This window comes from Acinonyx jubatus, chromosome A1 (genome assembly GCF_027475565.1).
Source record: "Acinonyx jubatus isolate Ajub_Pintada_27869175 chromosome A1, VMU_Ajub_asm_v1.0, whole genome shotgun sequence".
NCBI lineage: Eukaryota > Metazoa > Chordata > Mammalia > Carnivora > Felidae > Acinonyx > Acinonyx jubatus.
Window position 1 is genome coordinate 86,518,713 of NC_069380.1, and position 60,948 is coordinate 86,579,660.

General features: G+C 45.5%; 2 protein-coding genes across 2 annotated transcripts; both read left to right on the forward strand.

Annotated features, from left to right (window-relative positions):
• The first annotated feature begins 19,411 nt into the window (after positions 1 to 19,411).
• On the forward strand, positions 19,412 to 26,678 carry LOC113596634 (putative butyrophilin-like protein 10). The gene is given in 10 exon segments (XM_053218634.1): positions 19,412 to 21,355; positions 21,641 to 21,994; positions 22,501 to 22,782; positions 23,852 to 23,943; positions 23,946 to 24,054; positions 24,769 to 24,792; positions 25,608 to 25,656; positions 25,658 to 25,689; positions 25,692 to 26,158; positions 26,160 to 26,678. Coding segments are annotated over 10 exon segments (1,593 nt in total). The 5' UTR covers positions 19,412 to 21,261; the 3' UTR covers positions 26,250 to 26,678.
• A 23,446-nt stretch (positions 26,679 to 50,124) lies between these two features.
• Positions 50,125 to 59,953, forward strand: LOC106985211 (putative butyrophilin-like protein 10). The gene is given in 7 exon segments (XM_053219702.1): positions 50,125 to 51,157; positions 51,455 to 51,808; positions 52,403 to 52,684; positions 53,764 to 53,955; positions 54,670 to 54,693; positions 59,294 to 59,862; positions 59,864 to 59,953. Coding segments are annotated over 7 exon segments (1,605 nt in total). The 5' UTR covers positions 50,125 to 51,063.
• The last annotated feature ends 995 nt before the right edge of the window (positions 59,954 to 60,948 follow it).

The following is a 60,948-nucleotide window of genomic DNA, read 5'->3' on the forward strand; positions in this document are numbered from 1 at the left end:
GGGAATTACTTCAGGAGAGGATAGTTTAGGGAAAGAGAAATCTTTCCAAAAGAGAGGTCTTACAGCCAAGTGAATCTCTTCCAAATGGAATGTCGGAGGTTGGGGATTTCTGGCATGGGGTTTTGGGGAGAAGATCAGTGGAAGCATCAGTGTTTCAGATCCTGATGGAACAGGGCCTCCCAGGTCCCCACTCCCCCTTCAGGAAGGATCCAGAAAGATCCCAAATTTGGCCTTATAGACACTAGATGCTGGACAGATGGTCCCACATCTCTGGGTCAAGTGACTGTGAGTTGGGGGCTGCTGAGGAGCAGTGGTTCCTCAGTGCTGCTGAGAGCACTGGTTCCTGGGGACCAGTGGCTCTTCTGACATAAAGGAAGGGTGAGGTGGCGGGGTACAAGGAATGGATGTGCTGTGGGCATGGCTGGAAACACTTCCCACTGGTGATATTTTAGTTCTTGGAGATGTAAGTGCCCCCCTCATTCAGGGCTGGGGAGGTGGTCTCAGAACCAATACTAGGAAACCCAAAATTTCTGTGTTCTCTGGGCTTTCATTGGCTATTTTTTGAAAATGCTTATTTAATTATTTTATTTGAGAGATTGAGAGAAAGCTCGAGCAGGGGAGGGGCCGAGAGAGGGAGACAGAGAATCCCACGCAGGCTCTGCACCATCAGCATGAAGCCCGATGCAGGCTTCAACCCACCAACTGTGAGATCATGACCTGAACCAAAACCAAGAGTTGGATGCTTAACCGACTGAGCCACCCAGGCGCCCCGCCTTGGCTCTTTTTGTGTGTGTTTCATTTACAATAATGGTGATGTTTGCCATCTTCAAAATACCTGTAAAGAATAAGAGTACTTATTCACGCTCTGTTGGCCAGAGCATACAGTAGGAAACATGCTTGGTATTGTGACTTTTCATTAATACATCTAACTTCATGAAACCAGGGTCACCAGGATTAGATGAGATGCATTTAGTCTATTCTTATTTTTTAATCTATTCTATTTGTGTAAAATGCTGCTTTTCATTTCCCAAGTATATTTCACTTCTCACTCATTGCTGTCATTACCCTAATAGGAGACGACATTGAAATTCATGTTCTAAGTCTTTACTGGGGTAGGCTTTCTGTCAGAACAGTGAGGGACAAAGGCAAAGATCTTGGCTCTCCTATTCATGAGAAAGATGCAAACTTACATGTTTCACTGATGGCCAGTTTGCGTTTAGTGACCACTGTGCCCTAATTCAACCCCAGTGCTTTGGAGGTCGGAGGTGACACTGTAAGTCACAGTTTCCTGAAATCTCAGCACCACATGACAGGGTTGGGTGTTAAAATTTTCATGCACATTCTGTTCTGATTTATGATAAGTTAAATGAAAAAGTCACCTTCTTTCTTCAACTTACTGTTCCTTTCTGTTTCTCCACTTACTTATGTCTTCTTCTTATTATTAACCCAGGGATTCTAAATTATATGAAAAGTGGATATTGATCATCATCTGAGAACACCATTTTTATTATTCTTAAAAAGGTCTTATCTAAGTTTTTTTCTTGAAGGGCCCTAACTCCTGATGTTGCTCTTTTCCCCCCTCCTTCAGTTCTTTCCTATAATGCCATGTCCAATGGAGCTAAAACCTGATTAGAAGCTGAATGCTCTCTGAGTGCCGAAAACGGTTTTCATCTGGGATTTTCATCAGTTTCCCTTAACATTGAACACACATTTCTTCTTCTCATGTTTATTTTTACACTCATTGGGTTGGGGATATCTGGCCACTAATTTGACACTTTTCCTACCAAACAGTGCATGGCCCTTCATCCATCATCAAATATGTTCACTTCTTGATCCTCTAGGGGGTTCACTTTGGACTCTCTAGGTAAATATTAGACTTAAAATATTATTTCATGCAAAGTATGTGCTGGTTGGAGAACCCTAGAGTTTCAACCATTAAAAATTACCTGAATCTTACATGGTGTTCAAAAGTCTTTGTGTTTGAGGTCCAGTCCAAGATGGCAATGTAAGAAGACTTTGAATTCACGTCCTGCATGGAGACACCAAATCTCCACCTACTTATAGAGCAATTCCTCCTGAAGAAGACCTGAGGGCTAACTGAACAGCTTCGTCACAACAAAACATACAGAGATCACACAGAGTATGAGAGAGAGACATGGTAATGAAGAGAACCCCCACCCCTGACACTGTGTACTGCAGTGAGGAGTGATAGCACATGAGCAGACTTGTTTGTCTTGGGGCACAGAAAAGAAATCCATGGTTTAAGGAGCCCTTAGAATGTAGAAGGGCAAGCCTTTGAGTCCTGCCAAACAGCAGGGACCTACTGGAACTCTCTCTGTGTGGAGCGGCTGGTGAGCACCATGGTTTACATTCTCCCTCCACCTTCATGGCATGGATGGAAGCAGGATCCAGGGGCTGTCAGTGGCCTGAGCCTCTAGCCCACACCAGTCCCAGCCATCCCACCAAGGTGGTGCCCGCACGGCACCAATGGAGACAATCCTGATCGGTGCTCAGTACATCTCCAACTGTCATGCCAAGGTGACACGTGCACAAAGCACCCAGAACACTCCAAGCCCACACCACTTAGGCTGCAGAAGGCTTGCTACAACATGCCAGGGGGAAGAGTGATCCAGATCCACTTGGGTCATGTCTGTGTCAGCTCCAGCCGCCCTGTCAGGGGACTGACTGAATGAAGCACCTCAGCAACCTCCAGCCCACACCCTGCTTCAGCTCCAACCACCATACCAGGAGCACCCTAGGACATTCTGGCCCATGCTGGCCTCGGCTCCAGTTGTCTCCAGCATTGAACACCTCAGGACAACCAGTCATGCCCAGTTCAGCTGCTGCTGCCCTTCTAGGGTCCCCTCTGCAAGGAGCAATACAGGAAGCCTGCATCTGCCCCACCTCATCTCCGGCCAATCCTCAGAATGCCCCCTGTGCAGAGCACCTGGGACCACCCCGCCACCGCCCTGCATCTGGTGCAGACACCCCACTGTAACCACACCCTGATGAAAAAGTTCTCAATACTGAGTAGATGTGCAAGGCTGCCCCTGCCAAGCAAACAGCAGCAGAGGCAAATGGCACATAGCCTTTATTTCATGTTCTCCAGGAATAAACATCAAAGCATGTCAAAGCATGGGAGGAAAACACAAAGAGCTTCCAGACATAGACCACACATACATCTGTTGTATATGTGAAACAGGTGGATGTGCAGTTTCAAGGTCTGCCAGGTGATTATAGTGGGTCTGTTCCCTCACTGGCTCCTGGAAGATCATGGGTCTCTCTTATACTATCACCTTCAACAGCCTTGAGACCAGAACATTGCTGACCTTTCAGCAATTACCCCATTCACTTTCCCAGGGCTTACAATACACTCAGTAAAAATAACTCCAAATCTCACCCCTTTTGTTTTTCATTAGCAGGACCAGAAGTTGTCATGGAAGTGGTGAGCATCTGGGTATTGGTAAGAACACCTTGGGTGACTTGTTAGAGGAGCAAATAGACATCATCATTTTGAACAACTGCAACAAAAAAACACAGGATTATTAGCAGTATTATAATAGTGTTAAACCAGGAGTATAGTTTGAACCTGGAGAACCAGTTTTTTTAGTTTTCCAGTTAGAAATGTCATTGAGAATGTTAATGAGGCCTGTTGGCCTTCTTGCTGAGGCTCTCGTAATTGCTTTTGCAATCTATTTTTAATTGTCAATGGGGGCATTCAGGGGGGAGTCAAATGTCCAATTAGGATGTCTATACATTTGATTCCAGGATTCATTGTGTAAAGTGGAAGTGATGCAGTAAGTTGTGAAACCTGAGTCACATATAAGTTGTGATAAGGTCCATAAGGCCTGTTGATGTTCTCCTAGCCTGGCAAACAATGACCTCTAATGCCTGAAGTCAGGAAAGAATTTGTTGATCAATTCTTGTTTTTTCTAAATCTAATGTTGGTTTTTGCATATATTGATTTGTTTGGTGTGCAGTCTGTAAGGAGATAGCTAAGGAGGAAACTGCTGTAGCTGCTGCTGCTGCAAGTGCTGTAGTGGTTAAAATAGCCATCAACAAATGCCTAGAAACCTTTTGGTTTCTCATAATGCTATTGCATTCAGCAGCCTTGAGACCAGAACATTGTTGACAATGTACTGATTATAAAGATGCTCAGTGAACTGAATAGAACAGTGGGAGAACTCACGGAGAGCTTCATACAAGATATAAAAGATTAAAAAAAAACAACCAAACAGAGTTGAAGAATACAATAACTGGAATAAAAAATACACTCCAGGGAATCAACAATAGATTAGTAGATGCAAAAAATGGGTCAACAATGTGGAAGAAACAGTAATGGAAAGTACACAAGATGAATAACAAAAATGAAAAAGAATTTTTAAAAAATGAGGATAGGCTAAGGGAACTCTTGGACAACATTAAGTGAACAAACATTTGTATTGTGCATCAGCTGGAGAAGAGAGACAGAGAAATAAAGGGACAGAAAAATTATTTAAAGATATAATAGCTGTAAAATTCCCTAATCTATGTAAGGAAACATTCAGGTTCAGGAATCACAAAGAGTTCCAAACAAGATGAACTCAATGAGTTTCACACCAAAATATAATAACAATGTCTACAGTTAAGGAAAAAGAGATTATTAAAAGTAGCAGGAGAGAGGTAGCAGATTACGTACAAGGGAAACCTCATAAGGCCATGAGCTGATTTTTACTAGGAACGTTGCAGACAAGAGAGAAATGGCATAATATATTCAGAGTTGAAAGGGAAAAAACATATAATGAGGAATATTTTACTTGGAAAGGTTATCATTTAGAATTGAAGGAGAGAGGGACAGTTGGGTGGCTCAGTCAGTTAAGCATCTGACTTTGGCTCAGGTCATGATCTCAACAGTTCGTGAGTTGAGCCCGGCATTGAGCTCTGTGCTGACAGCTTAGATTCTGGAGCCTGCTTCACTTTCTGTGTCTCCCTCTCTCTCTGCCCCCACCAAAACTAAATAAACATTAAAAGAATTAGAGGGGCGCCTGGGTGGCTCAGTTGGCTGGGCGTCTAACTTCAGCCCAGGTCATGATCTCGTGGTTATGAGTTTGAGCCCCACGTCAGGCTCTGTGCTGACAGCTCAGAGCCTGGAGCCTACTTCAGATTCTGTGTCTCCCTCTCTCTGCCCCTCCCTAGCTCATGCTCACACTCTCTGTCAAAAATAAATAAACTTACAAAAACATTTTTTTAAAAGTTAGAATTGAAGGAGAGAGAAAAATTTTCCCAGACAAACAAAAATAAAGGATTTCATCACCACTAAGCCAGTCTTCCAAGAAAAGTTAGACTTCCTTTTTTTAAAAAAAGATTTTATGTTAATTCCAATTATTTAACATAGAGCGTAATATTAGATTTGGGTGTACAATATATTGATTCAACACTTTCATACAATACCCTCATCACAAGTGCCCTCCTTAATCCCCATCACCTGTTTAACCCAACCCCACACCCACCTTTGGGAATCATCAGTTTGTTCTCTATAGTTAAGAGTCTGTTTCCTGGTTTACCTCTCTCTTTTTCTCCCTTTGCTTGTTTTTTTTTTCCTTAAATTACACATGGGAGTGAAAGCATATGGTATTTGTCTTTCTCTGACTTATTTCACTTAGCATACTACTCTCTAGCTTCATCCATGTCATTGCAAATGGCAAGATACCATTCTTTTTAATGGTTGAGTAATATTCCTCTGTGTGTGTGTGTGTGTGTGTGTGTGTGTGTGTATCACATGTTTATCCATTCATCAGTCAACGGACATTTGGGCTGTTTCCGTAATTTGGTTATGGTAGATAATGCTGCTATTAACATCAGGATGCATGTATCCCTTGAATTAGTATTTTTATATTATATGGGTAAATAACTAGTAGTGCAATTTCTAGATTATACTTCCATTTTTATTTTTTTAAGTTTTTATTCAAATTATAGTTAGTTAACATACAGTATAATGTTAGTTTCAGGTGTAGAATTTAGTGATTCAAAATGTACATACAACATCCAGTGCTCATCACAAGTGCCCTCCTTAACCCCCATCACCTATTTAACCCATTCCCCCACCCACCAGGGTAGTTCTATTGTTTCCACAGTGTTTCCTTCGTATTGTTTCCACAGTATAAAGGGACTACTTTAAGTGGAAAATTAAACATCATAATTAGAAGAAAATGATGAATAAAAAGGTATAAAATGTGATAACATACACAAAATCTGGAGGGAGGTGTAAGAAAAAGTTCTTTTACAAAATGTTTGACTTAAGTGACCATCAACTTAATATAGACTGCTATATAGTGAAGATGCCCTATATGAACCTCGTGGTAACCCCAAACCCCAAACCTATAATAGAGACATAACAAAAAATAAAGAGAAAGAAAGTCAAACATAACACCACAGAAAGTCATCAATCACAAGGAAAAAAAGGAAAAGAAGAAAATAACAAAGAAGAACCTCAAAAAAAATCCATAAAACAATTAACAAAATGGCAATAAGCACCTAATTATCAGTAATTACAAATGGAAATAGTCTGAATGCTCCAATCAAAATACAGAGGGTAGTATAATGGATAAAAAAAAATGAGAACCATCTATATGCTGTTTTCAAGAGACTCACTACATACCACAGATACATACTGTATGGAAGGATGAAATAAAAATATTGTCTGCAAGAGAGGGGAGTTAAGATGGTGGAATATTAGAGGGGCCCTATGCTTCTCTTGTCCCTTGAAAACAGAAAATTATCAAATACTTCTGAACACCCAAGACATCCATCTGAGGACTGAGAGAACAAGCTGCACAACTGGAGGGACAAAAGAGGCCACATCATGGAAAGTAGGAGCTGCACAGAGGTTAATTGGGGGAGGAAAGAATTGCAGGTGCTGCGGAGGGGAAGGAGCACTGATCAGAACCAGACAGAGAAAGAGAGAACACAGTGTGCAGGTTGATTGCATAAGAAAAACTCTCTCCCAAAATCATCAACTGGGGAAATGAGAAGGACTGATTATCACAAGTTTTTACAAGTAGCAGAGCTCAAAGTCTTAAGTTTTAGAAGTCTACAACATCAACTGAAGTTGACTCTGCCAGGTGTAGCAGTGCTCCTGCAGAGAAGGAAAGCAGGCACATTTTCACTCTTCACAGATGACATGATATTTCACATTCAAAACCTGAAAGTCTTCACCAAGAAACTGCTAGAGCTGATACATGAATTCAGCAAAGTCAAAGGATATAAGTTCAATGTACAGAAATCGGTTGCATTTCAATACACCAATAATGACACAGAAAGAGAGATATCAAGGAATCAATCCCACTTACAGTTTCACAAAAACCATCAGATACCTAGGAATAAATTTAACCAAAGAGGTAAAATATCTTAAAATTTCCTAAATATCCTAAAGTCCTAAAATATCTGAAACAATCCTAAAATTTTTATGGGACCAGAAAAGACCCTGCATAGCAAAGTAATGTTGAAAAAGAAAACCAAAGCTGCAAGTATCACAATTTCAGACTTTAAGCTGCATTACAAAGTTGTAATCATCAAGACAGTATGGTTACTGGCACAACAACAGACACATAGATCAATGGAATAGAAAAGAGAATTCAGAAATGGACCCACAAATATATAGCCAATTAATCTTTGACAAAGCAGGAAACAGTATCCAATGGAAAAAAGACAGGTTTTTTTTCAGCAAATTGTGCTGACAGAACTGTACAGCAACACGCAGAAGAATGTACACTTATGCCATACACAAAAATAAATTCAAAATGGATGAAAGTCCTAAATGTGAGACAGAAAATAATCAAAATCCTGGAGGATAAACAGGTATCAACGTCTTTGACCTAGGCTTCAGCAACCTCTTACTTGGCATGTCTCTAGAGGCAAGGGAAACAAAAGCAAAAATAAACGATTGGAACCTCATCAAGATAAAAACTTCTTCACAGTGAAGGAAACAATTCAGCAAAACTATTAGGCAACCAATGAAATGGGAGAAGATATTTACAAATCACATACCAGCTAAAGGGTTAATACCCAAAATCTATAAAGAACTTAACAAACTCAACACCCAAAAAAATAATCAAGTGACGATATGGGCAAAGGACATGAATAGACACTTTTCCAAAGACATCCAGATGGCTAACATTACTCATCATCAGGGAGATACAAATCAAAACCACAATGAGATACCACCTCATACTAGTCAGAATGGTTAAAATGAACAACTCAGGAAACAACAGCTATTGGTGAGGATGTGGAGAAAGGGAACCCTCTTGTACAGTTGATGGGAATGCAAACTGGTGCAGCCACTCTGGAAAACAATATGGAGGTTCATGAAAAAATTAAAAATAGAACGACCCTATGACCCAGCAAATGGCTCTACTAGAAACTTGTCCAAAAGACACAAAAATTCTGATTCAAAGGGGCACATGCCCCCAATGTTTATAACAGCGCTATCAACAACAGCCAAACTGTAGAAAGAGCCCATATGCCCATCGACTGAATAGTGGATAAAGAGATGTGAGATACACACACACACACACACACACACACACACACACAGAAATACTACTTCGCAATGAAAAAAATGAAATCTTGCCTTTTTTTATCGTTTAATAGGTAGAATTTTTCTTTTTTCTTTTTCTTTTTTTTAATGAAATTTATTGTCAAATTGATTTCCATACAACACCCAGTGCTCATCCCAACAGGTGCCCTCCTCAATGCTCATCACCCACCCACCCCTCCCTCCTACCCCCCACAAACCCTCAGTTTGTTCTCAGTTTCTAGGAGTCTCTTATGTTTTGGCTCCCTCTCTCTCTAACCATTTTTTCTTTCCTTCACCTCCCCCATGGTCTTCTGTTAAATTTCTCAGGATGCACATAGGAGTGAAAACATATGGAATCTGTCCTTCTCTGTATGACTTATTTAACTCAACATAACACTCCCCAGTTCCATCCACGTTGCTACAAAAGACCATATTTCATTCTTTCTCATTGCCACGTAGTATTCCATTGTGTATATAAGCCACAATTTCTTTATCCATTCATCAGTTGATGGACACTGAGGCTCTTTCCATAATTTAGGTATTGTTGACAGTGCTGCTATAAACATTGGGGTACAAGTGCCTTATGCATCAGCACTCCTTAATCCCTTGGGTAAATTCCTAGCAGTGCGACTGCTGAGTCATAGGGTAGATCCATTTTTAATTTTTGGATGAACATCCACACTGTTTTCCAGAGCAGATGCACCAGTTTGCATTCCCACCAAAAATGCAGGAGGGTTCCCATTTCTCCACAACTTTGTCAGGATGTATAGTCTCCTGATTTTGTTCATTTTAGCCACTCTGACTGGCATGAGGTGATACCTCGGTGTGGTTTTGATTTGTATTTCCCTGATGAGGAGAAACGTTGAGCATCTTTTCATGAGCCTGTTGGCCATCTGAATGTCGTCTTTAGAGAAGTGTCTATTCGTGTGTTTTACCCATTTCTTCACTGGATTATTTGTTTTTCGGGTGTGGAGTTTGGTGAGTTCTTTATAGATTTTGGATGCTAGCTCTTTGTCTGATATGCAAATATCTTTACAAATATCTTTTGCCATTCCGTTGGTTGCCTTTTAGTTTTGTCGATTGCTTCTTTTGCTGCGCAGAAGCTTTTAATCTTCATGAGGTCCCAATCATTCATTTTTGCTTTTAATTTCCTCGCCTTTGGGGATGTGTCAATAAGAAAGTGCTGCGGCTGAGGTCAGAGAGGTTTTTTCCTGCTTTCTCCTCTAGGGTTTTGATGGTTTCCTGTCTCACATTCAGATTCTTCACCCATTTTGAGTTTATTTTTGTGAATGGTGTAAGAAAGTGGTCTAGTTTCATTCTTCTGCATGTTGCTGTCCACTTCCTCCAGCACCATTTGTTAAAGAGATTGTCTTTTTTCCATTGGATCTTCTTTCCTGCTTTGTCAAAGATTAGTTGGCCATACTTTTGTGGGTCTAGTTCTGGGGTCTCTATTCTATCCCATTGGTCTATGTGTCTGTTTTTGTGCCAAAACCATGCTGTCTTGATGATTACAGCTTTGTAGTCAAGGCTCAAGTCTGGCATTGTGATGCCTCCTGCTTTGGTCTTCTTCAAAATTGCTTTGGCTATTCGGGCTTTTTGTGGTTCCATACAAATTTTAGGATTACTTGTTCCAGCTCAGAGAAGAATGCTGGTGCAATTTTGATTGGGATTGCATTGAATGTGTAGCTAGCTTTGGGTAGTATTGACATTTTAACAATATTTATTCTTCCAATCTGTGAGCATGGGATGTTTTTCCATTTCTTTATATCTTCTTCAATTTCCTTCATAAGCTTTCTATAGTTTTCAGCATACAGATCTTTTACATCTTTGGTTAGGTTTATTCCTAGGTATTTTATGCTTCCTGGTGCAATTGTGAATGGGATCAGTTTCTTGATTTGTCTTTCTCTTGCTTCATTATTAGTGTATAAGAATGAAACTGATTTCTGTACATTGATTTTGTATCCTGCGACTTTGCTGAATTCACATATCAGTCCTAGCAGACTTTTGGTGGAGTCTTTCAGGTTTTCCGTGTATAATATCATGTCATCTGCAAAAAGTGAAACCTTGACTTCATCGTTGCCAATTTTCATGCATTTGATTTCCTTTTGTTGTCTGATTGTTGATGCTACAACTTCCAACACTATGGTAAACAACAGCAGTGAGAGTGAACATCCCTGTCGTGTTCCTGATCTCAGGGAAAAAGCTCTCAGTTTTTCCCCATTGAGGATGATGTTAGCTGTGGGCTTTTCATAAATGACTTTTATGATGTTTAAGTATGTTCCTTCTATCCCTAATTTCTTGAGGGTTATTATTAAGAAGTGATGCTGAATTTTGTCAAATGCTTTTTCTGCATTGATTGACAGGATCATATGGTTCTCATCTTTTCTTTTATTAATGTGATGTATCACATTGATTGATTTGCAAATGTTGAACCAGCCCTGCAGCCCAGGAATGAATCCCACTTGATCATGGTGAATAATTCTTTTTATATGCTGTTGAATTCGATTTGCTAGTATCTTATGGAGAATTTTTGCATCCATATTCATCTCAAAGAAATGCATGCATACCTCTCAAAGAAATTGAATCAGTAATAAAAAATCTCCCAAGACACAAAAATCCAGGGCCAAATGACTTCCTAGTGGAATTACACCAGACATTTAGAGAAGAGTTAATACTATTTGCAAACAGTTTGAAACAAGTAGAAATGGAAGGAAAAGTTCCAAATTCATTCTATGAGGCCAGGATTACCTTGATTCCAAAACCAAAGACCCCACTAAAATCCCTGATGAACCTGGATGCAAACCATCTCAACAAGATACTAGCAGATAGAATCCAACAGTACATTAAAAGAAGTATTCATCACTATAGAGTGGGATTTATTCCTGGGCTGCAAAGGTGATTCAATATTTGGAAGTCATTCCATGTGAAACATGACATTAATAAAAGAAAGAGTAAAAGCCATACAGTCCTCTCAGTAGGTCCAGAAAAAGCATTTGACAAAATACAGCATCTATTCTTGATAAAAACAGTCAACAAAGTAGGGCTAGAGGGAACATACTTCAACATAATATGGCCATATATGAAAGACCCACGGCTAATATCATCCTCAATTGAGAAAAACAAAGCTAACAAATTGATCAAAACCTATTTCAGCAATATAACTGAATAAGAATTTACAGTAATAGTCATAAAATTAATGTTGGGCTTGAAAAAAGCATAGAGGACAACAAAGGATCTATTGCTACAGAGATCAAGGGACCAAGAAATAGTCATGAGGAGCTAAAAAATGCTATTAATGAGCTGCAAAATAAAATGGGGGAGACCACAGTATGGATTGAAGAGGCAGAGGAGAGAATAGGTGAATTAGTGGATAAAATTATGGGAAAAAAAGGAAACTGAGAAAAAGAAATTAAAAAATTCAGGAGTATTAGGGGAGAATTAGAGAACTAAGTGATGCAATTAAATGGAACAATAACCATATCATAGAAATTCCAGGGGAGGAAGAGAGAGAGAAAGGGGATGAAGGTGTACTTGAACAAATCATACCTGAGAACTTTCCTGATCTGGGGAAGGAAAAGGCATTGAAATCCAAGGGGCACAGAAACTCCCTTCAGACGTAACTTGAATCGATCTTCTGCATGACATATCATATTGAAACTAGCAAAATACAAGGATAAAGAGAGAATTTTGAAAGCAGCCAGGGATAAACAGGCTCGAACTTACAAAGGAAGACCCATAAGACTAGTGGCAGACATATCCACTGAAACTTGGCAGGCCAGAAAGGAATGGCAGAAAACCTTCAATGTGATGAACAGAAAAAAATATGCAGCTGAGAATCTTTTATCCAGCAAGTCTGTCATTCAGAATAGAAGGAGAGATAAAGGTTTTCCCAAACAAACAAAAACTAAAGGAATTCATCAGCACTAAACCAGCCCTGCAAGAGATCCTAAGAGGGATTCTGTGAGTGAAATGTGGCAAGGACTACAAACTACCAGACACCACTACAAGCATGAAACCTACAGACATCACAATGACTTTAAACCCATATCTTTCAATAATAACACTGAATGTAAATGGACTAAGTGCTCCAACCAAAAGACATAGGGTATCACAATGGATTAAAAAAAAAAAACAAGACCCATCTATTTGCTGTCCTCAAGAGACTCTTTTACACCTGAGGACACCTTCAGATTGAAAGTGAGGGGATGGAGAACTATCTATCATGCTACTAGAAGCCAAAAGAAATCTGGAGTACCATACTTATATTAGACAAACTGCACTTTAAATTAAAGGCTATAACAAGAGATGAAGAAGGGCATTATATAATACTTACATGATCTATCCATCAGGAAGAGCCAACAATTATAAATGTCTATGTGCCAAATACGGGAGCCCCCAAATATATAAAACAATTAATCACAAACATAAGCAACCTTATTGATAAGAATGTGATAATTGCAGGGGACTCTAATACCCCACTTACAGTAATGGATAGATCATCTAGACACAGGATCAATAAAGAAACAAGGGCCCTGAATGATACATTGGATCAGATGGCCTTGACAGATATATTTAGAATTCTGCATCCCAAAGCAACAGAATATACTTTCTTCTCAAGTACACATGGAACATTCCTCAAGAGAGATCACATACTGGGTCACAAAACAGCCCTTCATAAGTATACAAGATTTGAGATCATACCATGCACCCATGCACACTTTCAGACAACAATGCTATGAAGCTCGATATCAACCACAAGAAAAAGTCTGGAAAACCTTCAAAACCATGGAGGTTAAAGAATACCCTACTAAAGAATGAATGGGTCAACCAGGAAATTAGAGAAGAAATTTAAAAAATATATGGAAACAAATGAAAATGGAAACACAACAATCCAAATGCTTTGGGATGCAGCGAAGGCAGTCCTGAGAGGAAAATACATTACAATCCAGGCCTATCTCAAGAAACAAGAAAAATCCCAAATACAAAATCTAACAGCACACCTAAAGGAAATAGAAGCAGAACAACAAAAACACGCCAAGCCCAGCAGAAGAAGAGAAATAATAAAGATCAGAGCAGGAATAAACAATATAGAATCTAAAAAAAAACTGTAGAGCATATCAATGAAACAAAGAGTTGGTTTTTTGAAAAAATAAACAAAATTGATAAACCTCTAGCCAGGCTTCTCAAAAAGAAGAGGGAGAGGACCCAAACAGATAAAATCATTGAATGAAAATGGAATTATCACAACCAATCCTCAGAAATACAAGCAATTATCAGGGAATATTATGAAAAATTATATGCCAACAAACTGGACAACCTGGAAGAAATGGACAAATTCCTAAACACCCACACACTTCCAAAACTGAAACAGGAAGAGATAGAAAGCTTGGACAGACCCATAAACAATGAAGAAATTGAATCAGTTATCAAAAATCTCCCAACAGAGAAGAGTCCAGGACCAGATGGCTTCTCAGAGGATATCTACCAGACATTTAAAGCAGAGATAATACCTACCCTTCTCAAGCTATTCCAAAAAATAGAAAGGGAGGGAAAACATCCAGACTCATTCTATAAAGCCAGCATTACTTTGATTCCTAAACCAGACAGAGACCCAGCAAAAAAGAGAACTACAGGCCAATATCCCTGATGAATATGGATGCAAAAATTCTCCATAAGATACTAGCAAATCGAATTCAACAGCATATAAAAAGAATTATTCACCATGATCAAGTGGGATTCATTCCTGGGCTGCAGGGCTGGTTCAACATTTGCAAATCAATCAATGTGATACATCACATTAATAAAAGAAAAGATGAGAACCATATGATCCTGTCAATCAATGCAGAAAAAGCATTTGACAAAATTCAGCATCACTTCTTAATAATAACCCTCAAGAAAGTAGGGATAGAAGGAACATACTTAAACATCATAAAAGTCATTTATGAAAAGCCCACAGCTAACATCATCCTCAATGGGGAAAAACTGAGAGCTTTTTCCCTGAGATCAGGAACACGACAGGGATGTTCACTCTCACTGCTGTTGTTTACCATAGTGTTGGAAGTTGTAGCATCAACAATCAGACAACAAAAGGAAATCAAATGCATGAAAATTGGCAACGATGAAGTCAAGGTTTCACTTTTTGCAGATGACATGATATTATACACGGAAAACCTGAAAGACTCCACCAAAAGTCTGCTAGGACTGATATGTGAATTCAGCAAAGTCGCAGGATACAAAATCAATGTACAGAAATCAGTTTCATTCTTATACACTAATAATGAAGCAAGAGAAAGACAAATCAAGAAACTGATCCCATTCACAATTGCACCAGGAAGCATAAAATACCTAGGAATAAACCTAACCAAAGATGTAAAAGATCTGTATGCTGAAAACTATAGAAAGCTTATGAAGGAAATTGAAGAAGATATAAAGAAATGGAAAAACATCCCATGCTCACAGATTGGAAGAATAAATATTGTTAAAATGTCAATACTACCCAAAGCTAGCTACACATTCAATGCAATCCCAATCAAAATTGCACCAGCATTCTTCTCTGAGCTGGAACAAGTAATCCTAAAATTTGTATGGAACCACAAAAAGCCCGAATAGCCAAAGCAATTTTGAAGAAGACCAAAGCAGGAGGCATCACAATGCCAGACTTGAGCCTTGACTACAAAGCTGTAATCATCAAGACAGCATGGTTTTGGCACAAAAACAGACACATAGACCAATGGGATAGAATAGAGACCCCAGAACTAGACCCACAAAAGTATGGCCAACTAATCTTTGACAAAGCAGGAAAGAAGATCCAATGGAAAAAAGACAATCTCTTTAACAAATGGTGCTGGAGGAAGTGGACAGCAACATGCAGAAGAATGAAACTAGACCACTTTCTTACACCATTCACAAAAATAAACTCAAAATGGGTGAAGAATCTGAATGTGAGACAGGAAACCATCAAAACCCTAGAGGAGAAAGCAGGAAAAAACCTCTCTGACCTCAGCCGCAGCACTTTCTTATTGACACATCCCCAAAGGCGAGGAAATTAAAAGCAAAAATGAATGATTGGGACCTCATGAAGATTAAAAGCTTCTGCGCAGCAAAAGAAGCAATCGACAAAACTAAAAGGCAACCAACGGAATGGCAAAAGATATTTGCAAAAGATATTTGCATATCAGACAAAGGGCTAGCATCCAAAATCTATAAAGAACTCACCAAACTCCACACCCGAAAAACAAATAATCCAGTGAAGAAATGGGTAAAACACACGAATAGACACTTCTCTAAAGACGACATTCAGATGGCCAACAGGCTCATGAAAAGATGCTCAACGTTTCTCCTCATCAGGGAAATACAAATCAAAACCACACCGAGGTATCACCTCATGCCAGTCAGAGTGGCTAAAATGAACAAAATCAGGAGACTATACATCCTGACAAAGTTGTGGAGAAATGGGAACCCTCCTGCATTTTTGGTGGGAATGCAAACTGGTGCATCTGCTCTGGAAAACAGTGTGGATGTTCGTCCAAAAATTAAAAACAGATCTACCCTATGACCCAGCAGTAGCACTGCTAGGAATTCACCCAAGGGATACAGGAGTGCTGATACATAGGGGCACTTGTACCCCAATGTTTATAGCAGCATCTTCAACAATAGCCAAATTATGGAAAGAGCCTCAATGTCCATAAACTGATGAGTCGATAAAGAAATTGTGGTTTATATACACAATGGAATACTACATGGCAATGAGAAAGAATGAAATATGGCCTTTTGTAGCAACATAGAACTGGAGAATGTTATGCTAAGTGAAAGAAGTCATACAGAGAAAAAGATACCATATGTTTTCACTGTTATGTGGATCCTGAGAAACTTAACAGAAGACCACGGAGGAGGGGAAGGAAAAAAAATTAGATAGGAAGGGAGCCAAAACATAAGAGACTCTTAAAAACTGAGAACAAACTGAGGGTTGATGGGGGGTGGGAGTGAGGGGAGAGTGGGTGATGGATATTGAGGAGGGCACCTGTTGGGATGAGCACTGGGTGTTGTATGGAAACCACTACGACAATAAATTTCATATCAAAAAAAAAAAAGGAAAGAGAGGAGGTGAAGGGAGGAGAGAGAAGCATATGAGGACAGGGAAGGTAGGAGGGGGAAGTGAGGGAAGAGGGGGAGGGGAGAATAGGGAGAAAGAGGGGGAGTAGAATGAAGAGGTGGAGGAAGGGGAGGGAGGAGAAAGAGTATGGAGAGTAGGAGGGGAAGGGAGGAATGAGAGGGGAGGAGACATGAGGGAGGCAGAAGAGGAGGAGGAGGGGAGGGCAGAGAATGAGGGAGGAGGACAGGGAGGGGAGTAAGGGTGGGGAGGTGGAGGAGTAAGGAGAGGAGGATTGGGAAATGAAGAGGAGGAGGGGGAGGGGAGGTCGGAGAGGTGAGCACCAGGAGGAGGAGGAGGGCGAGGGAAGGGGAGGGAAGCCAGACATTAACCGCCCCTCTCCACCCCACCCCCCCACCCCACCCCGGCTCCATAGGAGGTAAGGGAGAGTTTCCTCCCTATACTCATGAGAGCCTTCCCAGGACCACAAAGGCCCACACAGAGGGTTGTGGGTAAGAGCCACCACCAGGCACTGGATGACCCAAGCCCTTGCCTTCCCAGGGCCAAAAGACCCCACACAGAGGTGTGTGGGTAAGGACAACCACCAGGCACTGGATGACCCAAGCCCTTGCCTACCCAGCACCACAAAGGCCCCAGGCTGAGGGTTGTGGGAAAGAACTACCACCGGGCACTGCATGACCCAAGCACTTGCCTTCCCGGGGACACAAAGGCCCCATGCAGATGTATGTTGATAAGAACTACCACCAGGAACTGGATGACCCAAGCGCTTCATTGCATTGACACCGCGGTATTTCTCTGAGGACATCTCACCTTTCCTCCCCGCCCCAACCACATGGCACCTGCACCGTCCGCCTAAGGGACGCTCCCCCCCCACCCCAGCTGCTTCTTTCCCTGGAGGACTCCCCGAGGATCTTCCTGGTAGAGGCACTGCCCTCTTGTTCACTGAGGTCAGTGCAGGAGATGCAAGGACCTCTCGGAGATCACGTGACAAGGGACCTAATGTGCAGAAGGAACCCTCCCATTGTAGGACTGGAGGCCAGGGAGCCAGAGGAGGGGGTAGGTCCTGCAAGGGGGTGGCCAAGGCGGTGCCTGCGGCCAAGCCATAAAGTCCCAGTGGACTTGGAGAGCTGAGCCAAGTACCCGTGATGGGTTTGGGGGAGGGCACACACCAGCTTAAATGCTGGGAGGACCCAAAAAGACTCTGTGAACACAGCCCAGGGCAGGAAGCAAGAGGCTGGCGTGTGGCAGGGGCAGGTGGACACAGGGTGGTGGTGGGGGGGGGACGGGGAGGGGTCCTTCAGCTCTCCTAGGGCCTCTGCCCTCTGTAGGACAGACCCTGCAGGGAGCCAGGCTCAAGGCAGGTGCAGGTGGGCGTGGACCACGCAAGCTCACTGGGTCCTGGCGCATCCCTGGAGCAGGGTGCTGGACTGCACATGCATCCCTGCAGGGGGCGCCCGGGAGCCTGCAACTTGGAGATTTCCCTTCTACCTTGTGTTTTCCATTTGTTTTTTTTTTTTCTTTTTTTCCAGTTGCGGTGACATTCCCATAACATAAAGTCAACCACATTGAAGTGAACGATCCAGTGACATGCAGCACACTGACACAGGCTTGTACGGCCACCACTTGGGTCTCGTGCCAGAACAAACCCCCGAACTGCTTTGTGGTTCTATTTCCCCCCTCATCCCCACTGCCTGACAACCATCAATCTGCTCTCTGTCTGTCTGCATGTACCTGTCCTGGACATGCCATGGCAATGGGACTGTAGAAGTCTGGGCCCCCTGTGTCCTTCCTTCCACCTGCACTCAGGGAGCCCGTCCCCATCTGGGGTTTATCCCTGCCCCTGAGGGCCTTGGTTGCTCCCTCCAGGAGCTCTTCCCACTCAGGTAAAAGGCTGCGGACCATGTGCATGCTCACCAAGGACCACTTGTCCAGGTGCGCCCACCTTCAGGATCCATTCCATCACGGCTGCCAAACCCCTTAGGTGCTTCCTCTAATGTCACATCCCCAGTCCCCCATCCTGACTCAGAAGTATACCCAACCTGGGTTTTAGATGATGTCATTATCCGCTTAAAGCAATGCACGGGGAGATGAAAATGAGTGGCAGCATAACTCTTCGTATTTATATAGAACAGGGGAGCAACTTGATTACCAAATAGTTCGCTCTCCTGATAGGAACACAGAGGACGGTGTGGGTTGGCAGCATCAGTCCCTGTGTGAACACGGATTTGGGAAGGGGACACAAAACTTCAGTCCATAAAAATCTGCTGAATTCAACCAAATATCCCACCTCCAGGAGGGACGCAAACTTTCCCTAACTGTTTTTTTCCCTCCAAAACTCTCCCAGAAAATGTGCAGACTTTTGGGTCAACAGGAGGGAAGAACAGGTAGGGTTCAGGCCAGTGTCTTACTCACACAAGGGGTAATGGGGCTGAGTGTTCTGAGCCCAGCCCAAGTCAGGTCCCCAATGAGGAAAGATTGCCATGGCCCCAGACATGGAGGAGGAGGTGGCCTGATTTCCTGCACAGGAGTCTGGGGTGGGGGGCGAATGCTAGAATTTAACCAACTTCAACCTGAACATGAGAAACTTTCCCAAAGGGACCAGGCCCAGCCTGTCCAGGACTGGAGGTGTTTTGATAATGCAGAAACTTTATCTGAGTCCCCCAGCCTCTGCCCTTGGCTTGGATCCTCGCACTCAAGAGCCAGGTCTCCACCTAGGGGCTCCTGGCACCAGCCCAGACAGCCATCCCTACCCCGGGGGTTCCTTGCCAGGTCTTTCTCTCTCCCCTTATCTCCTGCTACCAGGACCTTGCTTCCCAACACTCAGTGTGTTCAGTTCTGTCAAACACACCCTTTAAGAAGCCCTTGGTTTATTTATTTTTTCTATTGCACCTTCCAGAAAGGCACAGTTGGTCATTTTTCCAGAAAGTCCTAGGATTCTACAGAAGCTGGGGAGCTCAGCCACTGCTCTCTCCTATCACGTCTGGAAGACTTGTTCTACACCTTCCTGGAACTTGTGGAGAAGTCAAGCGATCCCCTCAAGGCCACAAAATCTCCCTGGGAAGCCCTACAGCCCTACTACTATTTGGAAAGGTGAGTACTTTCTATTTTAAGGGCACTCATCCACATGTCTGTGTTCTCCACCCCTCCCCTATTCTTGAGTGACAGGGAGACCCCAGAGGCTTTCACCAAAGGAAGACAAGCATGGAAGAGAATGAGGGCAAGTGCCAACATACATTCTCATGCCAGTCCTGCATGAGGAGGTGCTGGGCTGAATCGCCCAGACCAGCACATGTGGTTCAGAACACTTGTTCTCAAAGCTGAGTTCATAAATATAAATCTTTGGAGCATGCTGGCCTCAGGCCATGTCTGTCTAGGAGCCCTCTGGCTCGAGTGCTCCCTCCTCCAACTGCGAGTTTTGTGGACTGTAAGGGGGTCGACAGAGGTACTTCTGGCCTTGGTGTCACCCGACTAGGGGGTGGCTTTTCTCTCCCAGTGTGCTCATGTTCCATGACAGAGCACAGCCAGAGGTCGGGCAAGGCTCCTACACAAACAGGTGAGGAGACAGAGCCCGTTCACAGGAGGATGTGTCCATGGTGTTTTGCAGACACATGACCACAAGAGAAAGGTCATCCACAAGTAGGTGGACACAAGAGCAGGTGGCCACTGTTGTGTCTCTGTCTCTAGGGTAAGCAACTTGTGCAGGAGTAAGAGGGGCCAAGATAGTGAAAAGGGACCTTTCTCTCCCCTAGCCATGTTTCCTTCACTTCCGTTAGCCTCCCAGTGTTGACTCATCCCCCACCAAGACAGAGAGAGAGAGAGAACAAGAAAGAGAGACAGAGAGAGATAGAGTAGGAGAGGGAAAGAGACAGAGACAGAGACAGACAGGGACAGAGAGAGAAACAGGGAGAGACAGGGAGAGAAGCTGGGAAACACAAAGACAGAAACTGAGACTAACAGAAGCAGACAGACAGACTGGAACAGAGAGAGACAGAGACAGAAACAGAGACAGAGACAGAGACAGAAACAGAAACAGAGAGAGACAGAGATAGAAACCAAGAGAGACGGTGACAGACAGAGATAGACAGAGACAGAGACAGAAACAGAGAGAAACAAAGGGAGACAGAGACAGAGAGTGACAGAGACAGAAAAAAAAGGAAAGAGAGAGACAGACATAGTTGAAGAGAGACATAGAAACCAAGAGAGGCTGAGATACAGAGAGAGACAGACACAGAAACAGAGAGACAGAGACAGAGATGGGGAAAGACAGAGATGGACAGAGAAAGAGACACACAGACAGAGACAAAGACAAAGACAGAAATAGAGACAGAGACAGAGAGAGATAGAAACAGAGAGACAGAGATAGAGACAGAGAAAGAGAGAGAGAGACAAAGGTAGAAACAGAGGGAGAAAGACAGAGACAGAAACTGAGAGAGACAGAGACAGAAAGAGAGTCAGAGACAGAAACAGAGACAGACAGGTACAGAGAGAAACAGAGAAACAGAGAGAGACAGAGACAGAAACCAAGAGAGACAAAAATTAACTCAGTCCTGCCCTGTCTCCAGTGTCTGGGGCTCAGGCGTCTCTGTCTCCAGCAGCCATGGCAAACACACAAGGTCGAGACATCTTTCCACCCAGCTGCTCCATCATCTTCCTCCTCCTGCAGCTTCTGTCCTACAGCCTCTCTGCAAAGGGTAGGAGAGCTCCCCATGTCCCTTCCCCATGTTAGGAGGGAACCCCATGCATGGACAGGAACACAGTAGAGGGCTGAACTTGATCCAAGCAGTCCTTCCCTAGGGACGTTGGGCACCAGCATGGGGTGGTGGTGGGGAACCTGGGTGTGGGTGGGTGTCCCCTGGGCTTGGGCAAGGGGAGACACTGGGCACAGGTTGGGGGGGGACCTTGTGTCCGGTGGGGTGGATGGCCCGTGGTTTCCTCTCACCTGGCCTAACCCATGCTTTCTGCTATGACCTCATAAGGGAAAGCCGATTTCTCTGTCTCTGGTCCCGGCCAACCGGTCCTGGCTATGGTGGGGGAAAGTGTGAAGCTGCGATGCCATCTGTCCCTCAATATCAGTGCGGAGGACATGGAGGTGAGGTGGTACAGGGAGGAGCCATCCCCAGCCGTGCACCTGCGCAAGAAAGGCAGGGACATGCCTGAAGAGCAGATGTGGCAGTATAAGGGCAGGACGACCTTCTGGACGGCTGGCCTGGCCCAGGACCAAGCTGTGCTGACCATACACAACGTCACCGTGTTCGATAACGGGACCTTCCACTGCAAGTTCAAAGAGAGCACAGGGTCTGCAGAGGCCACCCTGTGGCTGAGAGTGGCAGGTGAGGGTTGCTGCTGGGGCCCCTGACCTTCTCCTGGTCTGCCTGAGACCTTTTCCCCCAGCTGCAGATCGTCCCATTATGACCCTAGCCTGGGCGCTTCCCACAGCGGGCGCTAACGTGTTTGTGGCAACCTGGGCGCATCCCACAGCATGCACTAATGTGTTTCACAAGGACAGGTACATTCAGGACCTGGCTCCTTTTCAAAGTTACCCCCACTGTCCCGGAGAGAGGGGTAGCAGAGGTAGGGATGGGAGGACAGAGGCAGAAAGAGACACAGAGAGGAAAAGACACCGATTTTGCAATACAGGAAAGGTATTTGATCTTCCTGGGCCTTTTCTGTTTTGTTCTGTGGTTTCTCAGAAGAGGGTAGCATATATGGCATATAAATATTACACAGAGCAAGTAGTCTGAAAACCCTGATACCTGCTGGAAATTTTCAGGATCTGTGCTTTTCTGTCAGAAATGGTAATGGTTGCAGAGGCTGCAAAGCCTGTCTCTTCCCACAGGGCTGGGCTCTGAGCCCAGAATCCAAGTGCGAGCTGGCCAGGATGAAGGTATCAGGGCAGAGTGCACCTCGGAGGGCTGGTACCCAGAGCCCCAGGTGGAGTGGAGAGACTTCAGGGGACAGACCCTACCTTCCATGACCAACCTCACAGTGTCGCCAACAACGGGCCTCTTTGCGGTGGTGTCCAATGTGACTGTCTGGGACAGGGACGTGGGGAACCTCTCTTGCTCTATCTCCAACCCCCTCCTCCAGGAGAGGATGGAGACCAAGAGCCACCTACCTGGTGAGTGTTCTGCTCCATTCGACCTCAAGATCTCTGAGCACCACAGACAGTCAGTAGTTAATATCCAATACTCCGCATAGTTCCTTGTGATGAGACCTTGTGAGATCTCATCTCTGTCAGCTTCCAACTATACAACACAGTAGTTAACTATAGTTTCCATGCTGTATGTCACCTCCCTGGGACTTATTTTATAACTGAAAGTTTGCACTTTTGACCCTCTTCACCCATTAGCTTCCCGATCTCTCACCTCTGGAAACCACCAATCTCTTCTCTCCGTCTATGACTAGGCTTTCTGGTTTTCTGGAGGTTTGGATGGTGTTTTGTTTCATTTTAGATTTCACTTATCCATGAGATTTTTTCCCTGTCGAACCTCACTTAGCAAAGTGCCCTCAGGTGCATCCATATTATTGAAAATGCCTGTATTTCCTTCTTGTTTATAGCTGAATAGCATCCCTTTGTACAAATATATATATTTTTCTTTATCCTTTCATCCATAGGTGGACACTTGTGCTGTTTCCGTATCTTGACTATTGTAAATAACACTGCAATAAATGTAGGGGTGCATTATCTTTCTCAGTTAATATTTTTGTTTTCTTTGGATTAATACCCAGAAGTGGATTGATGTGGTAGTTCTATTTTTATTTTGGGGGGGAACGTCCATCATCTTCTCCACAGTGGCTGCACGGATAGCTCCTTTCGTATTAGCAGTAAACAGTATTCCCTTGTCTGGATGAACCACAGCCTGTTTATGCTTTCACATTCTGAAGGACACCTGGGGGCTTCCAAGTTTCACTCTGTATAAAAATGTCCTTCTAAACAACCTCAAGTTTCAGAAAATTTGCAGGAATGATACACAGAATGCAGACCCACTCAGTATTTAACCTTTTGCCTTTTGTCTACCATCTCTCTCCTGTGTGTCTGTCCATGTCTGTCTGTGCAAAGGCACACACATGTTTTCAGGTCATGTCAGGTTAGTTCACAAGCACCTGCCCCCTGACCCATGAACCCTGTGGCTTGTGTGCCCTAAGAACACAGGTGCTCTCTTACCCTGGTATTCTTGCCTCCCCAAACTCTCTTTTAGCTCAGGTGCCTAAAAGTTTCCCATCAATGGCGTGGAGGACAGTGGTGCCTGTGATCCTCATTGTGGTGGGGCTTGTAGCAGCTGTCTTGTGGCAGGAGCCACCTGTCTTTTCTGGAAACGTCAGAGGGACAGGAATAGGGTGCAGCTGGAAGAAGAGAGACTGAACAGAGAAGAGGAATAGCTGTCCCAAGGTAAGCAGGCCCCAGTGGGACAGATGTGCCCCTTCCAGCCAGGGCACTCATGTGGAGCCCTGCATGAAGGCTCTCCTTCGTGCACCCTCAAGCACAGGAGGAATGGGAGAGACCTGCCCAGGCCCCAGCTGAGGGACTTCCCACCTACCATATGCCCAGTGAGATCCTCCATCACTAAGAGGTGTTTGGCTGCTCTTCACTGGGTGACTTGGGGAAGGCTGGCAGGTCTCTGCTGTGGAGACAGATGTGAGCTTGAACCTGGGAAAGTCTATCAGTCGAGGGTGATGACAACATCCTGAAAATGCTCAAGCAACAAATACAGCAGCAAGCCTGTCACCTGAGAGGATCTTGTTGTGAGCGCGGGGATCATCATCAGTATGGATCATTCCACTCGCCTGTCTGCTCTCCTCCCTGCCTCCTGTGTCCTTGCTCATAGCTGTCAGGCCCCAATCTGGGGAACAGGTCAGAGATGTGTCTTTATGACAGACATGGGAAGGCTGGGCCATCAGGCTACGCCCCACAAAACCTTTCCCTAGGAATACAGTGACCTGGATTGTTTTTTGGGCACTGAAGAAGGGATATTTGCTCTTCCTTTACAGGGTCCCTGCGAGAGCTCATTACATCCTGTTTTGACTTAGCTTCACAGAACATGAGCTTTCACCCCATCTAGTCAGTGCAAACCCTACAGTTTCACATCTTTCTGTTTCATTGCAGGCTGGCCAGAGGACATCATCTATGGTGAGGACCATGCTGGGGGCTGGAAGGGTCTGCTCCCTGCATGTGTGTTTATGGGTGCATGTGTGAGTGCATGTATGTGTGGGTGTTACGTGTGCATGTTGTACATTTATGTGCTCATGTGTGTGTGCATGTTATGCACATATGTGCACATGTTTTCATGTGTGTGTGCAGTGTGTACAAGTATGTGCATTTGTGCATGTGTGTTCATGTGTGCCTTGTATGCACATGCACTCGTGATTCTGTGTGTATGTGCATGTGCATATGGGTGCTGTGTTTGCATGTTGTACATCTATGTGCATGTGTGTTTGTGTGTATGTGTGCACATACATCATGTGTATGCACATGGGCTCATGTATATGTGCACGTGTGTGCACACATGTGTGATCCATTCTATTGCAGAGTGCAGAAATGCTGTGCTAAATGCTGGTTCCATGGCTGTAAACACCAAGTTTAGCTGCCCTGAGAGACCTTAGCTCCTGTTTACTACCTGAGGGACAGACAGGCTGCAGAGCCTGGGCAGCAAGAGACCCAGATCTTCTGAGGCACAGTCACTGTGGGGGAAACTGTTACAACAGAGAGTGCAGAGCCAGGACACTGTCTCAGTGGGAAGTGTGGGGTGTGTGCACAGGGTCCTGGACAGAGAATGGTGACATACAAGGAGCCACCTCCGCTGCTCTGGGATGGCCTGTGTGCACAGGGTCCTGGACAGAGAATGGGGATGCACAGGGACTCCCAAGGAGGCATGGTTCCACCTCCATGCAGGAGCATAGGTGGGGACCCTAACCCCTAAATCTGATCCTCTCCTCTTCCCGCAGTGAGCCCATCCCTGGACCCCGACACTGCAAGCCTCAAGCTCGCTCTCTCTGAGGCAGCTGTTCTTTGAACAAGAGCTGCCCGACAACACAGCAGATTCAACCGGGACCCCTGTGTGCTGGGTCGGGAGCAGTTCTCAGCTGGGAGGTATTACTGGGAGGTCCAGGTGGGGCACAGGAAGACCTGGAACCTGGGCATGTGTCTGGAGAGCTTGGTTTGGATGGGAAGGATCCTCAAGGCCCCCCAGCACGGACTCTGGGCCCTGGAGCTGTACAAGAAGGGGTTCTGGGCACTTGCCTTCCCAAGAGTTCACCTGCACCCTTCAGAGCCCCTGCATCGTGTGGGCGTTTTCCTGGACTGTGATGCAGGCAGAATCTCCTTCTACAGCATGGGCAATGGATCCTTTGTCTACGCGTTCTCTGGACTGTCCTTCTCGGCACCCCTGAGGCCATTCTTCTGCCTCTGGACACATGACCCCAGCCCCCTAACCATCTGTTCAGAATGGCAGCCCCCAGAGGCCTTGGGGCCCCCTCAGGGTGAGGGACAGGACAGGGTGGGAACCCTCCTCCAGCAAGACCCATGATCTCCCTGCTCCAGCCTGTCACCAATTTGGGGGAGATGTATCCATTCTAAGTCCCAGCTAGATCACATACAAGGGTGCACCTTTCTGGATGATCCTGTGTTATCTCCACTTTCCTTCCCTGTAAAATACTGACAAAATATTATGGGCTGAATCATGTCCCCTCCAGTCCACATGTTGAAGCTCCAACCCCCAGGGCCTCAGAATGGGGCTATATTTGGAGATGGGGTCTTTGCAGAGGTGGTTCAGGTAAAAGGAAGTCACTAGGGTAGGCCCTGATCCCATCTGATCCCATGTGACTGGGGTCCTTAATAGAAGAGAGGATCAGGGCATAGACACACACAGGGGACAACCGTGTAAGGACATGGGGAGGAGATGGCATGTGCACGCCAGAGAGAGAGGCCTCAGGAGGAACCAGCCCTGCCACACCTGGATCTCATGCTTCCAGTTCCCAGGACTGGGAAAAAAATAAATGCGTTGTTTAAACCTCCCAGTCTGTGGTATTTGTTACAGAGACCAAGCTGACTGTTACACCATATCATTACATGCTGTGGGTGATTTTATGAAATGAATTTGGGGCATATGTTTAATGTTGAGCCTAGTGCCAGACATGAAGTAGTTGCTCTGTAAATACTAGCCTTGCTCATTCCCTCCTCTCCCACCTTCTTCCTGCCCAACCCCCCTCTCCTACCTACCCACTTCCCCTTCTCCTCCACTCTCCAACACTCACAAAGTCCTAGTCATCTGGTCTACCCTGGATGCCTCCGTCTTCCCACCCCATGGCAGGTCGGTGCAGACAGAACTACATTGAGGCGAAGCCAAAGATTCCAGGACTCCCTAAGGTTGGTCAAGGTCAAATCAGGGCATGTAGGCAGAGAGAGTAGCCTAGACACAAGTGTGGACATGGAATCAAACAAGGCATGTACATGGAGGCAAGGTAATACTCGAACCACCACCAGAAGCCACTTCCATCCTGCCTGTGATATTTACAAATGACATATTGGATAAAGGGCTAGTGTCCAAAATCTATAAAGAACTCACCAAACTCCACACCTGTAAAACAAATAATCCAGTGAAGAAATGGGCAGAAAACATGAATAGACACTTCTCTAAAGGAGACTTCCAGATGGCCAACAGGCACATGAAAAGATGCTCAACGTCACTCTTCATCAGGGAAATACAAATCAAAACCACACTTAGATACCACCTCACGCCAGTCAGAGTAGCTAAAATGAACAAATCACGAGACTATAGACGCTGAAGAGGATGTGGAGAAATGGGAACCCTCTTGCACTGTTGGTGGGAATGCAAACTGGTGCAGCCACTCTGGAAAACAGTGTGGAGGTTCCTCAAAAAATTTAAAATAGATCTACCCTAGGACCCAGCAATAGCACTACTAGGAATTTACCCAAGTGATACAGGAGTGCTGATGCATAGGGGCACTTGTACTCTAATGTTTATAGTAGCACTTTCAACAATAGCCAAATTATGGAAAGAGCCTAAATGTCCTTTAAATTATTTTAAATTTTAGTTCAGACATCTTACTTATATCTGTATTTATTTAATTTCTCTGCATCATTTCTCCTGTTCTTTGTTTTGAGGTGAATTCCTCTGTTTTCTCCAATTGTCAAGGTAATATAAAAAACAGGGATCCAGAACCTAGGATCATTTGGTCTGATAGATGAAAAAATAAATATAAAATAAAATAAAGTAAAATAATTTACACAATTGCTTTCTGTATCCATGGGAAATTTGCTTTTTTTTTAATATCCCATGGGGAATAAAACATAAATGCAGCGGAATTCTATTTTCTCTAGAGCTGAAGCTTTGAGGCACTCTATGATCAGTAGACTCGAGCTGTACAAGGCTTTTGTGTTGGTCCTCTGGTGAAGGAGCTGTGTGCTGATTCTCAGCCAGACTTGCCATAGTGCAGATGCACCTGCAGGGCCCAGGGTGGTGGGCCTTGGTGTAAGCTACTCCAGCCTCAACTTGGTGGGGCTATTATTCTCACTGAGGTTGGTTATTACAGATGGGTGGGGTGAACATGGCATCGCCCTGCTCTCTCGTCCCCAAGAGCAGGGAGTCTGTGCCCACCACTCTTCAGGAAGCCCTCACAGAAGAGCAAATAATCACCTATCTTGTATCTCTGACTTTAGCCAGATCCCTGCTTTCACCCTGCCTGCTTCTGATCTATCTACCTGTCTCAGCATAGCACTCCTGTGTTTTATCTCAGGCATATGGCTGGGTTTCAAAGCTCCAAATTGTAGAGATCTCATGGTGTTCTGATCTTCTGGGGGAGATTCTCACTGCACTGTGGCCATTGCTGGCTTGTCCCACAAATTGGTTGCATAACTACACAGTGGCTTGGGGTTTATGGTAAAGAGAGCAGAAATCTGACACCAAGGCTCACTACCCTCAGCGAGCATCCCTGTTCTATGTTAGTGAATGGGGAAACCCAGTGGCACCTGCTGGATCCTTTGTCACCTGACAGGCAGTGCCACCTCTGCCAAATGAACTCCAAGCAGGGAAACTGCTTCTTCCCATGTGACCCAGGGGATCCTCAGACCACACTGCCTGCTCCTGGTCCTGTCCTCCTTTTCTACCAGAGCACCATAAGCCCACCAGGCACGACCCTTCCAATGGTGTGGATCCCTGAAACCTAAGACGCTGCGCTCTGCTGTTTGTAAAAACTTGTGGTGTTCAGCCCCTCTCCTTTTCCCGGTGGGTTTGGGGAAGATGTTTTTTCTTGTGCAGTTCCCTTTCACTCTTTCTCTCTTTCTTTCTCTCTTGCTCCTCTCTCCACAATCCGGGCTCCCTTCCCATCACAGAGCCCTCAGTCATCTCTCCCCCAATAAACTATGCACACCTTCTACCTTCCACAATGTGGTGGCTTTTTTCACCTATAGTTGTATATTTTTGCTTTCTCAGTCCTCAGATTGATTTCTTGGGTGTTCAAATGATTTGATATTTGGGGTTTCAAAATGATTTATCTAGCTGTGTTCAAGTAATGAGGCAAGCTTAGAGTCTCCCAGCTCCTCTGCCACCTTAACTCTGATCTATAAGTTCTTTATATATTTCAGATACTAACCTTTATCAGATATATCATTTGCATGTATCTTCTCCCATTCTGTAGGTTACCTTTTAGTTCTGTTGATAGCTTCCTTCACTGTGCAGAAGCAGAAGCATTTTATCTTGATGAAGTACTAATAGTTAATTTTTGCTTTTGTTTCCCTTGTCTCGGGAGACATATCTAATCAGAAATTGCTATGGCCGGTGTCAAAGATGTTGCTGCTTGTGTTCTCCTCTAGGATTTTAATGATATCATGTCTCACATTTAGGTCTTATTTTTTTTTAATGTTTATTTATTTTTGAGAGACAGAGAGAGACAGAGAATGAGCAGGGGAGGGGCAGAGAGAGAGGGAGACACAGAATCTGAAGCAGGCTCCAGGCTCTAAGCTGTCAGCACAGAGCCCGACAAGAGGCTGGAACCCATGAACTGTGAGGTCATGACCTGAGCCAAAGTCTCAGTTGCTTACACGACTGAGCCACCCAAGCGCCCCTCACATTTAGGTCTTTAATTCATTTTGAATTTATTTTTGTATATGGTGTAAGAAAGTGTCCAGTTTCATTCTTTTGCATGTAACTGTCCATTTTTTCCCAACACCATTTATAAAGAAACAGTCATTTTCCCATTTGATATTCTGTCTTGCTTTATCAAAGATTAACTGTCCATATAGCTGTGGGTTTATTTCTGGGTTTTGTATTTTGTTCCATTGTTCTGTGTGTCTATTTTTGTGCCAGTACCATACTGTTTTGATCACTACAGCTTTGTAGTGTGACTCGAAGTCCAGAATTGTGATGCCTCCAACACTGCATTTCTTTTTCAAGGTTGCTTGGGCCATTTGGGGTCTTTTGCTGTTCCAAGATTTTAGAAGTGTTTGTTCTACCCTGTGAAGAATGCTGGTGGTTTTGATAGGAACTGAATTAAATGTGTAGATTGTTTTGGGTTGTCTAGACATTGTAATAATATTTGTTATCCTGATTCATTATCACAGAATGCCTTTCCATATCTTTGTATCATCTTTTATGTCTTTCATCAGTGTTGTATACTTTTCAGAGTACAAGTCTTTCACCCCTTTCATTAGGTTTATTTCTAGACATCTTATTGTGTTGATGCAATTGTAAATGGGATTGATTCCTAGTTTCCCTTCTGTGGATTCATTATGGTATGTAGAAGTGCAATAGATCTCTATGCTGATTTTGTGTCATGGGACTTGGCTTTGAGGAAGTGTTGTCTTTGTGCACATCCCTGTGCACTCTACTCTCTCTTATCTTTCTCCTAACCAGAGCTCCCTCCCTTCCACCGCATCTGTGATCTGTTTCTCCCCCAAACCATATCTCCACACTTCCTACCTTCCTTGATGTGACCTCTAGTTGTGCAGTTTGATCTGTCAGTGCTCAGGTCAATTTCTTGGATATGCAGAATGATTTGATAGTTATCCAGCTGTGTTTGAGGGATGAGGCCAGCCCAGGGTCCTCCTGCTATGCCATCATCTGAGCTCACCTCCAGAAAGCAACTGATTTTTGTTTACTCACATAATAATAGACATATATAGGCAAAAAAAAAAAAAAAAAACCAACTAGGTAGTACATCCATACAATTGAATAGTGTTCCACAATGAAAAGAGATAAAGAGATAATACTTCGTGTGTCATGTATGAACCTCAAAAATGTATTATATGAACTGAAATAATACAGATATCCTATATCATTTTCACCGAATAAAGTGATCCGTTAAAAAATCACTGTTTCAAAAAAGAAAGTAGACTGTTTAGGGATGAAAGTGAAAATATTCTAAGCTTATCATGTTGCTATGATTGTAATAGTCACTACAAATTTCAAAAGCATTGAATTGTGTATTTAACATCTGTGATTTGTACTTAAATTATATAGTAATATATCTATTAAAATAAATCTATATGTATATTTATGGCATTGAACTGATTATGTTATGCTTTTTTTAGATTTTAGTTTTTTGTGAAAAGAATACCTAACATGAAACCAACCCTCTTAACAGAATTTTAAGAGTACAGTGCATTATTGTTGAATATAAGTAATATGTTGAACAGAAGATTTCTTTCTTTTAATGCTTATTTATTTTTTAGAAGAAAGAGAGAGAGAGAGAAAGCATGAGCAGGGGAGGAGCAAAGAGAGAGGGAGACACAGAATCCAAAGCAGTCTCCAGGCTCCAAGCTTTCAGCACAGATCCTGACACGGGGCTTGAAATCACAAACTGTGAGATCATGACCTGAGCCAAAGTCAGATGCTTAACTGAGCCACCCAGGGGCCCCTGTACAGCAGCTTTCTAGAGCTTATTCATCTTGATTGACTGAAGTCTTGTGCTAATGTGCTTTTGGGGTCATATCTATGAAATAATTTCCATGACCAAAGTCAAGAAGATTTTCCCCTTTGTTTGGTTCTAAAGGATTTACAATTTTAGGTGTTTTGTGTCAGTTTTAGTTTACAGTTGATTGTGGAATCAGAATATAGTGCAATTTAATTCATTTACATGTTGATATTAAATTTCCAAAACAGTATTTGTTGAGGAGATTATCCTTTCCCCATTGTATACTCTTACCCCTCCTGTCAAAGATCAGTTGACTCTATATGTGTGCATTAATTTCAGGATTCTCTTTGGTCTGTTCTGTATGTCTAAATGCCAGTGCTACACTTTAGCCTTGTAATATATGTTGAAAAGAGGAAGTGTGATTCCTCCAACTTTGTTCGTTTTTGTCGAGGCTTATTTGCATATTCATTATATGTGATGGCTGCAAATAACTTTTAAGTGTATTTATTTATGTCTGTAAAAACAAAAGTCATGGGGTGGGGGAGTGCCTGGGTGGCTCAGTAGGTTCAACACCCAACTTTAGCTCAGGTCGTGACCTCAAGTTCATGAGGTCAAGCCCCATGCTGGGCTCTGTGCTAACAGCTCCCAGCCTGGAGTCTGCTCCAGATTTTGTGTCTCCTTCTCTCTCTGCCCCTCCCCTGCTCATGTTCTCTCTCTCTCTCTCTCTCTCTCAAAAATAAACATTAAAAAGTGTCATTGGGATGTTGATAGGAATTGCACTGAATATGTAATTTACCCTGTTAGTATGGATATTTTGACAATATTAATGCTTTCAGTTTATAAACACAAGATATATTTCCAATTACTTGTGTCCCTTTCAATTTCTTCAATGTTTTATAAGTTTTAGTCTGTAGTTATTTTTCCTCCTTGACTAAGTTTATTCACTAGTATTTTATTCTTTTTGATGCTGTTGAAAATGGGATTGTTTTGTGGTCTACTTTTCAGATATTTCATAAGTTTTGAGGTGTTGATCTCGAATCCAGAAACTTTACTAAATTCATTTATTGGTTCTAATTGTGTGTGGTCACTTTGTATGCATATATGTAGAACTTTTTAAACTTCTTCAATTTCCTGGTTAACCCATTCATTTTTTAGCAGTATATTCTTAACCTCCATGTATTTGAAGAGCTTTCCAATTATTTTTCTTTTGCTTGATTTCACGTTTCATAGTGTTGTGATCTGAAAATATCCATGGTATGATCTTTATCTGTTTGAACCTGTTGAGGGCTGATTTGTAACCCAAAATATGATCTATTCTGGAGAATGTTCCAGGTGAACTCAAGGAGCATGGGTATTCTCCTGCTTTGGCATGAAGTGTTCTGAACATATCTGTTAAGTCCATCTGGTCCAATGTGTCATTTAGAGCCATGGTTTCCTTGATTTTCTGCTTAGATGATCCGTTCTTAGATGTTTGTTGTAAGTGGGGTGTTAAAGTTACCTACTATTATATTATTGTCAATGAGTGTCTTTCTGTTTGTTAGTAATTGATTCATATATTTGTGTTCTTTCACGTTGGGGACATAAATATTCACAGTTGTTAGATCTGGTTGTTGGATAGACCCCTTTATTATGATATAATGCCCTTCCTCATCTCTTGTTATAGTCAGTGTTTTAAAATCTACTTTGTCCACAGTTTATTTTTTATCCATTACACTGCCCTCTGTATTTTGATTGGAGCATTCAGACCATTTCTGGTTAAAGTAATTATGGATAAGTAGGTGCTTATTGCCATTTTGTTAATTGTTTTCTAGAATTTTTTGTGGTTCTTCTTTGTTCTTGTCTTCTCTTCCTTTTTTCCCCTTGTGATTGATGATTTTCGGTAGTGTTATGTTTCACTTTCTTTCTCTTTATTTTTTATAAATTTTTAACATTTATTTATTATTGAGAGACAGAGAGACACAGAGCATGAGCAGGCAGAGAGAAGGGGAGACAGAGAATCTAAAGTAGGCTCCAGGCTCTGAGTTGTCAGCACAGAGTCCGATGTGGGGCTCGAACTCACAAACCATGAGATCATGACCTGAGCTAAAGTGGGATAATTAACCTCCTTATTCTTTATTGTCACCCCTCTTTATTCTTTAATGTCTCTATTATGGGTTTGGGGTTTGGAGTTACCATGAACTTCATATAGAGTACCTTCACTATATAGCAGTCTATATTAAATTGATGGTCACTTAAATCAAACACTTTCTAAAAGAACTTTTTCTTACACCTCCCTCCACGTTTTATGTGTGTTGTCATATTTTATAATTTTTGCTCATCATTTTCTCAAATTATGATACTTTATTTTCCACTCAAAGAAGTCCCTTTAGGCTGTGGAAATAGTATGGAAGTTCCTCTAAAAATTAAAAATAGAACTGGTGGGTGGGGATATAGATTAAATAGGTGATGGGGATTAAGGAGGGCACTTGTGATGAGCACTAGATGTCATATGTAAGTTTTGAATCACTAAATTCTACATCTGAAACTAATATACTGTATGGTAACAAACTGGAATTTAAATAAAAAATTAAAAATAAAATAAAAATAGAGCTACCATACAATCCAGCAATTGCACTACTAGTTATTTACCCAGAGAATACAAAAATACTAAATCAAAGGCATAAATGCACCTCAATGTTTATAGCAGCACTAACTACCATAGCCAAACTATGGGAACAGCCCAAGTGTCCATTGACTGATGAATCAATAAAAATATGATACACACAGAAACAGACACACACACACACACACACACACACACAAACACACACACACAGTGGAATATTATCCACCCACAAAAAAGAATGGTATCTTGCTGTTTGTAATGACCTGGATGGACTAGAGAGTTTTATGCTAAGGGAAATAAGTCAGAAAAAGACAAACACCATACGATTTCACTTATATGTGTAATTTATGAAAAAAAAAAAACAAGCGAAGGGGGAAAAATAGAGAAGAAGTTGTAAACCAGGAAACAGACTGTCAACTATAGAGAACAAACTGATGATTCCAAGAGGGGAGGTGGGTGACAGGATGGGTTAAATAGGTGATGGAGATTAAGGAGTGCACTTGTGATGAACACTGGGTACTGTATGCAAGTGTTGACTCAGTATATTGTACACCTGAAACTGCTATTACACTGTGTATTAACTAACTGTAACTAACATAAAAACTTTTTTTAAAAAGGTATTCCATTTATCTTTTCTTGGAAGGCTGGTTTTGTGGTGATGAACTCCTTAAATTTGTGTTTGTCTCAGGAAATCTTCATCTCTCTTTCAATTCTGAATAACATTGCCAGGTAAAATATTCCACATTGTAGGGGTTTTTTTTTTCCTTTCACCTCTGGGTATATTATGCCACTTCCTTCTGGTCTACAAAGTTCCTAGTAAAAATCAGTTGATGGTCTTATGAGGTCTCCTTTGATTGTAACTGGTTGCTTCTCTCTTCCTACTTTTAATAATCTCTTTTTAACTATTGACATTGTAATTATTACATTTTGGTGTGAAACTAACCTCTCCAGTTCATCTTGTTTGGAACTCTTTGTACTTCCTGAACCTGGATTAACTCTTTCCTTACCTAGATTAGGGGATTTTTCAGCCATTATTTCTTCAAATAATTTTTCTGCTCCTTTCTCTCTCTCTTTTCCATCTGATATTCCATAATATAAATGTTTGTTCACTTAATGCTGTCCAAGAGATCCCTTAACCTAATTCTTTTTTTTCTTTTTGCTGTTCATTTTGTGTGCTTTCCATTATTGTGTCTTCTAGGTTGCTGATCCATGTTTTTGCATCTATTGATCTACTGTTGATTTCCTGGCGTGAATTTTTTATTCCAATTATTGTATTCTTCAACTCTGATTGGTTGTTTTTTATCTTTTCTATCTCAGTTGACATCCTTTCTGAGTTATTGCACTGTTCTTGGCAGTCCAGTGAGTATCTTTATAATCATAACTTTTTTTGGAAGTATAACTGGGTATTTAACATTCAAAAGAAATGGCGTGCTGTATAAAAATAATTTTCTCTTGGCAAGTGGGACTTTACTTTTGAAATTTTGTGGTGTAAGGTTAAACAAGCCTTTATCACCATTTCAACACTGTATTTCAAAACAAACCTAGAAGTGTTTTGTACTTCTAAGATGACAGACAGATTGATGGACCCATTGAGGAGAAATGATGTGTATATTCTCATAGAATAAGGTGATGTCACCATTCAATGGAATGTCTCCAACCCCTTGCTCTGTTCCCTGGGTGCACATGTGTATGTATGGACATGTGTGGGGAATGTACATTCCATCTGGTTAAATATCTACATATTCGAACAATGGCGAAGAACTGTATAATCATAACTTTAAACTATTTTCAGGCATATTGCTTATCCACATCGTATTTACTTCTTTCTCTGAGATTTGTTTTGTTCTTTTGTTTGGAGCATATTCGTCTGTCTCCCAACTTTGCTTGACTTTCTCTTTTGTTCTGTGAATTAGGTGCATCAGTTACCATCCTAAAATGGAAAGAATTGTCTTCTGTCCTCTGTGTAAATTGGGTACTTGGTGACTTCAGCTGGCTGGCTGTACCAGTGTGTAACATGGGTTGGGATTACTGGAAGTCTGTGATGGGCCTGCCCTGGTAGGATGGCTGGAGCTGAAGTGGATGTGGGTCAGGGCATCCCTAATACTCTTCATACAGAGGGTACTCTAACAGGATAGCTAAAACTGAAGTGGGTATGTGTGAGGGTGATCTTGGGGCAATCTTTTCAGAGGGCACCCTGGCAGGATAGCTGAAGTTAAAGTGTTCACAAAGCAGGGTGTCCCACATCTTTCTGTGCAGACGGAACCCTGGTGGGGCGGCTGGACCTGAGACAGGGCAAGGGTATTCCCAGGTGCTCTGCACAGGGGATACTCTGGGGCTTGGCTGAAGCTGAGGAGGGGCAGGGACAGACTTCCTGGGCTTCTGTGTGAATGGGGGTTGCTGGTAAGGTAGCAGCAGATGAACTACGTGCAAGCCATGGTGCTCTAGGCCTCTCTATGCAGAGGGTAACCTGGTAGGACAGCTGAAGGTGAAGTGGGTGTAAGCTGGGTAGTCCTGCAGTGCTCAATGCTGGAGACAACTGGAGCCGAGGCCAGCATGGGCCAGAATGTCCTAGGGTGCTCCTGGTATGGTGGTTGGAGCTGAAGCAGGGTGTGGGCTGGAGGTTGCTGAGGTGCTTCATTCAGTCAGTCCCCTGACAGGGCGGCTGGAGCTGACACAGACATGACCCAAGTGGATCTGGATCACTCTTCCCCCTGGCATGTTGTAGCAAGCCTTCTGCAGCCTAAGTGGTGTGGGCTTGGAGTGTTCTGGGTGCTTTGTGCACGTGTCACCTTGGCATGACAGTTGGAGATGTACTGAGCACCGATCAGGATTGTCTCCATTGGTGCCGTGCGGGCACCACCTTGGTGGGATGGCTGGGACTGGTGTGGGCTAGAGGCTCAGGCCACTGACAGCCCCTGGATCCTGCTTCCATCCATGCCATGAAGGTGGAGGGAGAATGTAAACCATGGTGCTCACCAGCCGCTCCACACAGAGAGAGTTCCAGTAGGTCCCTGCTGTTTGGCAGGACTCAAAGGCTTGCCCTTCTACATTCTAAGGGCTCCTTAAACCATGGATTTCTTTTCTGTGCCCCAAGACAAACAAGTCTGCTCATGTGCTATCACTCCTCACTGCAGTACACAGTGTCAGGGGTGGGGGTTCTCTTCATTACCATGTCTCTCTCTCATACTCTGTGTGATCTCTGTATGTTTTGTTGTGACGAAGCTGTTCAGTTAGCCCTCAGGTCTTCTTCAGGAGGAATTGCTCTATAAGTAGGTGGAGATTTGGTGTCTCCATGCAGGACGTGAATTCAAAGTCTTCTTACATTGCCATCTTGGACTGGACCTCAAACACAAAGACTTTTGAACACCATGTAAGATTCAGGTAATTTTTAATGGTTGAAACTCTAGGGTTCTCCAACCAGCACATACTTTGCATGAAATAATATTTTAAGTCTAATATTTACCTAGAGAGTCCAAAGTGAACCCCCTAGAGGATCAAGAAGTGAACATATTTGATGATGGATGAAGGGCCATGCACTGTTTGGTAGGAAAAGTGTCAAATTAGTGGCCAGATATCCCCAACCCAATGAGTGTAAAAATAAACATGAGAAGAAGAAATGTGTGTTCAATGTTAAGGGAAACTGATGAAAATCCCAGATGAAAACCGTTTTCGGCACTCAGAGAGCATTCAGCTTCTAATCAGGTTTTAGCTCCATTGGACATGGCATTATAGGAAAGAACTGAAGGAGGGGGGAAAAGAGCAACATCAGGAGTTAGGGCCCTTCAAGAAAAAAACTTAGATAAGACCTTTTTAAGAATAATAAAAATGGTGTTCTCAGATGATGATCAATATCCACTTTTCATATAATTTAGAATCCCTGGGTTAATAATAAGAAGAAGACATAAGTAAGTGGAGAAACAGAAAGGAACAGTAAGTTGAAGAAAGAAGGTGACTTTTTCATTTAACTTATCATAAATCAGAACAGAATGTGCATGAAAATTTTAACACCCAACCCTGTCATGTGGTGCTGAGATTTCAGGAAACTGTGACTTACAGTGTCACCTCCGACCTCCAAAGCACTGGGGTTGAATTAGGGCACAGTGGTCACTAAACGCAAACTGGCCATCAGTGAAACATGTAAGTTTGCATCTTTCTCATGAATAGGAGAGCCAAGATCTTTGCCTTTGTCCCTCACTGTTCTGACAGAAAGCCTACCCCAGTAAAGACTTAGAACATGAATTTCAATGTCGTCTCCTATTAGGGTAATGACAGCAATGAGTGAGAAGTGAAATATACTTGGGAAATGAAAAGCAGCATTTTACACAAATAGAATAGATTAAAAAATAAGAATAGACTAAATGCATCTCATCTAATCCTGGTGACCCTGGTTTCATGAAGTTAGATGTATTAATGAAAAGTCACAATACCAAGCATGTTTCCTACTGTATGCTCTGGCCAACAGAGCGTGAATAAGTACTCTTATTCTTTACAGGTATTTTGAAGATGGCAAACATCACCATTATTGTAAATGAAACACACACAAAAAGAGCCAAGGCGGGGCGCCTGGGTGGCTCAGTCGGTTAAGCATCCAACTCTTGGTTTTGGTTCAGGTCATGATCTCACAGTTGGTGGGTTGAAGCCTGCATCGGGCTTCATGCTGATGGTGCAGAGCCTGCGTGGGATTCTCTGTCTCCCTCTCTCGGCCCCTCCCCTGCTCGAGCTTTCTCTCAATCTCTCAAATAAAATAATTAAATAAGCATTTTCAAAAAATAGCCAATGAAAGCCCAGAGAACACAGAAATTTTGGGTTTCCTAGTATTGGTTCTGAGACCACCTCCCCAGCCCTGAATGAGGGGGGCACTTACATCTCCAAGAACTAAAATATCACCAGTGGGAAGTGTTTCCAGCCATGCCCACAGCACATCCATTCCTTGTACCCCGCCACCTCACCCTTCCTTTATGTCAGAAGAGCCACTGGTCCCCAGGAACCAGTGCTCTCAGCAGCACTGAGGAACCACTGCTCCTCAGCAGCCCCCAACTCACAGTCACTTGACCCAGAGATGTGGGACCATCTGTCCAGCATCTAGTGTCTATAAGGCCAAATTTGGGATCTTTCTGGATCCTTCCTGAAGGGGGAGTGGGGACCTGGGAGGCCCTGTTCCATCAGGATCTGAAACACTGATGCTTCCACTGATCTTCTCCCCAAAACCCCATGCCAGAAATCCCCAACCTCCGACATTCCATTTGGAAGAGATTCACTTGGCTGTAAGACCTCTCTTTTGGAAAGATTTCTCTTTCCCTAAACTATCCTCTCCTGAAGTAATTCCCTAATTCTTTCCCCAAGCCTTGCCCTAAGGCAACAGAAATAAACCCCCATTTACAAGTTTCCAGAGAAGCTCAGGGGTTACAGGTGGTATTCTTTTCTCAGCTATGTAACAGTTCATTGTGTTATCATCTGAAGGATCAACCTAGGACGACTCTGCTTCCACTGTCACTTGGCTTCTTAGCAGAATTCATTTCCTTGTGGCTGCATGACTGAGAGCCCCAGCTTCTTACTGAATTTCATATGGGTCCACTGTAGATCTGAGAGGGCACCTGAAGTCTCCTGACATGGCATGCTTCCTAGTCCAGCAAAGGGTCTATCTCTCCAGTGTACTAAGTCCTTCCTTATATGATGAATTGTAATCACAGGGGTGCCTTCCTATGGCCTTTGTCGTATTAAATTGTCTAGAACAAGTCACAGGTCCCTCCACACTCAAGAAAACTGACAGTAGAAGCCACCAACTGGGGCAATCCCATACATTTCCGGACACTGACAAAAGTCCCGGGAAGACAAATTTACCCCAGTAGAGAACCACTGCCCTACTCCATAGATGTCCATACACACAGTCACAGGCAGCCTTTCTTTGTAACATAGTTTGGGAAGGTCAAAACTCCTGCACCTTTCTACTTTTTGGCATGTTACATAAAACGGAGTGAGCATCTTTTCTATGCCTTGGAAAATTGTCATTTTCCTCCTAGTTTTGAATCAGCATCCAACCTTTTATCCTTTGCATTTTAAATGTTGTGACACATCTCTGAAAATTACTTTAATGTGAATACTTTTGGTCGCATCAATTACTTTGGGATATCTCCACCTTTTTGTCAAAACTGCTTTCCTTCATTATTTTGAACGTGCTATTTACACTGAGTTCTTCTGGATGGATGTCTGGAGACAACTGAACCTAGGTTATGTCCACATTCCCATGAACAACTGTGTTTGTATGAGCCCACTTACATTGGATTTTAATCTAAACTCTCTTTGCATGTCTTCACTGCACTTGAATCTCTGTTGACCAATTTCCTCTTTGGAAAATCCATTTTGCAAAAATTTTGTGGACTCATCACTAAGCATCAAAGGGGGCAACACAACTACAAGCTTTTCTGGCTATGTGTGAATTTAATAACAGATGCACAGTGACCAATCCCCAACAGACTTTGAAAGAAGCGACACGATACGTCAGGGAGAGTGATGCTCATGTTATTTACATACTGTGGTAAGTTATGTTTCTACTGTTGTGTTGTAGGGGCACCAGTGTTTTTCAACAGAACAATCATGAATGAAAAGTTTATATAGTACAATTATATACTCACCGCATCTATATTTTCAGAATGCACAAAGGCAAAATGCTGAAACCAGTAGAAAATATATATGCAAATGGATGAAAATAAGAAAAAAAATTACCACAGACAACAAATGAACCAGAAACTTTTCCTATGAGAATATCCTCAGAAAGACTCTACAGGAGAATACATGAAGCTCTGCACCACTGGCTTCACTAGGAAGGATGTGTGATGACAGGAAAGTAGAAATAGCATTAATGCCCAAGTGTCACAAAATGAAATAGGATAATTGCAAAATATGTTCATTGATAAAGCACTGTCTCAACGTTAAATGCAACTAAATTAATGTGTGTTCCCAGGAAATTACTCTGAATATCAGAAATAGTGAAGAACAAGAAGGTTTATAAAAACTATACATATAATAAAATGTATAATTTTAAATTATAGTTTAAAAAATAATAGGGATTGGAAGGACACCTTGAAATGATTACAAATTTCCCCCATGGAGATAATGAGGATGACCTAGGATGACAGATAAAGAGGACACTAATTTCTACCTATAGATGCATTTCTTATTAAAACTGAAAAGAATCTGTGTTATGATACTACTTGTAAAATTATTTCTGGATTGTGACTATGTGGGTAATTGACTTTCATTTTGATTTTTATGAAATTTATTTTATTTATTAAATTTAGAAAGTGGAAATGCTAGAAGTAGGGAGAAAAAAACTGTAGAAATATATCCAAGCAATAATCAGTTAATAAACATCTGTATGCAAACAATTTCTTCCCCAATTTTTTTCTGTTCATTGTACACTAACATTTTCTTTCGTTACCAGTAACAAAATCAGTATGTCAGCATAAATCTAAATTACTTTTTTTTTGGGGGGGGGTGGAATCTAACCCTTTATTTCACTTCAAAAGTTCAGCTTTGTTTTGTTTTGTCTTTTAAATATGAAATTTATTGTCAAATTGGTTTCCATACAACACCCAGTGCTCGTCCCAACAGGTGCCCTCCTCAATACCGATCGCCCACCTTCCCCTCCCTCCCACCCCCCATCAACCTTCAGTTTGTTCTCAGTTTTTAAGTGTGTCTTATGTTTTGGCTCCCTCCCTCTCTAATCTTTCTTTTTTCCTTCCCCTCCCCCATGGTCTTCTGTATCAGCAGGTGGAGAATTTCCTTTAGTGCCTGAGCCTGTGGACAGTGTGGAGGCCACAGTTATGACTAGTGCCTCCCAGCATCTCAGTGTTTTGTCCAAACATCAGGTGATGATGTACTTGTGCCTAGGGGCAGTCTGGTAAAGAAACGCAGATATAGAGGTGAGAGTTGGGAGGGCCCCCAAGGATTTCCAATGGCATAGGAAAAAAGGAGAAAAATGCAACAAAATGGAACAGCCTGAGATAATAATGTTAAAGTTCAAAGCTCCTCATAAGGCTAAGGATGCTGTTTTTTTCTGCATGTGTGTGTGTCTATGCATTGGCCTCATTCATTATTTTTTTAAGGTTTTAAAAATCATTAAAATGAATTGTAAGCATGCAGGTGCTATAACACAGGCATCTTTGGAAAGTCCTGTAGGTAGAGCTGACTCAATGTTCTATTTTCTCACTGGTTGGTTGATGCCCAATAGGATTATCCAATTAGCATGCATAATCCTTCTTATCGAATCAGAAGAGGCTTCCAGGAGTTCTCATTTGACTACAATGAATATTACTGGCTGCTCCTGCCTGGACCAGAGGCTTTGTTTTCTCCAGTGCCTGGCTGGTTTGCTCTGAGTACTGCGATCTGCTACTTCTGGCGGGTGCTCAGAGCTTCTGCCCTAATCCTGAGGAGAGCAAGGTGAGGAGCACGGAGAGGCAGCAGGAAGGGCAGCCCTGAAAGTGCATGAGGTACAGGAGCAGTTTCCCTTACATGGAGAACTTTCCTGGGTCCACGTGCTTCTAAGTGCCCTGAACCCTCGACTCCCAGAGCCCCTTTGTCAACATCTGTGAGCATAACGCCTGGACAGGATCCCCTGGAGGGCAGAAGGCAGGAAGAATACATTATGACATGATGTGGTGTGTGTGTCTTGTGTGTGTGTGTGTGTGTGCGCATGTGCGTGCGTGTGTGTATGTGTGTGTGTGTGTATGTGAGTGTGTGTCTCCCTGGAATGGCTGCTGCTGTGGGAGGCCCCCTGCAGATACTGCCTGGTCCTGGTAGGTCCTTCCTGCAGGTACTGCTGGTTCTAGTGGTCCCTCCTGCAGATGCTTCCTGGGTGTGCTGGTGCTTTCTCCAGGTGCTGTCTGGTGCCTCAGCATCTCCCAAAGGAAGGGACACCTGAGTTCCCACAGGGAAGAAGGCAGCTCCAGTGGTGCTCATCATTTCCAGGATCCAGGTCTATCCCATCCAGACTGAACTGGGCTGGGGGTCCCCTTCGGTGTCAGCGGTTCTCCAGTCAATCCAGAGAAGAATGAGGCTACACGGCTGTCTTATGCTTCTTGATTGAGAGAAACGCCAGATGAGTCCCTTCGTAGGATGGGTGCGAAGAATAAGACACCCTGCCATTCCATTGTTCCTTCTCACTGCTTTCCAGAGTTCTACTTTGGGTGATCCCCATGTTACTTCCAGGGTTTATATTGGTGCTTACTGGAGAGACCAGAGAAAGTGTGTCTACACCATCTTGTCCAGGCAGGAAGTTCCCATTCACAGCATTTTTACTGACCCCGGATTCTTCTCCCATTCTGAGCCTATTTATGTACGTTGGTTTTGAGGGTCCTCCAACACAGCAGTCACAACATATACTTCCTATACCCTTTGTCGTTTTGAACTGTATTTGGTTGCCATGGTCTCCAAGTTACACGGTGCTGGAAATAAAGAAGCTGTGCTTGCTACCTTCATCAAAATATAGCAACATCAGCACATTACTGACAACACCCCATTTTATTTGACAGGAAAATTAGGGTTCCAAAAAGAAATCTCCACTTTCTTTGATGCAGCTTATGAATGATTCCAAAAGCTACATCTCTCACTCCCATCTCTGGATTCTCTTTCAGCCCCTCAGATTCCACCTGGACTGTTGGCTGGAGTCCAGCTTCCTTCCTCAGCAGCGATGTTCTCTTTACTTATCGCTATGCCTGGTGTCAGCTTTTTCTTTTTTCACGACCTCCTGCTCCGAACTCCCTTATTCCAATGAGTGATGGGGTATGTAGCATTTGTCCACATTTCACAGGAAGGTTGGGAAACTTTTAAATGTCACAACACTTAGCTTTAAACCTCCTAAGATTAAAAAAAAAAAACTCCTAAAATTTTAGAAAAGATCAAAACTTAGGCCTGTATTATTTTTGCCAGAAGCCAATCTTAGAGGGATTTCAGGATCTTAGAAATGTATGAATAAAGTTGGGAAACAGATGAGGGATGGACAAAAAAAGTATTGTTGCTGTGACTTTCTCCAGAGTGTTAGATGGCCTCTGTGTGAACCTTGACTTCCTCATCTGTTAGTGTGGTTAGTCAGTCACTAACCATGGGCTGTTTCTTGTCGTTATAGGGCAGGTTGTATTTCCTAATCTATCGTGACAAAAAGCAGGTCAGTGGGCCCTGGAAATCAGCAGCAGGGACTGGAGGGATAGATCACAAAAGGAGACAAGGAAAATTTGGGAGAGATGGATGCTCATTATGTTGACACTTTCACAGAACACGTGTGTGTGTGTGTGTGTGTGTGTGTGTGTGTGTGTATGTCACACATATGATATATGTTTCAACCAAGCAGTTCTGAAACCCAAAACAAAATGTATCAAGCAGCTTGTTTACAAATAAATACTAGATAGAGACCTGAGATTTTTATGAGATAGTAGAGTAGGAAACATGTACATCATCTCTGAAAATATGCCCAAGACTTAGATCCATATACAGTATGGGTGAACAAGATGAGACAAACCCCACAGGGGCATTCTAAGGATGGTCTGTGTAAGCCAAAGCAGGAAGGACCGCCAGGACCAAAGCCAGATTTCCCCAACCTGTACAGTGAGGGAGGGTGTCTTGAGTGTTGTGGATGTGCACTTGGCAAAAGGGGGCGGTGAATCTTCCTGGTCAGGTGTAGGTTCCCACCGAAGGATTCTGAGGAGGGTCCAGGGATGTGAAGGCCACTTGGGGGCAGACGCTGTGTCTGAGGCAAGACTGGGAACAGCAGTGACTAACTAAACATGGCCTGTGGTCACGAGGCAAGGGTAGATGAGTAGTAGATCATCCCAGGTAATGGACTGCAGGAAAGGGGATACGAGGCCTCACTTGTATGAAACAGGAGTTATTAAAACGGGGGTTGTTTCTGGCCCTTTCACACCTGCTGCATGACCATGAGCTACATGAGGTTTCCTATTAACTTTGCAGCTGGATTTATCTGTATTTATCCTCTTACTTTGATTATCAGCTGAGATGATTTTTGTTTCTTGGTTTTTATTTTCCAGTCCTTGCTGATTTCATATCTCACACGTGGGAAGCTGTAGGAAGGCAAAGTGTCAGCTGGTCAGGGAGCACTGACATACTGCCTTGCTGGTGCAGGGAAAGCTGAGAAGGCCCCAGGCTGCTAGGAAAAGGAACTGACGCTGGATAAAGCCAGAAAGGTCAACGTGCCATAAACCATTAAAACTGCAGATTAGAGGCAATCGACACAGTGTCAGGAGATGAGAAAGAAAGCGGCTCAGGAGGGCCCAGTCTAGGACGGAGATGAGAAGGACCCTGAACTCAGCTCTTCCAGGGACACGCAGAATCCACCCCTACTCATACAGCAATGTCTCCGGAGGAACTGAGCATCAGGACAGACAGACTCTGGCAGTGCGGGGACCCCACTCCTGGTTCTGGGAACTGCATGGGGAGGGACAGCAGGGAGGGGCTGTGTGTAGATCCACCTGTGCAGGACACAGAAACAAACCCACAGTTTAAAATGGCAACTAGAAGGTAAAGGAGCTCACCCTTCACCAGATATTGGGGGGCTTGCTGGAACTGTCCCTGGGTCCTGTTTCTCCTGCAACTCAGTAGCGCTGAGTCTTAGCCCACACCAGGCCCAGATGCCCTGGAGGCCAGAGAAGGATCAGCAGAGCAACTAGGCTGTAAAGGAAGCAGAATTCTAAGTCTGCCAAGTCGCGAGGGAGCCACAGAGTGTATTGGGGAGCAGGTGGAGGAGGGGAGGGGAGGATGTAGAGGGGAGCTGGAGAATGAGGGAGGAGGACAAGGAGGGGAGGAGGGGGAGGGGAGGAGGAGTGGAAAGGAGAGAAGGGGAAGGGAGGAGGGAGAAGAAGCAGATGAGGGCAGGGAAGGTAAGAGGGGGAAGTGAGGGAAGAGAGGAAGGGGAGGATGGGGAGAAAGAGGAGAAGTAGGAAGAAGAGGTAGAGGAGGGGAAGGGAAGAGAGGGAGTATGGGGAGGAGGAAGGCGGGAATCAGAGGGGAGGAGAAGAAGAAGTGGGAGAGGGGAGAAGAGGAGGAGAGGGAAGGAGAGACAATGAGAGATGAGGATGGGGGGAGGAGGGGTGGGCAGGAGGAGTAATAAGGGGAGGAGGATTGGGATATGAAGAGGAGGAGGGGGAGGGGAGGAAGGAGAGGTGAGCACCAGCAGGAGGTGGAGGAAAGGGGAGAGAATGAGGGAGGAGGAGGGGGGGAGGAGAGGAAGTGGGGAAAAGGGGAAGGGGAGGGGGGGAGGAGGAGGCGGAGGAGGGGAGGGGAGTAGTGAGAGGGGAAGAGAAGTGGGAAACGGGATTGAGGGGAAGGAGAAGGTGAGGACTGGGAGGAGACCATGGAAGGGAAGAGGGTGGGGAGGAGAGATGAGCATGCGGAGGTCAGGGTAGGAGGGGAGAGGACGACTTGGGGGGAGGAGGAAGGGTAGGGAGACTGATGGGGAGCGGAATAGGGGGAGGAGCCAGAACATAAACTCCCCTGGAAGAGGGAAAAGAGTTTCCTCCCTATTTCACTAGAGCCTTCCCAGGGCCACAAAGGCCCCACGCAAAGGTTTGGGGGTACGAAATACCATCAGACACTGGATGACCCAAGCCCTTCCCTTCCCAGGGCCACAAAGGCCCACACAGAGGTTTGTGGGTAAGCACTACCACCAGGCACTGGATGACCCAAACCCTTGCCTTCCCAGGACCACAAAGGCCCACAAGGAGGTTTGTGGGTAAGAACTACCACCAGACACTGGGTGAGCCAAGCGCTTGCTTTCCCGGGGACACAAAGGACCCATGCAGAGATATGTGTATAAGAACAACCACCAGGAATTGGATGACCCAAGCGCGTCATTGCATTGACACCATGGTGTTTCTCTGGGGACATCTCACCTTTCCTACCCACCCGAACCACATGACACCTGTGCCATCTGTCTAAGGGACGCGCCCCCCCAGCTGCTCCTTCCCCTGGAGGAGACCCTGAGGATCTTTTGGTGGAGGCACTGCCACCTTGTTCACTGAGGCCAGTGCACGACACCGAGGGCCTCTCAGAGATCACGTGAAAGGGGACCTACTGTGCAGAAGGAGCCCTCCCATTGTAGGACTGGAGGCCAGGGAGCCAGAGGAGGGGGTAGGTCCTGCAAGGGGGTGGCCAAGGCGGTGCCTGCGGCCAAGCCATAAAGTCCCAGTGGACTTGGAGAGCTGAGCCAAGTACCCGTGATGGGTTTGGGGGAGGGCACACACCAGCTTAAATGCTGGGAGGACCCAAAAAGACTCTGTGAGCACAGCCCAGGGCAGGAAGCAAAAGGCTGGCATGTGGCAGGGGCAGATGGGCGCGGGGTGGGGGTGGGGGGACGGGGAGGGGCCTTTCAGCTCTCCTAGGGCCTCTGCCCTCTGTAGGACAGACCCTGCAGGGAGCCAGGCTCAAGGCAGGTGCAGGTGCTCCTGGATCACACAAGCTCACTGGGTCCTGGCGCATCCCTGGAGCAGGGTGCTGGACTGCACTCGCATCCCTGCAGGGGGCGCCCGGGAGCCCGCAACTTGGAGATTTCCCTTCTACCTTATGTGTTTTCCATTTGTTTTTTTTCTTTTTTTCCAGTTGCGGTGACATTCCCATAACACAAAGTCAACCACATTGAAGTGAACGATCCAGTGACATGCAGCACACTGACACAAGCTTGTACGGCCACCACTTGGGTCTCGTGCCAGAACAAACCCCCGAACTGCTTTGTGGTTCTATTTCCCCCCTCATCCCCACTGCCTGACAACCATCAATCTGCTCTCTGTCTGTCTGCATGTACCTGTCCTGGACATGCCATGGCAATGGGACTGTAGAAGTCTGGGCCCCCTGTGTCCTTCCTTCCACCTGCACTCAGGGAGCCCGTCCCCATCTGGGGTTTATCCCTGCCCCTGAGGGCCTTGGTTGCTCCCTCCAGGAGCTCTTCCCACTCAGGTAAAAGGCTGCGGACCATGTGCATGCTCACCAAGGACCACTTGTCCAGGTGCGCCCACCTTCAGGATCCATTCCATCACGGCTGCCAAACCCCTTAGGTGCTTCCTCTAATGTCACATCCCCAGTCCCCCATCCTGACTCAGAAGTATACCCAACCTGGGTTTTAGATGATGTCATTATCCGCTTAAAGCAATGCACGGGGAGATGAAAATGAGTGGCAGCATAACTCTTCGTATTTATATAGAACAGGGGAGCAACTTGATTACCAAATAGTTCGCTCTCCTGATAGGAACACAGAGGACGGTGTGGGTTGGCAGCATCAGTCCCTGTGTGAACACGGATTTGGGAAGGGGACACAAAACTTCAGTCCATAAAAATCTGCTGAATTCAACCAAATATCCCACCTCCAGGAGGGACGCAAACTTTCCCTAACTGTTTTTTTCCCTCCAAAACTCTCCCAGAAAATGTGCAGACTTTTGGGTCAACAGGAGGGAAGAACAGGTAGGGTTCAGGCCAGTGTCTTACTCACACAAGGGGTAATGGGGCTGAGTGTTCTGAGCCCAGCCCAAGTCAGGTCCCCAATGAGGAAAGATTGCCATGGCCCCAGACATGGAGGAGGAGGTGGCCTGATTTCCTGCACAGGAGTCTGGGGTGGGGGGCGAATGCTAGAATTTAACCAACTTCAACCTGAACATGAGAAACTTTCCCAAAGGGACCAGGCCCAGCCTGTCCAGGACTGGAGGTGTTTTGATAATGCAGAAACTTTATCTGAGTCCCCCAGCCTCTGCCTTGGCCTGGATCCACGCACTCAAGAGCCAGGTCTCCACCTAGGATCCTGGCCCAGCCCAGATAGCTATCCTCACCCCGGGGGTTCCTTGCTGGGTCTTTCTCTCTCCCCTTATCTCCTGCTACCAGGACCTTGCTTCCCAACACTCAGTGTGTTCAGTTCTGTCAAACACACCCTTTAAGAAGCCCTTGGTTTATTTATTTTTTCTATTGCACCTTCCAGAAAGGCACAGTTGGTCATTTTTCCAGAAAGTCCTAGGATTCTACAGAAGCTGGGGAGCTCAGCCACTGCTCTCTCCTATCACGTCTGGAAGACTTGTTCTACACCTTCCTGGAACTTGTGGAGAAGTCAAGCGATCCCCTCAAGGCCACAAAATCTCCCTGGGAAGCCCTACAGCCCTACTACTATTTGGAAAGGTGAGTACTTTCTATTTTAAGGGCACTCATCCACATGTCTGTGTTCTCCACCCCTCCCCTATTCTTGAGTGACAGGGAGACCCCAGAGGCTTTCACCAAAGGAAGACAAGCATGGAAGAGAATGAGGGCAAGTGCCAACATACCTTCTCATGTCAGTCCTGCATGAGGAGGTGCTGGGCGGAATTGCCTAGACCAGCACATGTGGTTCAGAACACTTGTTCTCAAAGCTGAGTTCATAAATAATAAATCTTCGGAGTATGCTGGCCTCAGGCCATGTCTGTCTAGGAGCCCTCTGGCTCGAGTGCTCCCTCCTCCAACTGTGAGTTTCCTTGGGCTGTAAGGGGGTTGACTCTGGCCTTGGAGTCGCCTGACCAGGGGGTGGCTTTTCTCTCCCAGTGTGCTCATGTTCCATGACAGAGCACAGCCAGAGGTCGGGCAAGGCTCCTACACAAACAGGTGAGGAGACAGAGCCCGTTCACAGGAGGATGTGTCCATGGTGTTTTGCAGACACATGACCACAAGAGAAAGGTCATCCACAAGTAGGTGGACACAAGAACAGGTGGCCACTGTTGTGTCTCTGTCTCTAGGGTAAGCAACTTGTGCAGGAGTAAGAGGGGCCAAGATAGTGAAAAGGGACCTTTCTCTCCCCTAGCCATGTTTCCTTCACTTCCGTTAGCCTCCCAGTGTTGACTCATCCCCCACCAAGACAGAGAGAGAGAGAGAGAGAGAGAGAACAAGAAAGAGAGACAGAGAGAGATAGAGTAGGAGAGGGAAAGAGACAGAGACAAGGACGAAGAAAGAAAGAGACAGAAACTGAGAGACAGACAGAGGCAGAGACAGAGATATAAACAGAGACAGACAGACAGAGAGAAACTGAGAAAGAGACAGAAACTGAGACAGAGACAGACAGAGGCAGAGAGAGACAGAGAGATACAGAAACAGGCAGAGAGAGACAGAGAGATACAGAGACAGACAGAGAGAGACAGAGACAGACAGCAACAGAGAGACAAAAAAACTGACAGACAGGTACAAAGAGAAAGAGACAGAGAGAGACAGAGAGAGAAACAGAGAGAGACATACATAGACAGAGAGAGAGACAGAAACAGAGAGACACACAGACAGAGACAGAGAGAGATGGGACACAAATAGAGACAGAGATAGAAACCTAGAGAGACAGAGACAGACAGAGATAGACAGAGACAGAGACAGGAACAGAGACACACAGAGACAAAAACAGAGAGAGACACACACAGAGACAGAGAGACATGAGACACAAACAGAGTGAGACAGATAGAAACCAAGAGAGACAGAGACAGAGAGGAATAGAGAGAGACAGAGACAGGAACAGAGACAGACAGAGAGAGACAGAGACAGAAACAAAAAGACACAGAGAGAGACAGAGACAGAGAGATACACATAGAGACATAGATAGCCAGGTACAGAAACAGAGAGACAGAGAGAGAGACAGATAGAGAGAAAAAGATAGAGACAGAGACAGAGACAGAAACAGAGAGAGACAGGACAGACACAGACAGAGAGAGACAAAGACAGAAAGAGACATAAACAGAGAGAGACAGAGGCAACATACAGAGACAGAGAAACAGGCAGAGAAACTGAGACAGAGACAGGCAGAGATAGAGAGAGACAGAGACAGAAAGACAGAAACAGAGGGAGACAGAGACAGAAACCGAGAGAGACAGAAATTAACTCAGTCCTGCCCTGTCTCCAATATCTGGGGCTCAGGCCTCTCTGTCTTCAGCAGCCATGGCAAACACACAAGGTCGAGACATCTTTCCACCCAGCTGCTCCATCATCTTCCTCCTCCTGCAGCTTCTGTCCTGCAGCCTCTCTGCAAACGGTAGGAGAACTCTCCCCGCCCTCCCATGAGCCATGTTAGGAGGGAGCCTGTGCATGGACAAGAACACAGTAGGGGGCTAAACTGGATCCAAGCAGTCCTTCCCTGGGGACCCTGGACAAGGGCATGGGGTGTTGTTGAAGAACCTGCATGTGGGTGGGTGTCCCCTGGGCGTGGGCAGGGGAAGACACTGGGCACAGGCTGGGGGGGCGGGGCGGGGACCCTGTGCCCGGTGGGGGGGATGGCCCATGGTCTCCTCTCACCTGGCCTAACCCATGCTTTCTGCTATGACCTCATAAGGGAAAGCCGATTTCTCTGTCTCTGGTCCCGGCCAACCGGTCCTGGCTATGGTGGGGGAAAGTGTGAAGCTGCGATGCCATCTGTCCCTCAATATCAGTGTGAAGGACATGGAGGTGAGGTGGTACAGGGAGGAGCTGACCCCAGCTGTGCACCTGCACAAGAAAGGCAAAGATGTGCCTGAAGAGCAGATGTGGCAGTACGAGGGCAGGACAACCTTCCTGATGTCCGGGCTGGCCCAAGACCAAGCTGTTCTGACCATACACAATGTCACGGTGTTCGATAACGGGACCTTCCACTGCAAGTTCAAAGATGGCATGGCATCTGCGGAGACCACCCTGTGGCTAAGGGTGGCAGGTAAGGGTCGCCACTAGGGCCTCTGGTCTCCCCTAGCACTTATCCTCCAGCTGCAGATCGTCTGATCATGGCCCAAGCCTGAACGCATCCCACGGCATGCACAAACACATATGCAGTGGCCTGGGCCTGTCCCACAGCTTGCGCTAACATGTTTGGGCCTGGCTTGAGTGCGTCCCACAGCATGCTGTAATGTGTTTGTGTCGGTCTACACGTGTCCCACAAAATGCGATAATGCACTAGAACAGGCAGGTTCTGGACGCCTGGCTCATTTTCTAAGTCGGCTTCTGTTACCCACACTGACCCCAGAAAGAAAGGAACGGAGGTATGGAGAGAAGGAAAGAGGCAGAAAGAGATACAGAGAGAAACAGGAAAAGACACCGATTTTGCAATACAGGAAAGGTATTTGATCTTCCTGGGCCTTTTCTGTTTTGTTCTGTGGTTTCTCAGAAGAGGGTAGCATATGTGGCATATAAATATTACACAGAGCAAGTAGTCTGAAAAACCCTGATACCTGCTGGAAATTTTCAGGATCTGTGCTTTTCTGTCAGAAATGGTAATGGTTGCAGAGACTGCAAAGCCTGTCTCTTCCCACAGGGCTGGGCTCTGAGCCCAGAATCCAAGTGCGAGCTGGCCAGGATGAAGGTATCAGGGCAGAGTGCACCTCGGAGGGCTGGTACCCAGAGCCCCAGGTGGAGTGGAGAGACTTCAGGGGACAGACCCTACCTTCCATGACCAACCTCACAGTGTCACCAACAATGGGCCTCTTTGCGGTGGTGTCCAATGTGACTGTCTGGGACAGGGACGTGGGGAACCTCTCTTGCTCTATCTCCAACCCCCTCCTCCAGGAGAGGATGGAGGCCAAGATCTGCCTACCTGGTGAGTGTTCTGCTCCATCCAGACCTCAAGAGCTCTGAGCACCACAGACAGTCAGTAGTTAATATCCAATACTCCGCATAGTTCCTTGTGATGAGACCTTGTGAGATCTCGTCTCTGTCAGCTTCCAACTATACAACACAGTAGTTAACTATAGTTTCCATGCTGTATGTCACCTCTCTGGGTCTTATTTTATAACTGGAAGTTTGCACCTTTGACCCTCTTCACCCATTAGCTTCCCGATCTCTCACCTCTGGAAACCACCAATCTGTTCTCTGCATCTATAAACTAGGCTTTCTGGTTTTCTGGAGGTTTGGATGGTGTTTTGTTTCATTTTAGATTTCGCTTATCCATGAGATCCTACACATTTTTCCCTGTCGAACCTCACTTAGCAAAGTGCCCTCAGGTGCATCCATATTATTGAAAATGCCTGTATTTCCTTCTTGTTTATAGCTGAATAGCATCCCTTTGTACAAATATATATATTTTTCTTTATCCTTTCATCCATAGGTGGACACTTGTGCTGTTTCCGTATCTTGACTATTGTAAATAACACTGCAATAAATGTAGGGGTGCATTATCTTTCTCAGTTAATATTTTTGTTTTCTTTGGATTAATACCCAGAAGTGGATTGATGTGGTAGTTCTATTTTTATTTTGGGGGGGAACGTCCATCATCTTCTCCACAGTGGCTGCACGGATAGCTCCTTTCGTATTAGCAGTAAACAGTATTCCCTTGTCTGGATGAACCACAGCCTGTTTATGCTTTCACATTCTGAAGGACACCTGGGGGCTTCCAAGTTTCACTCTGTATAAAAATGTCCTTCTAAACAACCTCAAGTTTCAGAAAATTTGCAGGAATGATACACAGAATGCAGACCCACTCAGTATTTAACCTTTTGCCTTTTGTCTACCATCTCTCTCCTGTGTGTCTGTCCATGTCTGTCTGTGCAAAGGCACACACATGTTTTCAGGTCATGTCAGGTTAGTTCACAAGCACCTGCCCCCTGACTCATTAAGCCTATGGCATGTGTGTCCTAAGAACACAGGCGCTCTCTTACCTTGGCTTTCTCGCCTCCCCAGACCCTCTTTTAGCTCAGTTGTCTAGAAGTTTCCCATCAATGGCGTGGAGGACAGTGGTGCCTGTGATCCTCATTGTAGTGGGACTTGTAGCAATTGGAGCCACCTGTCTTTTCTGGAAACGTCAGAGGGACAGGGATAGGGTACAGCTGGAAGAAGAGAAACTGTACAGAGAAGAGGAGCAGCTGTCGCAAGGTAAGCAGGCCCCAGTGGGACAGACGTGCCCCTTCCAGCCAGGGCACTCATGTGGAGCCCTGCATGAAGGCTCTCCTTCGTGCACCCTCAAGCACAGGAGGAATGGGAGAGACCTTCCCAGGCCCCAGCTGAGGGACTTCCCACCTACCATATGCCCAGTGAGATCCTCCATCACTAAGAGGTGCTTGGCTGCTCTTCACTGGGTGACTTGGGGAAGGCTGGCGGGTCTCTGCTGTGGAGACAGATGTGAGCTTGAACCTGGGAAAGTCTGTCAGTCGAGGGTGATGACAACATCCTGAAAATGCTCAAGCAACAAATACAGCAGCAAGCCTGTCACCTGAGAGGATCTTGTTGTGAGCGCGGGGATCATCATCAGTATGGATCATTCCACTCGCCTGTCTGCTCTCCTCCCTGCCTCCTGTGTCCTTGCTCATAGCTGTCAGGCCCCAATCTGGGGAACAGGTCAGAGATGTGTCTTTATGACAGACATGGGAAGGCTGGGCCATCAGGCTACGCCCCACAAAACCTTTCCCTAGGAATACAGTGACCTGGATTGTTTTTTGGGCACTGAAGAAGGGATATTTCCTCTTCCTTTACAGGGTCCCTGCGAGAGCTCATTACATCCTGTTTTGACTTAGCTTCACAGAACATGAGCTTTCACCCCATCTGGTCAGTGCAAACCCTACAGTTTCACATCTTTCTGTTTCATTGCAGGCTGGCCAGAGGACGTCATCTATGGTGAGGACTATGTAGGGGCTGGAACCGTCTGCTCCCTGAATGTTTGTTTATGTGTGCACACGTGTGTGTGCAGTGTGCATGTATGTGTGTATGTGTGAGTGCTGTGTGTGCATGGTATACATTTATGTGTTCACCTGTGTGCCTGTGTGCCATATGCACATTTGTTAGTGTGCGCACATGCACATGTGTGGCGCTTTGTGCACATAAGTACACATGTGTTCTCGTGTGTGCAGTGTGTGCATGTGTATTTATGTGTGCATGTGTATGCACATGCACTTGTGTCTGTGCATGTGTGTGCAAGCATGTGTTTTTATGTGCACGTGCACTTGTGGACACGTATTGCACACGTGTGCACATGTACTTGTGTGTGCACGCATTGCGCACATGTGCTTATGTGTGCACCCACGTGCACATGTGTATTTGTGTGTGCACATGTACTCGTGTGTGTGTATGCATGTGCATGTATGCGTGTGTTCTCCTTTCTATTCCAGGGTGCAGAAATGCTGTGCTAAATGCTGGTTCTATGGCTGTAAACACCAAGTTTTGCTGCCCTGAGAGACCTTAGCTCCTGTTTACTGCCTGAGGGACAGACAGGCTGCAGAGCCCAGGCAGCGAGAGAACTAGCTCTTCCAAGGAACAGCCACTGTGGGGGACACTGTTAGCACAGAGAGTGCGGAGCCAGTGCCTTTCTGCCCCAGGGCACCATATAGGTGGGAAGCATGGGGGGGGAGTCTGGCTGTGGAGAGGGACCCCCAAGGACAGGAGGGGCAGTACTGCGAGCCACGAGCTGGGCAGATGAAAGCAGGAAGGGGATCTGGGAACACCTGTCCCACCACAGCCACATGGTGAGGGCCCAGGAAGAGACAGAGAGAAGCCAGTCTCCATTCATTCATTCAGTTACAACCATGATCAGATATCTTCTGTGCAAGCAACTGGCCTCCATTAATGAATGTACAGCTTCCTCCTGTCCTCATGGAGCATAGAGTCTATGTGGGTATGTGAGCCACAAGTCAGCATTTGTTTTTTTAATTATTAAATCTGGAATAACTGTGATAGGAAAGAGCCAGAATACTAGGAGGATGGCCAGGAGCATGTTCAAGTGGGATGTTCAGACCCCTGGGAATGGTGGGGTGCCAACATCTAAATGAAGGAGTGGGTAATGGCAAGACCACAGCTATACGAGGAGGGGTGAACTCGCCCCTGTGGCAGGGAGAGTGGGGTCTGTGGTGTGTGACAGCTGGGCATGTGGAAGAGGTACCAACAGGGCAGGAAGGCTTGTGTGTGCCCCTGCAGAGCCTGGGAGGCTGAGGTAGAGGCCTGGACTTTACAGGAAGCACCGTGCAATATGAGTGAGAACCTGTAAGCAGGGGAGCAGCACTGATGGAGGAGAGGATACAGCCCCGAGATGGGTCCTGGGGCTACAAGTAGCACAGTCCAGAAGGGGCAAGGCAGAGGGAGCAGCCCAAGGTGACCCCCAGCTGCATAAGTCTCTGGCCCTTCTGGCTCCATCTAACAGAAGGTTTGGGGCAGATTTGGGCCAAATAAGTGAAAATCACCATGGACCTCCTAAGACTGAGCTGTTCTCAGACATCCTGCTAAGGACGTCAGATGAATCATTGGATATGCGAGTCTGGAACTCTCAGGAGAAATCGGGACTGGAGACAGGAATTGGGGTCCATGGCAAATATCTGGTATAACTGAACGTGTGAGTGCTACATTTTTGCTACACCTAAAATTATTCTTTAAAAATTTCTCTTTGGAAAAGAATTAAGATTTTTTAAAAAGGGAAGATACAGGGAAACAAGAAAGATCCAAGATCTAGCGTTGGAGAACCCTGGTATTTGAAGGTTAGAGCAGTGGTTGTGGGAGGGCCAAGGGAGACTTCACCGTGGAAATGTGCAGGTGCAGTGTGTTGAAGGAGCATCAACTTTCGTGCACCTGAGAAGTAGAGTCAGGTCAACCTGGGAAAATGGCCCAGAAAAACTGGCAAGCATGGTACAAAGAGAGGCGTCTCCTGTGGAGAGAACTGGGAGGGAGGTCTCAAATTTATTGCCTGTGTAGTTGAGCTAAGACTTGGTGAGTGGGGAATGGGAAGGTTCTGTTTGTGTTTGCTGTGGTTTTACTTTGAGGTCCGTGGCAGGAGAGCATGCCTGTTGCCTAAAAGGAACCATGTGGCGTGAAGATGCCTGAAGCCTGAAGGGAGGAAGAAAACCAGTAAGAGAATGACGATGCAGAGAAGATAGTCAGCAGCTGTGGATGGGATGGAGCACAGGTCTACACTGTGGCCAGGTGGGGGGTGGTGTGCAAGGGTCCAGCGCATACGTGATGGACAGCACAGGAGAAGATTCACAGCCAGGTGTGGGTGGTGTGCAAGAGGAATCAGTGTACACAGGACACAGACTGAGATCCAGGGACAGGTGTGGGTGGTGTTCAAGGGAAGCCAGTGCACCAGGACACAGGATGAGCTCCAGGGACAGGTGTCAGTGTGTGCAAGAGGAGTCAGTGCACAAGGACACAGGATGAGCCCCAGGGACAGGTGTGGGTGGTGTGCAAGAGGAGTCAGCACAGAAGGACACAGGATGAGCCCCAGATACAGGTGTGGGTGGTGTGCAAGAGGAATCAGTGGACAAGGACACAGGATGAGCTCTAGGGACAGGTATGGGTGTGTACAAGAGGAGTTAGCACACAAGGACACAGGCAGTGCTCCAGGGACAGGTGTGGGTGGTGTACAAGAGGAATCAGTGGACAAGGACACAGGGTGAGCTCCAGGGACAGGTGTGAGTGTGTACAAGAGGAGTTAACACACAAGGACACAGGCAGTGCTCCAGGGACAGGTGTGGGTGGTGTGCAAGACGAGTCAGCACACAGAACACAGGATGAGTTCCAGGGACAGGTGTGGGTGGTGTGCCAAAGGAATCAGTTCAGAAGGACACAGGATGAGCCCCAGGGACAGGTGTGGGTGGTGTACAAGAGGAGTCAGCACACAAGGACACAGGATGAGCTCCAGGGACAGGTGTGGGTGACAGGTGTGCAAGAGGAATCAGTGCTCAAGGGCACAGGTGGTTCTCCACAGTCAGGTGTGCTGTGGTGTGCAAGAAGTCACTATAGAATATTTTTGTATCAATGTCAATTGTATGGTTTTGATCCTATTACTGTGGGTTATATGAGATGTTATCATGGGCATATTGTGTATGGTATTTTGCAACCTCTTTGTAAGTCTCAAACTGTTTTTTGACATCAATATTTTTTAATGATGAGGGAATTTGAAATAGAAGGAGCCGGGCCCATTGTTCAGCTAGTGAGTCCATGTTTGGCCATCATAGATATGAACATGGGTGGGCTCAATCTGCATGGCCCAGACTCTACAGGGAAAGGGTTTGTATGGAGCAGAGGGTGAAGACTTCAGGAAGCAGCAATGAGAAATCGGGGAGAACATTTGGTCTTTGCTGGAAAGCGAAAGGGAGCAGGGTTCCTTCCAGAAGGAAGTAGAGACCGGGGAGAAAGTTGTGGTTCTGTTAGAAGAGCATGTGTGCTGTCCAGCTGACAGGGATGGATGGTCAGGAAACATGAGTGTCTGGGACATCGTATGCAGACCCCAGCAACCAGCAGCATGCCTACTGAATGGGCAAGGGTGGACACCAGCCATGAGGTTTCTGTTGTCGTGAAGGTGCCTGCACAGGCAGCTGGGGCTCCCAGCTGATCCCCACCTTCCCTGCCTCTCAGGTATAGACAGACCCTCCCCCAGGTGACATGATGAGGGCCTGAGGGGTCTGAGAAGGATGGTGGGACAGGAGAGAAGGGATCTGTTTTGGAAGGTGTTCATCTCAGTTTGTGAGGCTGCTAAGGTGTCTCTCAGGGTTTTCCAGATGGGATCTCCCCTTCAGTGGTTGACCCCAGAGCTGTCCAATGGCATCAATGCACCTGTGACCTCATCTCATGTCACCCTGTCTCTTCACGTGTCCTCCTATGTCTTTCTCTCTATCTCTGTCTCCCTGTGTCTTTCTCTGTGTCTCTCTTCCTCTGTCTCTGTCTGTGTCCATACCTTTCTCAGTCTCCCTCTATCTCTCTTCCTGTGTCTCCCTATGTGTATCTCTCCTTGTTCTCCTTGTCTCTGTCTCTGTCTCTCTCTTTCCTTGCCTCTCTCTGTCTCTGTCTCTCTATCTCTCTCTCTATGTCTACCTGTGTCTGTCTGTCCCTGTCTCTGTCTCTCACGTGCACGCCCACATAGCCCCCTCACACACAAGTGCATATGCACACACACATGCACATCCACATCCATCCTGACACACGGGGCCCTGGGAGCAATGCCTATCTCACAGTGTGCCCCCCTGTCCCCTCATAGGAATCCCCCCTGGCTCTCCCTGGCTCCCCCTGGAGCCGCCTCTGCTGCCCTGGGATGGCCTGTTTGCACAGGATCCTGGACAGAGAAAAGGACTCACAGGGAGCCGCCTCCACTGCTCTGGGATGGCCTGTGTGCACAGGGTCCTGGACAGAGAACGGTGACACACAGGGATTCCCAGGGAGGCATGGTTCCACCTCCATGCAGGAGCACAGGTTGGGGACCCCAACCCCTAAACCTGATCCTCTCCTCTTCCCGCAGTGAGCCCATCCCTGGACCCTGATACTGCAAGCCCCAAGCTTGCTCTCTCTGAGGACAGGAAGACTGTGAGGCGGCTGTTCTTTGAACAAGAGCTGCCCAACGCCCCCAGCAGATTCGACCGGGACCCCTGTGTGCTGGGCCTGGAGCAGTTCTCAGCTGGGAGGTATTACTGGGAGGTCCAGGTGGGGCACAGGAAGGCCTGGAACCTGGGCGTGTGTCTGCAGAGCTTGGATCGGAAGGGAAGGATCCCCAAGTCCCCTCAGCACGGACTCTGGGCCCTGGAGCTGTACAAGAAGGGGTTCTGGGCACTTGCCTTCCCAAGAGTTCGCCTGCACCCTTCGGAGCCCCTGCATCGTGTGGGCGTTTTCCTGGACTGTGATGCAGGCAGAATCTCCTTCTACAGCGTGAGCAATGGATCCCTCATCTACGCGTTCTCTGGACTGTCCTTCTCGGCACCCCTGAGGCCATTCTTCTGCCTCTGGACACATGACCCCAGCCCCCTGACCATCTGCTCAGAATGGCAGCCCCCAGAGGCCTTGGGGCCTCCTCAGGGTGAGGGACAGGACAGGGTGGGAACCCTCCTCCAGCAAGACCCATGATCTCTCTGCTCCAGCCTGTCACCAATTTGGGGGAGATGTATCCATTCTAAGTCCCAGCTAGATCACATACAAGGGTGCACCTTTCTGGATGATCCTGTGTTATCTCCACTTTCCTTCCCTGTAAAATACTGACAAAATATTATGGGCTGAATCATGTCCCCTCCAGTCCACATGTTGAAGCTCCAACCCCCAGGGCCTCAGAATGGGGCTATATTTGGAGATGGGGTCTTTACAGAGGTGGTTCAGGTAAAAGGAAGTCACTAGGGTAGGCCCTGATCCCATCTGATCCCATGTGACTGGGGTCCTTAATAGAAGAGGGGATCAGGGCATAGACACACAGAGGGGACAACCGTGTAAGGACATGGGGAGGAGATGGCATGTGCACGCCAGGGAGAGAGGCCTCAGGAGGAACCAGCCCTGCCACACCTGGATCTCATGCTTCCAGTTCCCAGGACTGGGAAAAAATAAATGTGTTGTTTAAACCTCCCAGTCTGTGGTATTTGTTACAGAGACCAAGCTGACTGTTACACCATATCATTACATGCTGTGGGGTGATTTTCTGAAATGAATTTAGGGCATATGTTTAATGTTGAGCCTAGTGCCAGACATGAAGTAGTTGCTCCGTAAATGCTAGCCTTGCTCATTCCCTCCTCTCCCACCTTCTTCCTGTTCACACCCCTCTCCTACCTACCTACTTCCCCTTCTCCTCCACTCTCTGACACTCAAAGTCCTAGTCATCTGGTCTACCTTGGATGCCTCTGTCTTCCCACCTCACCATGGCAGGTCGGTGCAGACAGAGCTACGTTGAGGCCAAGCCAAAGATTCCAGGGCTCCCTGAGGTTGGTCAGGGTTGAATCAGGGCATGTGGGCAGAGAGAGTAGCCTAGACACAAGTGTGGATGTGGAATCAAACAAGGCATGAGCATGGAGGGAAGATGAGACTCAAACCACTGCCAGAAGCTGCTTCCACCCTACTTACGGGTATGATGATGGAGGGAAGCTGGAAGGAGCCTGGGAGCTCCTGGGGAGAGCGCTCAGGGCTCCCCAGTGAGGCTGG